This window comes from Lipophrys pholis (genome assembly GCF_963383615.2).
Source record: "Lipophrys pholis genome assembly, chromosome: 9".
NCBI lineage: Eukaryota > Metazoa > Chordata > Actinopteri > Blenniiformes > Blenniidae > Lipophrys > Lipophrys pholis.
The window spans coordinates 22,271,354-22,338,250 of NC_137639.1; the positions used below are offsets into that span (position 1 = coordinate 22,271,354).

A 66,897-nucleotide genomic window follows, 5' to 3' on the forward strand; every position below is an offset into this window, starting at 1 on the left:
TACATTCATGAATGAAATGCTTGGCTGATTATTGCTTTTCTTTAACGAGTTTCGAGATTAAAATCAGGAACAAATTGGATGAAAGATTCACTGTGGATGTGATGAGGCAGCGCAAGTAACTCCTGGAATATACTGAATTTAGGGGAATCATGTTAGAGCTGGGCACAAATACTTTTTTAACAATAACATTAAACGGATTATTTTTCCATTCCAGCCTGAGCTGATAGAGTCGCAAAGCCACGGTGCTTCTGCTCTGCTCTGCTCACACCAGAACTTCCATTAATTCCCTCATTGATTGGCCAGACACTGGGATCACCTAGCCAAATCTAAATCAGTCACTAATTAAAAGAGCAAGATGAAAAGCAGCCGACACTGCAGCCCTGCAGGACCTGTAAGGTGAAACATTCGGTAGCAAGTACACCTAGAAAGCAGCTCGACTCTCAGTAGAGAGAAAAAAATAAAAATAAATAAACACCTGCCTCTGCATAGTAATGATTCACAATCTTATTCTGAGGATAAACAGATTAAACTGGTGTGGGAAACCTTCACTTGTAACTACTGTGCCTTTGTACAAGGTCACACACACACACACAAACACACACACAGCACAAGTTGACATGCATGTGCAGGCTTTGCACATATGGATGAGTGCCGCGTGCGATTCTCTGAGGGGGAGGGATATACTCCTTCTCGTCTATGTATCCCCCTCTTCTGCGGAAAGACTTTGTTTTTATCGCGGGGGGAATAGAATTTATTTCCACTGTATAATGATTATAGCTACTACACCAGCAGACTGGACCAAATAATGTCAGATAAATACCTTTTGCAATCTAGTTTGAAAAAAAAATAAAAAACTGTTATCTCTCAGCAGAAAGTAAAACTCACACATCGTCACACATTTTGCAGGACTGCCGATATTTGTATCTTTGATTCTAACGATAAACCAGTAACATCGTCAATTGTGGCTTTCCATCTCCTCTTGTTTGCATGCCAGTTCTTGAAGGAAGGAAGGATAGATAGATAGATAGATAGATAGATAGATAGATAGATAGATAGATAGATAGATAGATAGATAGATAGATAGATAGATAGATAGATAGATAGATAGATAGATAGATAGATAGATAGATAGATAGATAGATAGATAGATAGATAGATAGATAGATAGATAGATAGATAGATAGATAGATAGATAGATAGATAGATAGATAGATAGATAGATAGATAGATAGATAGATAGATAGATAGATAGATAGATAGATTTACTAACTATGGAAGTTGTAAAGTCTTGTTTTAAAAGATTATGTGTTCGATTAATTTTGCCATCATACACTTGATCATTTGCCATTTTATCCCAACATCAAAATTACTCCCTTCTGCTTTCATTACAAATCACACCCTGGACGAATGTGCACAGCGACTTCCTTAACACAGACACAAACATTTAACAAAATGGAAAAGGTGGTGGTGGGGGGGGGGGGGGGGGGGGGGCATTAAGCTCATCTCGTTCAGCAGAAGTTGCCACATGTTGCTGAAGTCGAGTCGGATTCTGTCCGCTTAAACTCTAACGCTAGATAACAATGCTGCGTGCAGGTTTGAGCTGCTGCTCACAGAACATCTGGCTCTGCCCCCGCTCATAACCAAAGGTGTTAGAAACACTTCTGTCAGCCCATCCTATAAACACCGGTGGATCGGTTTGGCTCAGGAAACATACTTTCAAAAAGGCACAACGGGAGACGGGAGTATGAGGAGCGGGGCCAGTGGATGCTTTCTCTGTGGCGTCTCAGACGATTCTCAAGCTTAAGAGGTGGTGAGAGGTTAGTGAAGAGATGTCAGAACCCCACTGTGTCATCTTCATGAGGCCAACTGTAGGCCCTCACCAAGCCTCTGATGCTAGTTTTACATCAACAATCTATGCGGTCTCTGTCCTGATATTGCTTTTTTTCAGATTTAAAAACCAAAACAAAAATGCTGAAGCATCTTATCAGGCAGGTGTGCAGCAGTCTGAGATGGCCACAGCTCTTTGAGGCGGTTTCAGATCTTATTGTACCGAGTGCAATTACAAGCAGCCGGGGGGGGAAGCTGGTTCATGTCATGAGATATCAGAAATATCTGACAGCCATGATTTGCCTTTTAGAGCCAAGAACAACATGAGTAGGAAAAAAACAAGAGGCAAAATGACTTCAAATCCATCAGCAGCAGCAGCAGCAGCAGCGGTGGAGGAATCTCAATGAAATACTCAGTTCATTTGGTTTATAAAAATAGGCTGTGCGTTTGTAAGTATGTATGAGTACACACACACACACGCACATGCTTGCACGCACGCATGCATGTACATGCACAGCATATCAAAAACAATACAGTATTTAGGCTTAATAAGTGATCTACTGTGACGAACCATCTTGGAATTAATTGGAATGATTTCCAGACTCCAACATGATACGACTACAGCATAAAATATGACTCAACGTTTTCAAGTCTTTGAAATCACAGCAGAAGCCGACAGCATCCATGAGTTCATGCAAACATACGTACCCACAGAAAACCGTTCATTTCCACAAAGTGACACAACCCTGGACTGTTCTGTGATAGATGCCGACTCATTTTTTGGGGTCGAGACGAAAACAGAGCAGCCAAAGCCAACAATTGATCTCTGTGCTATTTCCCCATCACTGCTCAGTGCAAAATGTGTAAATGAGTGTCTCTGTTTCCCAAAGCTACAGCCTTTGATGAAGAATATGCCTCAATTAACACTGAACAGATGACATAACAATTAAACCAATGAATCCAATCTGCACTAGATCAAGGCTGGGGTCACCTATTGACTCATTTAAAAATTACACTGAGATTACGATTACATAATTAAAAGGAAGACATTTTTTTTATGTTCACCTTCCAGGAGAAAAAGTAAAGAAGGTTTAAGTGTGTGTGTGTGTGTGTGTGTGTGTGTGTGTGTGTGTGTGTGTGTGTGTGTGTGTGTGTGTGTGTGTGTGTGTGTGTGTGTGTGTGTGTGTGTGTGTGTGTGTGTGTGTGTGTGTGTGTGTGTGTGTGTGTGTGTGTGTGTGTGTGTGTGTGTGTGAAAAACAATCTGAACCTGGAATAAATTACGCACAATGCTGCATCGGATGAGGAATAGCATCCAAGCAGAAAATAATAGGGGAAAACATCAGATTTGATTAAACATTCTATTTTATGCAGTATATTTGGGATACAATTTATTAACTCTATATAAGCAGGGGAGGCCATGTAGGCAACTGACCCCGGGTGCCACACGGTGCCTTTCCACAGCTCCTTCGGGGAGGTTAAGGACAAATTTTATATAATATTGTGATCTGGGCCTGTTTTTCATTTTCGGTGGTGTCAGAATCCGTAAGACTGTCTGAAATCACAAGGCCACTTTTAGAAACTGGAGCTATTTACACAAAAAGATAAAACACACCCAACAAACATCAAAGTGCTCTCTTCCATCTCTGCACTGATGTTTCCTGCTCCTTCCTTGTCCTCACCTCCTTGTTGTGTTGCGAGCTGCGCAAATTCTATTCAGGTGCAAACGCATCCATTTGCATTTGTAACATCTGTATAGCTGGCACCTATTTATGAAGGAATCCATATTCAAACATGAAGGAAAATAGAGCTAAGCTATTTTTGCATGAGGTGATAAGGCAATAAAGCAGGTTCAACTTTGCACCTGGTACTTGCACATAGTAAATCCAGCACAGTCACTCCAGAACAAAGCCTGCTATAAATGCCAGCTCCGAGCTTCTTTGAGAGGAGAATGACATCGGGTTTGAACAAAACCCGCCGTGCATGCAGCACAGAGGAGTCTCACAGATCAGGAGGCATGACACCGCAGCCCGGGCTGACATGCGACATGGGCTGCAGACACAGGCTAACGTAGTTTTTATAAATGCCCCCATTTCCTCTTTTTAATAACCACTTATGCTGTCATTTCCTGCCCCATCCATCATCATGAAGGACTGCACCACACTGCTGCAAAATGCTGCACTCCGCAAAACATTCCTGCACATCTCTTCATCCTCTTTCATTACTTTTCTTCATCTTCGGTTCTGTGTGTGTGTGTGTGTGTGTGTGTGTGTGTGTGTGTGTGTGTGTGTGTGTGTGTGTGTGTGTGTGTGTGTGTGTGTGTGTGTGTGTGTGTGTGTGTGTGTGTGTGTGTGTGTGTGTGTGTGTGTGTGTGTGTGTGTGTGTGTGTGTGTGTGTGTGTGTGTGTGTGTGTGTGTATACACATATACAATGCAGTGCATAAGAGTTTGCCTCCCAAAGGCAAGGTCCCAAGGTCCTGTCTCATCTAAAACCGACTCATGTGTGCGTTTGTGTGCCTGTATTCATTGTGTGTGTATTTTTGGGTCTGCTTCTTGCTGTGTGTGTCTGACTGCATACCCATGGGTCTCTCCCCGAATGTACTTTTTGAGAGTTTGTGTGGCTGTGTATTGCATGCAGCCATGTGAAGCTGTGTGCCTGCAAGCTGCCTCCAGACTTGTATTCCCTAAACAAGCCGCGGGGCTTTGGCTCAGGTTTGTATGTGTGCGTGCGTGCGTGTGCGCACCTGTTTGATAGCAACAGTGTGCGAGCAGCGCACGTTAAATTGTCCCTCAGTGTTTGTGTGTGTTCGTAGCCGTCTGTGTGATTTTGTTTATCACAGTGTCTGTCGGTCTGCCAGCCCATCCATCTGTCTGTCTGTTTCCATCTCCACCTGTTTGTTAAGTGACTCCCTGTCATTGTGCACAGTGTGGCTTTGACTCGTATGACTGTCTTTGCTCATCTTGGTCCAGAAATGGGCTGTTTTTGGGCTGTGGGCTACACCTGAGGGTTTCCAAACCATAGCAGCTGCCACATCAGTAAAAAGATACAGAGTCCGTTAAAGAGTTCGGCTGATTTTTAAAGTGACTTCTCGGTTTCTATGGCATAATCATTTTGTTTCGATTATGCCCATACCAATGCATACTTTGCGCTGAAAAACTGCATTTTAATCACACCCAAAGCAGCACTTGTGCCTCTTCCAGCAATTGGTTGCCACTGTAATTCAGTGTGTGAATGTCTCCTTCTGAGACCCGCAGCCCTCTAAAAACATTATGGGGAGCTGAGTTACGCAAATGATGCTTCACTTTTCCTAATGCAACCGAGATGGTGTTTGTTTTTGTGGCAACTGGTCATAATCAAATGCACCACAATGTCACTATTATATCTAATTAGTGGGAGCTACTGTGAGTTATCGCTGATAGCTTGGCAGCCATGAAAGAGCTCATCAGCACAGAGTTGGGTCGCTTCACTGGTTTTGCAAAGAAAGGTATTTTGGTGAAGCTGACTTTTTTTTTTTTTTTTTAAACAATATCTGGTTGAAGAATTTGAAGTTTTTATTCAAATTAGTGAAAGTTATTTTATTTTTCGACTGGAAACTGTGAAACCTGCGATACACAAATGTGCTAATGAGTTTTCTCTATGAAACTCTATTTTGAAGATTTGTAAAACTAACACTTCCGAACTTTTCCACTATCAGTTGTTCTATAAATAGCTGATTATCCTAGACAATGAACAATTAATAACAGTAAACACATGTATTTTCAGTCTTTCATTTATAACACAACGTTTCACTTAGAAAAATATAATTATAAAAATTATATGTATTCACATAATATGCATTCCATCCATATGTCCTATTGTATCATGGTGTCATTCACCCTAAAACATCACATACGGATAATAAATACAGGACACAAGACAGTTATTCCTGCATGCAACAAATTTAAATTCACCACCATCATGCAGCATTTCAACACACATTAACACACACCCCACAATTTATTTATGTCGCCAATCTCCATCAACCTCCCTTAAACATTAGAAAACAACACATGGTTCCCCAAAGCTCATCGAGTTCATTATCCTCACATGTCTTTGCAATTAGCTTTCTTTTTAAAGTGACATTTGCAAATGTCTTGTTTTTTTTGTTTTTTTAGTTCAATGTTATGAAAACCATTGATGAAAAAGCTAAACGCAGAAAACATTTCAGATGTATTGTTTATTATATTTGCTGACGATCCAGGTGACCGAATGAATTCAGTTGTAACTGTGTGACATTGCATCTTTTTCAGGGAAGCATCAGATATGCATATCCAAAGGGATCTGACACATTGAAGACATTTCTGGCTTGGTGTTCCCTTTTCCCCTCTCAATTTGAGAAAATTGTCATTTCTTTCAGTCTTGTACTGTCAACATCATTTTTCAAACTGTAATTTCAGATGCATGATACACTCCTCACTGCGAGAAGTTTTACGACATAACTGAATATCATTCCATGTCTAAATGGCCCAAAAATGAAGTGAGATCAGGCATTAAAAACCTTAAGACTGTAGTGTGCAATTTAGATTTTAGTATAATTCCGGCTGTGGAGAGGAGGCGGTCTGATAAATTGTGTCCCCTGCTGATTTCAATGGAGGGCATTCTTTCCTGAAATTATATGGACTTATTTATTGAGCACTATTTAGAGATGATAACAGAGGAAAATACAAATTTGTAGTTAATGACTTTGATTTATTTCTTTCATCCAAAAATGTCACATGAAAAGAGCATATTAGAGGAAAGCAACAGATCAAATCATCTCCCATCACATGACATTCCACCACCACCACAGGTATTAAGGTGTGAGCTGCAGCGCTCCAGGCCAAAGTGAATATGCAACACATCCGTCGATAGGATCTGGAGAGGAGTCCAGAGGAGAATTGGGGGGAGCACTGTAATCGCTCCAAAACTGCATCCTCTGATCTCGTTAAAGACTAATTGATGTTCTATGTTAACAAGCTTTACCTTAATTAGTCGCATTAAAAAGAACAGTGGAAGCCACGTGTGGAGAGGGTGGGAGAGGGGTTCGGGTGGGCGGCAGGATTGAGGAAACTATCCACTAATGTTGCATCAAACAAGTGATGAAAGGGGAGGCGGCAGAGTGAGAGGGAAGAGGAAATCGTACAGAGGAAGTCACAGGTTGCAGGGGTGAGAGAATAGACGGAAAGGACTGAGGCAAGAAGAAACAGGGGGATTGGCAGAAGAAAAGAGACAAGCAAAGGGGGGATTGAGCTAAGCTTGGAGGTTTTCTGTGCAAAAGTCGAAGAATCAATGAGATGAAATTGATGAAGAGCAGGGGGCTGAAGAAAACAAGCACACAAATGTTGACTCCATTCCTCTCATCTCTTTTCATGTGCTTTTTAACCATATCCCCTTCTGAGATTCAATTGCACTGCCCCCCCCCCCCCCCTCTCTCTCTCTCTCTCTCTCTCTCGCTTACTCTGCCCTTCGTTCTGCTGCCTTTCCAATCTCACCCGGTTCTCCCCTCATGCCTCCTCTCTCCTCCCCATCACACCTTTTCTCATCTCTCTCTCTCTCTCTCTCTCCCTCCACACCTTCTGTCTCTCTCATCACTTCTCCCCTGCCCTCCCCTGCCCCTGCCCCCCCACCCCCCACCCTACAGCTGGTACAGTACAGATCTCTCGGGGCAACTGTACGACAGATCGGCAGAGAAGGTGGGCTCTACCGTGACTCTGAAGGCAACACTTTACGGGCAGCAGTGCATGCAGTACAATGCTGCAGTACGCCTGTGCGTGAATTTCACCGGGGCTTGTGAGGGGAAATGGTAAACTGAACAGAGCACGTCACCTGTGGGTGAAAAAGCTGATTGAAATGGATATCAGCTGAGAGAGCGGAGGGGAAGAGAGACACCAGACAGCATGCAGAAACACAGAAAACAAACACATTAATTCCACATTCCATCCTTGGCCTCATGATGCAGGCCAATAAATTTAATATTGCCACTCTCAAACACTGCAGCAAATCTGGAAGAGAAGCAACACTGTGCTTCTCCATTTTACAGGTCAACATCATGATCCTCTCCTCTGGTGGTCTTTATGGTCTAAGGCCTTGTTTTTCTGTTTTTGTTTTTTGTTTTCTGAGAAATGACTGGCAGTGATGGAGGTGTGTACCTGTCCCTTGCCTCTTCTCTTTTTTAAGTCAGACAAACAGAAAAAAAAAAAGTTATTTGCTCACGCAAAGAGCCGTGCACATTCAGAAATCAACCTACAGAGTGAGAGCTCTCTCACACTCCTTCACCCTGATGGAGGGAAGGAAGCCGCCTGTTTCAGCTGTCTGAAAGTGTCTGAGGCGAGTCAGCCCGTTGGGGGAAGATTCCTCGGTGGCAACAGAGGGATAACTGTGCGCTGTCATACGCCCAAATATTCAGCGTATCGGGATATAAATAGATCAAGAGGAAAAACTGATCGGCAATCTTGCGGGCTCGGAGCAGGCTCTATAAGACGAGCCAGGCAGACGCGCTCACGCACGCGCGGACGCGCACACTAACATGGACCACGCAGCCACAGAAAATGAGCATCAACAGATATGATCACGTCAATTAATACATCCGCAGCAAAGTGAGAGGAAACTGCAGCTTGCGCCGGTGTGTAAAGACTTAAACGGAACCCAAACTCTGTCGGTATGAATAATACATGTGCCAAATTCCTAGCAGACAAAAAAAAAATCTTCGCCTGAAGGTGCAGCAGTCTATATGATTAATTGAAGTGCCGGTAAACTGCGCTTGTGAGTGTGTATCACCGTCCGGTCTGCTGTGAACAACCTCTGCGTTACGTTACGTTACGGGGGGCTAAACAGGCTCGTGAGTTTTCAGGCGCAGCAATGACAGAGGGGTCAAAGCCCCGGTGCGCCGGCCGCTTCCCCCTCACCATCCCGCGGCCATCCGTCCCTCCATCCATCCCTCCATCCATCCCTCCATCACCAGCGTCCGCACAGATGCCGACACCCGAGCCCCCTGATTCCCGTCTCAATGACGAGAAGCCCCCCTCTCACTGCCCGAGCCGCAATTAATCTAAGCGGCACCGGAGTGTGTGTTGCGTGTGTCTGTGAGTGTGTCTGTGCGCGCGGGGTGAAACAGCGGAAAAAACAACAAAAAACAAACCCCATAAAATTTCAAATAAATGCCTCTGCACCGCAAAATGTCATTAAAATAAATATACTTACTGTTTTTCAGCAGCCTTTCCCCCCTCTTTTCCTGCGTCCCTCCATCCTTTTTCACATCCTTCCTTTTTGAGGTATCCGTTTTGCGGGTGTCCCCCCACCGCCGCCGCCGCCACGCACACACGCGCGCACACACACACACGCGCACACACACACGCACGCTGTAAAAATATATATCTAAATATATATATATATATATATATATATGTTCTACATGTATTCAATTCCTCCGATCTCTCTCTTCACCTCTCTCCCTCCCTCTCTCCTCTCCTCTCTCTCTCTCCTCTCTCCCTCTTTCCCTGTTCTTTTGTTAAAATTCAGTATATGCGCCCCGTCACCTAGCAACCGTCAACCTCTCTCTCTCTCTCCCCCTCTCTCTCCCCCTCCCTCCCTCCCTCCATCACTGGCGACACGTGTTGAATGCTAAACTTAGCGGTCCGGAATAAAATTAATAAAAGGAATGGACGCTGTATATCTCCCCCTTTCTCTGCCTTCTCCCCCCCTCTCTCTCTCCCCCCCTCTCTCTCTCTTTCACTGTCGCGCGTATCATAATGCAATATAAATATTTACCAGAACCACTCAGCCCTCTCATTGCCCCACCGCCACCCCCACTCTTTTCCTCCCATGCGTCCCTCCGCATTTCCCCCTCCCTCCCTCCATCCCTCCCTCCATCCATCCATCACCGGCTCCCTCCCTCGCCGTCCTGCCTTTTTTCTTTCTCCAGCCTCCGATCGCCTCTTTCTGCTTCTCCAAGCAAAACGGAGGCGCCACACCAGCGTCTGTGGATCCACATGTGAGTGTCACCCTGCCCGGTGCGTCTGTGCATGGAGAGCTGCAGCCTGCCTCCTCTGTGTGTGTGTGTGTGTGTGTGTGTGTGTGTGTGTGTGTGTGTGTGTGTGTGTGTGTGTGTGTGTGTGTGTGTGTGTGTGTGTGTGTGTGTGTGTGTGTGTGTGTGTGTGTGTGTGTGTGTGTGTGTGGTACAGTAGCATGTCAGTGACCATGTGTGAACAGCTTGCAGAGTGCAGGAACACGCAGTTATTTATCACAACACTGCAGTACAGTTAGTGAAGTCAGTGTTTTGGGCTTCAGAGCATATATGTTCATGTATTTATATTAGTTAACTTGTCGTATGTCCATTTGCGGAGAGCAAAGCAACAGTACGTTATTTTAAACCACTGTATGTTTTGTTTACAAGAGGCTCTCATCCCCATGTCTCTGGGGGGAGGGGGAAGGTGAAGAGTTGCTACATTGGATTTGAAATGTGTTGTTATCTCCCTCTCTCTTCCCTCTTTCTCTGTGTGTCCTCTGGGATCAGCACTAATCAATGGAGTAATAGTGAGCCTCTGATTGTCAGCAGACTGTGAACCAGGGTCCTCAGTAAATGATCTTATGATTGGAGTTTAACCTTTCTATCAGACCTCAAGTTGTCTTTCACAGACAAAAACATACAAACAGGCGTATAAACCCACAGCGAGTCTAAATGTAACAACCGGGGCAAAGGTCTGACTGTATTGATAGATTTGTGCTTTGGCTCTGAAGAGTTAGTAAATGATGGACGCACACCTCAGCTCCATCTAATTGACCAATCATCAATATGAGATTGACTTTGAGGCACGCGCGCGCGCGCGCACACACACACACACACACACACACACACACACACACACACACACACACACACACACACACACACACACACACACACACACACACACACACACACACACACACACACACACACACACACACACACACACACACACACACACACACACACACACACACAGTAGTTGTACGTGGACTCATAGAAACAGTTTCCCCTTTGAACAGTATTTGAACCGACACTATAAATGAGGCTACCACAAAGTTTGTGAATTCAAATCACTCAGGGTGTGTTCTATTGAGGGAAGCACACTTATTAAAAAGTCCTGTTCAAAGGATGAGTTCATTCAGGTTGCCAGAAACATTCTTTCTGTAGCCACAGACACAGTTTTGGTGCCTGATAAAATAGGACTCCTCACAACATTAAGAAAATTAGACCTGAAATATTCAACAGCAACATCTCTTTCCAGAGTCGGTGTCCTCATTACTGTGGATAATCTACCGAACAGGCTGTCGACACACAGTCAAAACTTCATTAATAAAAATAACAACTCTTGACAGTGAGACAATAAATCTCTCTGACAAATCCTAAATAAAAACCACAGCTATCAATCTGCAGAGATAAAAAATAATTAGAGGTAAACCAGGAAAATCCATGCGTGGTGGTGCTTTTATCTGGTGTTTTATAGGTTAAATTAGGCCAAGTTACACACTCAAGCGCTCGCTGTCACACTAACAAGTGCAGACAGGTGTGCCAGGGCAGCCGCTATAGAAACAATCACTCCTGCGTAATATTTTCTCACTTATTGTAGTAACTAACAAACTAATCATTTAAGCTGTCAAGACTCAGGAAAATTTGCAAATACCCATCATCCTCCAGTAAATCCTTTGGAGATATCTCAACAGGTTTGTGTGACAATCAGTCCAAAACCAAAGAAACATTTTATGGCTCAGCGGGGAAAAGAAAAGCTCGAGAATCTAAATCTATTTGCGAGTAGAAAAGATATACTTGAGTGACGAAGTATTGCATAAATGCACATTTGTCTTGCAGAGACACCACCAGTTTGTTCTCAAGGGTCCACATACAGCCTGAATTGAGCTCAAGGAGGCTGGACAAGGAAAATAATTCCTTGTGTAAAACATGTCACTGGCATTTTGAAAGTTAATTTCTTTTTGCTAAACAAGCACATACTTTTCTCTATTGTTGTCAATAAGAAACAAATCTGGTCTTCATCCAGGCTGCGATCCTCAGCCTCTGGACCCCATTTAATGATTCTATTTCACTCAATATTAGATGATAAAATGATTGCTAGTCTGTACAGATGCAACTACATAGTAAAGAATTCTTGTCCAGTGTAAATGTCGCACAACTGTACTATTCGTGGGCTTGTCCAGTGCAAAACAGTCACATGGGACAAAAAAAAGTCTAATTTTATCAGGCCGATTTCATGTGAAGCTAAAGCAGCTTTTCATGCGACAGGTAAATTATTAATCAAGTTTTTCAGGGAATTCATGCAACATTTTAGCATTTTCAGCAAAGTACCAATTCAGTGCGACTCCAAACAAACTGTGTTACTTTGTATAGTTTTCTAAAATCTTTGTGTCTCCAAATTGTTCGCGGCCCAATAAATCACATGCTTAATGTTATTTCATGAGCAATATTTGGTGCCGTTGGTTGTTTTTGTCATGAAACCACGCACACAGAGAACAAAATGCTCTATACATTAACAATGGCGAGTAGACAGACACTCGTATGGACAAATGACAAAGTTGGGTTGGATTGTCATTGCGGGTGAATCTCAACTGTCAAACTACCAAGTCCGACCAGAATATGGACTGGGAGTCTTCATGACACTCCGGAAGCCACCGTTGTTGTTCTTGTCCATCTACTCTACTATACTCTGTCCATCTACTATATGCGAAGTATAACTATTTACTACAGCTGCGGTGCGAGTGCGCAGTAGCAGCTTTTCAAAATGTAGTGTTTTTCCCCATTAACATTTTCAAAATGTCTAAACTTAAAGCTGTTTGCAAAAAGTTGCATTTTCAGTGGTTCCAAACACCTTTGTCCTGTAAACAGATATCCAAAACGCCCAAAAGTTTGAAAACATTGTGGAAATGGGTCATTAGAGTTGTGTTATGACCTCAGTGCAACCCCTAGTGGACTGATTAGGAACAGCAGTTACTTTAATGAAAATATTGCAATTACGGTAAATGGACAACCACTGAACAGTACACATTAGAGCGATTCTAATGCACTCACCATCCTTTACACTGACATGCAGACACACACTGTTGATGGCTGCCACTATTAGGAGCAACTTTGTAATCAACGTCTTGACCAAAGACACTTAGATAGAGCGAGGTGGGGGATCAAACCCTCGATATTGGAATTGGAACACAACCTGCCCTACGAACTGAGCCACAGCCACCAGCTGATGTCTCCCATTTTATTTTGGACACATGGCAAGGTCATCTTGCGGGTCAGATTACACCTTCATGTGGGCTACTTTCGGTTCTGGAGCCGTATGTTTGACATGCAAGCTCTTCACCTACACTAATCTATGGTCAGTTCTATGACTTTGTCCATATGGCAATAAAGGTTAGGATGTGAGGCGATGAAGCAGATCTGTTTGTCCCAGACCAGCGATTAGGCTCCAGATGGTATAGGAAGACTGGTGGCCGCTGTTCCCGGGCAATACGACTTGCGATAAGGGAGCCATATCTGGTTAGTGGTGCGTTCACTGCCGCTGTTGTGGTATTAATAGGCTAGATACACATCAGCTATTCATATTTTCTGCTGTGTGGAAAAGGTGAACCAGCTGCTGTACTCTTCATATTCCTCTTGTTATCTGCATTTGCCACATGCATTCATCTTCATTTGCATTCATCAATCAATTCATCATCACAGCTCGCTTGCGTGCACCTCGCTCTCCTTCCTCCTGTCTCCGTGGTTGGCTCTTTTATTTATTTATTTTATTTTTTTGCCCGAGGCCTATGGAGATATTGGAGTGGTAACATTAGGGTTTATGAGGCATGTGATGGTATGCGTCATCCCTGTGTTTACTACTCAGTGTGCGTCGGCATGCCTCTGTAGCACTCAGAGACCTACAGTGACTGACTACATTTACATGATAGTTACAGTTCAGGAGCTTGTTCTGCTCTTGTGATTAATAAAGGTTGGACGTATAAACAAGACCCATTGCTTTGCTTATGTTTGTTTGTTTTCCCTCCTGCGGTCTGTGAGGACGCGCGGTTGTTTCTGTGTAGGACAGTGGGGCACAGTTTGAATTTTGTTGTTTGTTGTAATCTGATGTGACTCGGCTCTGCAATCTCTGTTTACGCATCTGTTTAGCTCCGAGCAAACAATCAAACAATAAGGTTTTCTCTCACTTTCGCTTACCCTCTCACTCACACACACATGCAAAGACATATGTTGAATCTACACAAATGTATAAGTTTGGACTTGCACTTGTTATTGTGAACTCAATCATTTTGCTCCTGTTATCTTTTATTGCTGCTATAATATCACCCTAACGCCTCAAAAAAACTGGGACGACATGCAGAAATGTAAAAGTAGAATGAACTAAATTGCACATCTTCACGTTAGAATGTAGACAATATATGAAAGATCATCATCAATTGGATGGCAGCAACAGGTTTTTTGATTTTATTTACATTTTACACATCATTTGAACCATTTTCTGAGTGTGGGTTGAACTGTAAAATGCATATTTATTCTTTGTAGCATCATAAGATGTTGTTTTTTTTATATTTGGACACTCAATTAACCAAGAGTACGAACAACCACACAGTTAAAATTTTTTTTTAATAGGTTTAAAAGTACTGTCTCCATTATGTGTGGAGTTTTACACAATGAAATAGCTTAGACTGCAGTATAATTGTCCCTTCAGTGCAGAAACTGGCACATAATACATGACCAAATCATTACCAAGTAGTCTGTTAATCTTGTTATCAACTTTTCTCATATCTTCATCTTCTTTATAAACACTTGGATGATTAATCTCCCAAAATCTGTCAATATCCCACTTTTCATTATAATTAGCAGAGGCGAGATGTGTAAACTAATGGAGAAATATATACTTTCATCAAATTGTTCACTGGTACTATAGCAAACAATTTATGAAAGCTTTAAAAAAGAAAATGATTTACACAACCATGGTAACAACTGGTTAATATATGTTAAAATAGCTGATGTTGAACCATTGCTGTCCTGCTTTTTCTTTTCTCTCATGCACTTAATTAAACCAGGAAAAAGCTGGTTGTAGTACCTGCTAATTTTTTTTTTTTTTTTTTTTTTTTTGTTGTCAGTATGATAAACATTGATATTGTGGCAAAAATAAAAGCTTATATGTCATCACTGCTGGTCAAAAGAGAATAATTCTACACCATCACTGTGCAATTTGTGGCATTTTGCATTAACCTGCCATTGCTAAAACAATCTTCTACAGCAGGTGCAATCCTTTCTATTTTACTGGACCACTTAAAGGCACAAACTCTTTTGGATTAGAAGTTTTAAAATTAAGATAATTCGTACTGCAATAACATGGTTTGTACTTGAGGTGTTGCAAGTAGCACCAGTCCCACAGACTTGCTGTCCAAAGCCAAAAAAGAAACGGAGAAACAGGCTCTGACAGCTAAATAACAGTGAACACAGCAGTATCATAAGCTCCTGGCAACATCTAGCTAAATAGTGAGTACAGCAAACTGCCAAAACTCAGAGCAGAAGAGTCCAGATTGAATCAATACAGTGACTCTCTACTGCCTTCCACGGGCATTACTGAGCTCTTACTTATTGTCCCACTCGTCTTTTCAATCAATGACAAAACCCCAAATGACCAACAAAAGCATGGCCAGCTGAAGACGTTTCAAGTTTGTCGTGTTTGCGTGCAAACATACAGTATGTCAGTCTGAAAGGGGGTTTTCATGCATTGTGAGGAACTGCTGAGAGATGAAGTAAAATCCAGGTAAGGATCAACATCATGTGCAGGTAAGCCTAGTCTGAAGCATTGTGGAGAAACAGCAATCCAATAGATTGTTGATCAAATTATTCATGCAAACTATTTGATTTCGGCTGCCTTTGTTTAATTCAAAGGTATAATTTTCACCATCTTTCTACATTTAGTACATTTAACTTGTAGGGTTTTAAACAGATAATACTTAAACAGATTTATCTGATATCATCAAACTACAATGGAAAAAGAAAATATTTCTGAAGTCAAATTCAAACCGTGAAAGCTCCATTTATCTGAGACTTGTTACTCATAATCAAACATTGTATAATGTTAGCCTATATGTCATGGAAATATAAATTAGAGCAAATCATGACATTAATTTCCTTACATTTTTACACAACGATCACAATGAGTAAAAACTTTCCAGATGTGCCTTAATCCATGTGTGGTGCTGGGATTATATTGTAGTGTTCATACATTGTGATGCTAATAGTTTTATTCAAGTGCCTTGTTTGATAGCAGGAGTGCTTTACTTCCACGTTCTACTGAGAAGATCCAACATCTGCGGCTTGTAAGTCGGATGCTTAACAGCTTTGGTATTCATTTGCTGATTTACAGAAAAAAAGCCAAGCCAGATAACAAATGATAAACAAACATGTCTGGCCTACAGCTGAAACAGAAAGCACAATCAACAGAACAAATGCGACTTAAGTCCCTTTCAACTCAGAGACGCAAGCGACAAAAGGTGCATGTTCAGACAGGAGTGGATGTTGCTCCTGAGTGACGTGAAATGTGATTTTTCCAGCTCAGTAAGACACTTAATTACTGTTGTTATTTGAAGAACATATTTTCCCAGGAAAAGACTTTGGTTTCATAACGAGAAAACCGTTTGTGCAAAGAAAGGAAGGACCAAACAAAATGGGAAAGTAAGCTGACACATTCATTGAGGTTATTAAAGGTTATTTATCCCGCAAATAGCAAATAATCACCAACCAATGCTATTGGTCCTACCTAAAAATTAACCCATGAGAAGTATTTACAGTATCGAGGAAAAAGTCTGCAACGCATCTGAAGTCCTCTTTTCTGCATCACAGAACATAAAACAATTCCATCGATTTAATTTCAACAGATAATCACAATGTGTCCAATAAAGAATATATCATGGCTCTGTGGTATTAGGTCAGGTGAATGGTAGATCAGCCTCGTGATGGACTGGTGACCTGTCCAGGGAGGAGTCAGGTAGGATCGGCTTCAGCGCCTCCCGGGTTGGACAAAGTGGTGTCGAAGAAGGATGGCGTGTATATCACATGTTATCGCCAACTCCTGCAGACAACTGGGACATGTCAAAGTGTGCACACACTTTTTCTTGTCCCCTCACATTGATTGTAAGCGAATGAATGACAGCTCTGAATTGTTCATTGGTGCCTGCGTCAGGCCAAGAACGGCTCGCTTTACACAGCAAGTCTTCTTTCTTTTCATATTCATTCGTTTCTCACAAGGTATCATGATAAAAAAAAAAAAGTGAAGAAGAAAATGATCAAACTAATATATATCTCATTAAAACACATTTGTTAGATATGAATAGAATCCACAAAATTAAGACAAACTCAAATCATGAAATGAGCAATGTAGTAAAACCTTTACATTAACAGCTAAGATGAGTCAAATATTCACACATCAAACTTTAAAGTAAAAGTTTATCACGACTGTGACTTCACAAAATACTTCAAATACAATCTATGAGATGTTATTAGCGTTGTTTAATGATACATTAAGAAGTCAAGTATTTGAGAATTACTACTTGAAAGCATTTATGAGGTGTGGCATTTATCTGTGGATGAATGCGGACTCACTTCTGCGGTGACTCAGTCTTAGCTGGTAAGTACCTGTAAATACCATGATAATCCACAATACCTGGGGAAACATCCAAACATGCACAGGGACAACATGCAGTCTCAACACAGAAAGGTGGAATCCAGACACGACCCTGGTATGCTGGCAGCGAGGTGAGAGTATTAACCGCTACATGGCTTTTATACATTGTTCAACATGTCAATCAATCTGCCACCAGATCAACTTTAACTTGAAATGGTCGTGAAACCCGAAACCAATCAGACTTGATGCCTATGAATGTGTTTTACAACTACCAAGCCTTTCCTGCCAACTCGGGAATTGTTTTTGTCATGTTCCATTAAAAAAACCAGAAGACATATTGAAAGCGGAGGCTGACCAACAGCAGTGGGAGATCGAGGGCTCGTGAGAAGATTTCCACAGTCTCAGCGGACTTGTGTCAGTCTGGCAGCATGCTCTACCTGAAATTGAATTTGGCATGTACACACAAGCCAAGTGGCAGTTTTAAGCGTCATATTTGGCTGTCGCTGCTGGAATGTTTGAGGGCTGATCCACTCTTCCAGAAATATTTCCACTGCCTTGTTACACCAAAGAAAATTATGTTGTTGTTGTTTTTTTTCCTTTTTAATTTTCTTTTCTGTTTTCTCTCGATGTGACAGGCAACTTATACCATCTGGCACGGATGCCGTTAAGCAAGCGGGCCTCGAGCCGCAGGGAATATAGTGAGACTTCCACACACTACCACATTCAACAGAGAGCCCACACAATCGCATTACTTTTGTAGCATAGTGGAGACCTTAAACCCACCGGGATGACTTTCTGAGCCCAGCTGGACAATGAGGCACTAACATTAAAGACATGGAGCTTTGACATGAAGCAATAGGGTATATGGTGCAGAGCTGATTAGATGAGATGAAGACAGAGTGGGAAAGGGGTTCATTGAAGGAGTATGAAGGGGCCACGGAGTAATGCCATGTTTTCAAAAGAGGCTTTTCAACTTTCTTATTCCTCCACCATGCACAGTCGTCTATATGTGCGCATTTACTTTGCATTCACTCTCTGAGTCTATCTCTCTTTCCCTTTTCCTCTCGCTCTCACACTCGGGGCAGAAAGTGACGGAAAGTGGCAATTGAATTTCCTTTCAGTAGTGGTGTGTGGAATAGGAAAAAGTGCAGGGCCACAGTGCCGGCCTCTATCTCGGGCAGACACTCCACGCAGCCTTAATCCATTCCTCTGCCCTTCCCCTTCCACGCACTCGTCTCCAAATCCCTTCCACTCCATTCCTGGAATAAATTATTTCATTTCTTTTTGGTCCGCAGCAGTTTTATTCGTCTCTGTGGTGCTCCACAAGTTCTGTCCCTGCGGAGAGCCCTGATGAATGTGTTGGGCTCCCACCCTCTGATCATCCCTGCTCTGAACGCCTTTAGATACACACTTGCTTCTGGCTGCCTCCAATGCACATAAGAACTCTCTCCTCCCCTCACCCTCACCCGCGCCTCTCTCTCTCTCTCCATTTCAGACTCACAAATACACAAAGGAATAATGCAAGCTATAGAATAGATCTGAATCTTTTATCTTTTTCTTCACACACTCGTACTCTGCGGAGACAAAAACACATTTTCACTCTCCTCTGTGGATGTGAGCCGATGCCACTGTTTCTTGTTCAGATTAATGATGACATTTAAGAACACTGAACAATTTCAAATAACATCTATAATTCATCCGGGAACATGTGTTCAACAATGTATGGAATCCATTCTATATTGCTGAGCTCATGAATATGGAGGGAAAAAAAAGCAGCAAATGAATTATTCTTTTTTATAATTGGAGTCTCAGGACTTGATTACAGGAGGAAGAGGCCAGTGTGGGATGGCATATGTTGTGTGCACAGTGTGTTTCTGTATTGGAAGGAATTAATGATGGCAGTTGCAGCTTCTCTTGTGCCAAGTTGTCATGTCGGGTTGCTGCGTCCTGTAACGCTGTCTGGAGCCCCTAACAATGTCGGATAACTCCTCGTCTTCCTCACTTGTGTGCACGTGGTTTTCGAGATTGGCATTCGATAAGGATAACCCGGGCATTCTGCTACATCCAGGTCACTGGGGAATTCACTTCTAGCTTCTAGCACACACACACACACACACACACACACACACACACACACACACACACACACACACACACACACACACACACACACACACACACACACACACACACACACACACACACACACACACACACACACACACACACAGCCCATTCCCCCGGCAGGCGGTCCTCCAGTGGTATCAATTAAGGAGTCGCTCCAATCAATGTCTTAGCAGCCGCCTGATACTCAACTACAAGGAGATTAAGACTAAGCTTACATCTTAACACAAAAGAGACAGCCACAAAAAAACATTCATACAGAAGAAGACCTCCTACTCCAAGACATAAAACACACATTACACATCACGACACACAAAGATGTTAGCACAACAACTAGCCCGCTTGCTGTCTGCTGTGCCGTTGCATCTGGCTGCGTTTGCTCTTTGAGCCGCTCTCTGAACAGAGGACAATAATGGAAGACTTTCTCTTATTTTGTTCTTCTCTTGTTTCTCCCTTTGCTAGGGTAAAGTCTGACCTAAATACTTCAGCTTTTTGATGATTGGCCCAACACAGAGATCCGAGGCGTCCAGCGGGTTTGCCCTGATAGTGGAAGTGAAGGGAGGGAGGCGAAGGACCTGGACACACTCCCAGAGAGATGCCGGTACTTACCACTCTTCCCAACTGTACAACATGGAGCTCATAAACCAGTCAAACCTCTTCCTCACACACTGCTGAATTCATCATCTTAAATTTCGCTCAAAGCCTTACCTTTCACCCCACCTTGAGATGAAAAAGCTGCAGTGTATCAGGTTTGTGCCCTCCACCAAGCCACCACTAATCCAGGCCCAGGCAAGAGGGGTCCATCATTCACATGCTCAGGGAGGGGACACCAGAGCACCTCTGACCTTGGCTTGTGACCACACCTTGAGATTGAAGATCCGGTAATGCAGAGATGGCAGCCGGCCCACCAGTTAATGATCAGCACCTTTTCTTTTTCTGCTTAATACAGAATTCTATCACACACACACACACACACACACACACACACACACACACACACACACACACATTGGAGTTCAACCAAACACACTCACACATGAACACAATCAGAACAGGAAGCACAGAGGTCAAAGAACGCCTCACCAGTTTTTAAGTGCACCCATTCATTTTTCATGTCATGACGCTAGGAGATGTGATAGGTGTAAGCACCGTGATGAAGTCCCCTCCAATTTCATCAGCACCTGCTCCTCCATCCTGTACGGCAGGAAATAAAGACAGGCAGCCCTGACCAGAAGAACCACTTTAAAATGTTTCACTCAGGTGGAAGTACAGCACCGCTTCCTCGGATGACTCTGACCCGTCAATACTGAGAGGTTCAACTTGGACTTAATCACAAAAGTAGCCGATGACGCTGCAACACAAGGATGGAATTTCGACGTAGAAATCGATAATATTTTTCAGTTTGCTCGAAAAAAAAATGTTTATTCTAAGAAGAAAACAATGTCTGTTTTATTTTACCTGTGTCAAAGAATGAAAGATAATGCAAAAGAAATACGGCAACGAATTTGAGTCAAATTTTGGAAAAATTGTTCAAAATGTTTAAAAATACTGAGCCTCGTCTCTAAATTTATTCTTTATACACCACATATATTATTTATTGTAAACTTTTTTTCTTTGTTTTTGCAACACAAGAACAAAGAGTCGGGACATGACAGCAGTAAATCGAACTGGAAAACTTCATTTCAAAGGATTTTGGTTTAAAAAGTCATTCTGTCTTTCTGACCCTTGTTTCCAAACTGAAGTAAAATCCAAGAAAACCAGAGCAGCCAACCCTCACGTATTGAGAGGCAAAGTCATGCTTGAAACTCTAAGATCACAGGCAGCTCATAGATTGTCACACTCGGCAGCAAATTTGGGTTGATGTCAGACTTTTTATCATGATTTTGTGTTTAACCGCTGCTGGGATCCATTTACAGCAAAAATAAAACCGCACAAAATATTGTCACTTTATCATTATTGTGATTTAAACACATAATACCGCATGCACATATTACAGACTGAACTAGAATAAATTGTATTTCCATGCACTGTGCAGTCACACTTTCCAAACTCAAACCAACAGAATATTAAACATGAAAGAAAAGTAAGATCAACTTCAAACAATTCAAAAACTGTGCAAAAAACTGATTAAACAAATGTAATAGCTTGCCAGAGAAAAAACATCAAACAACATTAAATCATGTTTGCCTAATATGAAGCTTTTGTGTGCAGGCCTGCAATTGCTTGTTACACTTGTAGTTGTTCACTATGTTGTTTTTGGTTGTTTTTTTAATGATTATTATAATAAACTGCCAGACATGTAATGTCCACGTTCTTGTTATTGCAATGCCACATTTTTGTTTTGAAATAAAATGCAAACCTTGTTTTGAATGTTTTCAAAACGTTTCTTTTGTAGTTCGTCTTTTTCCTTTTTTTAAGTGAGAGTTCAACCAAACCCGAGTTTGAATCAAACTGTGGGCTCCATGAGCTGTTACACGCCAAAATAAAATCATCTTTCCAACCAAAACCTTTAGTTCCAGGTACTTCTCTTCAAAGAGCCAAAAAAGTTCTTGTGCTAGTTGTTGCTTGTGTTCAGACTGTGGCCTGAAGTGGGAGGCGATAAGAAGAAGACCAAAGTCATACAAGAAAAACGCCAAATAAGAAATGGAGCGGCTGGCATACTCATTTCACTAACTGTAAACATGGAGAAGGTTCAACTTGACCGGTTTTTCATGGTGTTTCATTTCATAGTAAACAGATTAAGACAACATTCGAAAGGAGACAAGCCCTCGTAGCAAGGCAAATCTGTCACAATGCTAATAAACGAAGAAAAACTGTTTGCACAAAGGTGTAGACTTTTTGAATCATGGTAGGTAAAGCTTGATAGGCCAGATACGCCACAAAAGTTTCTGAACTTTTCAAGTATACATCCCACAACCAGGGACTTTTTGAGTTACAAGAATAACACGAGAACTACATTTGGACCCTGGATCCAGTGGTGATTAAAGTTCCCATGATATTCTTATACTTGGGTAAAGTTATTGCAGCCACGTTGTGTCCCAAGTTCACCGTTGTGTGTGAATCTGAGGCTCAATTCACACCAAGAATCTATATGACGTAACTCGATTTCTGAACAAGTTGAAATAATCTGAAAGTAATGAGATCATAATGCACATGTGTTCAGATCTTATTCAGTCATTAATTCAGTCTAAATAAATTATGATTCCAATTCAAACAACTTCACGGTGACATACTTTGATGCTTGAAGCTGCCAGGATAAGTAGCAAATCAGACTGGACAAATAAAGCTTTCATTTTTGCTTTGCTTGGCCTATGACGCAGTGTGTTTGTAAGGAATTTGAACATTTAGATCATATCACGCATCTGGCAGATTCGCGATAATGGGATCACGTATTAACAGCAGGTGTAAACGCAAAGGCCTGAAGAGCAAATGTTATTATACAGGTAATATGTCCTTTGTATTCTGCAGTCGGAGTGGTATTTAAAGAACGAGGCACAGTTTAGACCAGTAAACATCTGTTCAATCTATTAATATATCAAACAATCAATCTCGTGATCAGCTTTGATCATTTGCCAAATTAGTCATCTGAGAGCACCGCCGTTCCTCACCAAGGCTCCCAAACAACCCTCGAAGAACAATTAAAGTAATCAATGACTCAGTCAACTGCTGAACGTGCATCAAAGTCGTCACCAATCATTCTTTGAATTGCAGTGATGCATGTGCTGTCAGAGTTTGGAGGGTTGAGTCTGGGGAAAAATCGAGGCCGAGACGAGCAAAGCACACCTCGGCTCTCTGAAGTGGCTTCCCTTCTCTAAACACTGATCTGATAAGATAGGAGCAAACCCCACCAGGAATTTGTTTCCACCGCTCTTTCACTGCAGAGCGGATGATAGCGAAGACATGTGGAGAAGAGAGCCACTTTGGCCCTGTCTCAAGACACACCAAGAAAAGCAAGTGAATTCCACCAGAGAGGAGGAATCCAGGGCTGGCCATTGGTCTTGGCCGTCGTCAGGCCGACCCAGACAAACCAAACATCTGCTTCCCTTATTTGATGGGGGAGGCAACAATGTGTACTTGGCAGTCAAAGTCGGTCCTCAGTCATACAAAGAGGAAAGTGGCCCGTGGCTCAAGGACAGACACAGGCGAGAAATTACGACTGCCTCAATTCCACCACTCGTTGACTAAACGCGGATTCAATTAAACGCAGCTGAAGGTCATGAGGTAATACAATATAAGCGAGTCTGGCACTGTGCTTAATGGAAGATCTCATGGCTCTGGTAATATTTAATCCAATGGGCCGCAGTGACTACCCCTGTGCGTTGGCCATTCAAATGCTCTGAGTGCTGTCATAACCTAAGTGGAAGAGCCTGAGGCTGACACTTCAAACACTGACTAACAACAATATTAACAAATGTTACTCAATGCTGCCGGTTATTGAAAACATGACTGTTACTCTTGACTGCAGTCGTGGTGACGGACCAGGAGTAAAAGATAAACATCAGAGGGAACAAAGAGGAGGGGCAGAGGGGTGACACAGGTGAAGAGGTACCAAAGTACAGTGGGCGGGGAGTGGGAGAAGGAGAGGGGGTGAGAGAGAGAAGGAGGGCCGGTGGGAGAGAGGGAGGGGAAAGAAAAGGAGATAAGGAGGGAACCAGCAAAGGAATTTGTGAGGAACTGAAATAAGTGGTGAGTGGCTCAGAGGAAAGGGAGGAGCGCCAAGCAGACAGCAAGGTTACACATGAGGAGGAATTAAACAAAGCACAGAAAGGGACAGAAGGGAAGGAACAGGTATAGTTGGTTAGCAGTTGGTTTCAATCTTACCTCACAGCGAATAACCAGCTTCAAACGCAGCAAAGTAAACAGAAAGCAAACAAGAAAAAACAAAGAGGCAGGGCTGGCCGGGAGGAGAAAAGAGGGAGAGACAGCAGTTAAAAAGTAGAGTCCAGGGGATTAATTGAGGAAAAGAAAGCAAGAAGGAGAGACGGGGCTGCTGGGGAGTGAGCGAGAGAGGAAAGTAAGAAAACAGCAGACACTCGCTGACAGGGAGGACGGAACATAACTGCAAGGACTACTGACATCAGCAAAACAAAAGAAGAAGAGCGTCAGAAAAGAGGTCACTGTGGTCACTGTGGCGTGCTGCTTGTCTGAGCGTGCCTACTATGCAACCGAGACAGCTGAGATAGACAAGCAAAGTCACTCTGTTCAGCTCAAAAAGACAACTCTCCCCGTGGCAGCACCATGTTGATGAAAGAGTACCGCATATGCATGCCACTGACTGTGGATGAGGTAAGTCTGTTTGTCTTTCCCACGCTCACACCCTCCGCTCCCACAACTTTGAACCGAGGGACAAGAGGGGTTTTATTTCAAATGCGAACATGTTACTCGAACTTGTAAACTTGAAAGTGCTAATGTGTTGATAAGAAAAGCGGGAGCCGAGCACACTGGCCTCCCGCGGCTGCACCGTGGGAGCTTTGGCACATTGGGTAGCGAAGCATGTTGAGCAGCAATGAGCCCAGGCAATCAGACGGAGCCAACGCACAACACCTGGCCAGCAGCATCACAGCGCCGCTATTGTGTCTGAATTATCTCTCCCATCTGTTTGCTTCTCTACTTCCCGCACTAGCTTGGGCTCTCCGAGCAACACACAAACTAGTCAGACTGGTTACGGCTCTGAACCGTAACTCAAACAAAAGCCCACAGCTTTATAAACAAAGAGATCCCACTGGAGCAGAAAGGTGGGTGAATGAGGGAGTTATGCACCGAAGTGTCCTTCAAAAGCAATGTCCTCATTGCCTTCTGCAAATCCCCCCCCCGTCTCTCACTTCTACCTGTTACCACAACAGTGACAGTGACAAATAGCAGTCCAAAATAGGATTTACAGTATCAGTACAGGGCACACAGGAACTTGAGCTTGCAGCAAATCCTCTTTCGCTAGAATGTAATGTAAGTTTAAATGCAGCGTATTTGAGGAGGTATCAAATCGTGACAGCCACCTTGGTCCGAGCCATTTACGACACCCTAACACCCATTCTCCACTTTAAAGTGAATAGTGTTGCTTTTCAAGTGTGAAATACCCAGTAAAACATCTGTAATACAATACGGCGCTACTGATCTGGGGAATGTTAAGTATAATGCCAAGCTATGACTAACACTGACAGGTGACAGCAGCCCACGGTGAGGAGGAGGAGGAGGACCATCAGGTTGGTGGTTCACCTTCCACTCCCTGCCACGCCTGCTGAACACAAACAAGACAACAATCCCCAGATAGGGGTTAACCCATCCTACTACATGTATCGTCATTATATGCAGTTCTATAAAATGCAGTTCTATAAAATGTAATAAACCTCACATTTAATTTAACTACACCATTTAATGTTTTATTGCTTCACTGCAGGCGTTTAACAAAAACATTGTGACATTTTAACCTGCGTACAAGACAAAACAGTCAAAATGAAATCTGATCTTTACAATTACCCACATGACTTACTGCAAATAAGTACTCTGTCAATATTTGGATGTTCCAGCTTTTTGTAGAGTCAATCTTAGTAAAACAAGAGCAGCAAAAAAAAAAATTATTTAAATTAAAAAAAAAGCCTGACTTGAGGCAGATAGTTGGAAACGGAATGCCCCTAAAAGTTCAGTGAAACTGGAAGTTAGGATGATACAGGTATTCATCTCTTCAGGGCAGAGACTGTTTTCTAAAAGAGAAAGCTTGAGAAACACATGAAACCTACTTTGATTCAAAGATTGAAATTTAAAAAAACAAAACATGAAAAGCACCAAAGGGGTAAATATGAGCAGGCAGTGTATCAATATTGTATTGATAGTGTGCAATAAGACCAGATATCATCTCAGGTTCTAGATACAGTAACTTTCAAGGTGTCAAAATTGTTGTATTTGCTGGCTTCAAAAGGATTATCAAATAGTTAGACAGATAGTTCCACCGGTTTTAATATTCTCTTAATGTATTTCACTTTAGATATTTACCAAATCTCCTCATATATATATATATATATATATATATATATATATATATATATATATATATATACACACACATATATTTAACAGCATACTTGTTTAAGTGTTGAAGAAAATCAGGATGTTTGATGTCATCTGAACATGAGACATTATCCTCATTTCAGCTGCGCACAAAGAAGAAGAGCATACAACAAACAAGTTGTTTGTCACTGCCAACCACTAACTCAACTAATAACGAAACTGAAACAGAAAAGGCTGTAAGTCACAGGTAGACGTTTCAATGTGATCAGAACAAAAGAAGAAAATAAAACTATAAGCGCACTCCTCATACCCCCTCACACATCCTCTTAACCTCCCTTCCCCGACGACTGTTAATCAGAAGGCAATCAAAATCCTGTCTACAGAAACGTGGTAAATACTGATGTAAGTATTCAATCAGGCAACACCTGTGGATCTATAAAACAGGGCTTTTAAAAACTTCAAAGTTTAAACTTGTAATGCATATTTAATTCCCTCCATCTTTATGGAAAACTTCACTGTGCCATTGGGCAATAACGGGGCTGGTGACAGATTAACAGTGCAGTAAAATAAGACCGCTGGCTATTTATAAAGTGTGTTTTTTAACTCTGAACCATAATGAGATTCTTCTGAAATAAAACAACAACCTGTGTGGGTGGAGCTCTGCAGTCTGTTGGTGTTGAGACGGTGTAAAAGCGCCCATCACCATGATTAATTAAGTCCCATGAATGCCCAATAAGTAAATATTGAATGTTGACATTGCAGAGTAATTGGAACAAGAAGGAGGAGTGTCACATGATGTCAACAGAGCATGGTGAAGGATGGCAAACTGATGGCTGCCGCCTTTTTCCTCACATCCTCCCATCTTTCGGTTTCTCCCTATAATTAAAATCATGCTGTCTTTCTTTTGTGCCACACCAATATAGGGCAACAAAATGAATTGCATTGTGGGAGCCACAGAAGAACAGTTTACTTGTTTATTGTGTGATTTTTACTGCCTTTTTTGTTTTTATAATAACTTTAAAAACAAAGTTTCCCTCGTGATATGCAATTAAAGCAAGCAGAATAGTGTAAACACAAACGAGGTTAGGGAGAAAATGAGAGAGATGGTATCAGTAGGTGAAAGAAAGAGGAATCATGGTGTAAAGCATGTAAATTGGAGATTGCTTAAAAGACAACACTGATTCTGTCGGGGTGAGCTCAACGAGGGCGCACTCGAGACGCCCAAAGGCCTCGTCCTCTTTAGACACAGCACGAGAAAATACTCCTCCTGCCTCATCAGGCACTAACTGGGGCTGCAGACAGAACAAAGTCCCTTCCTCCTAGTTTAGACACTCGCCCTCACAGGCCAAATTAATTTTTTTCGGTATGTCGCTTGCTCACTTTGGGGAACTCTTCACACACAATAATGGATTCTGTATTTACAAAATGAAGAGCAAATACAAAGGCCGAGCCTGTGAGCGGATGCCTGTCAATACAAAAGTAAAGACTCAAACTCAGCAGCTGAGGATGAACCTGCTGCCAGGAAGATTTATCAGCACCACTCTGACTGATATAGAACTTCATGTTAACCCTTTCTGAGCCACACGCTGAAATATTGTTATCACTCAGACAATCCTCTCTACTAACTGAGTCACAGCCATCCTCAATATGATGCACTTATCGCATTAAGAGTTGGTGAAGTGAAGCATTAGCTTTATTTTGAATCTTCATGTCATTTTTCATTAAATTCATTGCCAAATTCAAACCATCAATCAGGTGCGCTGGCTTGAAGTACGAACATGTTTCCAAAGTGAAAGGCCAAAACACCACAATGCTTTTGTTATTTGTCATATCATGTGATCAGCATCAGCCTTTTATTTTGTGAGCAACAGAAAGAAACTGAAAGTTACTCAGTGATGACTACAATGCAAAACCACCAGTCTACTAAGTTTATATGCCTGGATTTCTGAAAGTGAAGCCTTCTCTTTTTGACATTTAAAAAATGACCAAAAAACAGAAATAAAGAGCTTTACTTGTATACTTGTCATTACTGTGGCCCCCAGGACTTTCACAGTAAAACCGTCAGCTCACTCCATTAGAACAAAATCTTCCCATTACCCTCAAAAACAGAAAGTAAAATTGAAGAACAGTCAATCAAGTCAAACCTGGTGGGGAAAAAGACCGAAATTCATTCAAACCTGCAGCTATAAAATCCAGACAAATAAAGAAAATAATCTGGTCAAAAGAGGGTTAAAGTTGTACATTGAGACAGATAACGATCTCAAGGATTGGGAGGATCATGTTTGCGTTGTGCTTCATGTTCTCTTATCACTTGTTTTTTTTTTTTTCCAGTTTGTTTGTCCTTTCATGATACCTCCATCTCTCCTCTTCTTAAATCTCTCCGGGCTCCAGTACAGGATCGGTCAGCTGTACATGATCAGCAAGCACAGCTGTGAGCAGAGCGGTGGGGGCGAGGGGGTGGAGGTGGTGAAGAATGAGCCCGATATTCACCCTCAGCACGGACCCGGGCAGCTGACCGAGAAGAGAATCTACCTCTGCAGGTAGAGCCCTTTCACAATCGTGTTGCTCCACCTAATGAGCTGCTAATAACCCAGACTATTTACAACCGTACCCTTGGCTTGTCAGGTCTGTCATTACAATAATTGATGTCGTGTGATCTTTGATCTTTTGCTTTACTGTCAAGCTTTAATGTCGTGTGGATTCCACTCATCAATTGTGTCAGGCAGTAAAACGGCGCTTTGTCACGGCAGTACCCTCAGTGCAGCGTAACCATCCTACAGCCAAAGTCCAAGGACTTTTGTCTCAGACATCTTCAGGCCGACACCGAGAGGTTACAGTCGACGCAAACATGAGCTCATCCAGGAAAGCAGGAGAGAGCAACCTTAACATTGAGTGCCAGCGTTAAATTAGCTTGTCAATAAAATGTCACCAGTGTCATACAAAGTTAAATAAATACAATGAGGACTGGAACTTCAAAGTGATAATTTACAGAAACAATACCGCGTTATATAAACTACTGCATTTGATCATGTTTTACCTTCACACTCCGATAGGGACATTTCTCAGTGCACCTGAAAAAGTTCCTTTCAGTTCCCGACATGACATCAATGTACCAGACACATAAGACAACAACCATAGATGTAACATAAATAGATACTTCACTAAATGCCTCCATTACGTTCTCTTAAATTGAAGGCGTTCCTTACATGGTTAAAATAGACATAACTCACTGAACTTTCAACATATTTACAAATCAGTCTGGTGCTGTTACTGTCTCAATTAAAATTTTCTGTAATTTTCCGTCGCTGATAAATTCACAACAGCTACACAGTGTATCTACGTCATCCTCGAACTGGTCCGAGGGGGTTTTAGTGCTTCCTGTTGGTTTTTGTACTGTTGAAGTTGTCAGTCAGAGGCTATTCACACAGTCATAAAAACTTTTAACGTCATCCAATTTTTAATGAACAGTACACTAATAATGAAAAACTTTATTGTTGTGCGCAAGTGATACAAAAACATTTTCAAAGATTGACTTGAAGAATCCTTTGACAGTATTGCCTTTCACACAGATGAAAAGCAGCTGGCCACTTTACCTCGGATTAAGAATGAAAATGGGGAAGCCGCTCGCAGGAGGCCTGATCATAAATTTGCATAACAGCAATCCTGTCGTTTGGTCTGTTTGATTTGTAAACAAAGTGTAAACACATCATTTTGAGGCTGAACATTTGTGGATTGAGAAGTTAATGCCTAAACCTAAGATCAACAAACCCCTCACACAATCCCAATGAGGGGAAAAATTTTGCTTTTACGCCTTTTATGTTTTTTTGTGATGTGCCATGATTTGGGAGTTTTGGAAAAATGGAGAGGTTAAATTTATTGTCTCAAGATAGACGTAGGTTAGATCTGACCTCATTTTCACATTTATTTTACTTCAACAAGGTGGCTCTAATCTGATATTGGAAGTAAATGCAGTATTCCTGACCCTGTTACCTAAATCCTCATTACCAAATGGACAACAGTATTTCCAGAAAATAACAGCAATACTGTATTTATGGACATTCCCTCTCCTTCCTCCTCCTGTTGTGATATGTTAAGCAGGTGTGCCGGATATGTATTCAAGCAAGCAGCTATGATGTAGTACGTTATCAATCTGTCACTTTTTTATATGATGCTTATAAAAACTAAATGGAGGGAGTTAGAAATACCTTATACGTAAATGATTTTTTTCAATTTTGCTTCCAGCTGAAGCAAAGACGTGATCTTCCTTGTTGGTTTGAGGTGTGCAGTCTCTAACAGACAAGCATGTGAGCAAAGCCTGAAAGTTTACAACAAGAAACCACAGGAAGGAGGAGTGCAGTGCTCATTTCATTATGCTGAATGGTTGCTTTTTACTTGCTAAGCTCTCTGGGTGACAATCCATTAATCAGCTAATTGTGATCATAATGAAGGCCCTGCCTAAGAAAACAACCCAAATTCACTTTTAAGTAAAAATTCATTTCCTAACCTTTCGATAACCTCACTCATTACCCTAATGTAACCTCAAGTCTTATTCCAATCACCACTCTAAACCCAGGGCCTAATCCTACAATAAACTCTCAAAGAAGTAAAGAAATGTTCTCAGTGTGGAGGATTTTTCTAATCTTTGTGTGCTTGTGGGACATTTAGACCTCATTAGAAAAGATATGCTGAAACACCCACAAACACGCAGACATGAAAGCATGCACATTCCCACACTACAGCATGAGGATGCACACGCACGCACGCAGACACACACACACACACACACACACACACACACACACACACACACACACACACACACACACACACACATACACATACACATTCATACACACAGGTGCCGTAACGGCACAACGGCTTCTTCTTCAATCATGTTCTGACATGTGACCCAGTAACTACAGTAACAATTCATCACCACAGGTGTAATTGGAAATGAGTCATAGCCTACAAATGAATGCTGTGGTGACAGTAGCCTACAGGTAATCTGGCTATAAATGGCACAAAAACCACTCAGGATCTCTCCGCCTCCCCCCATAATCTCTCTCCTGCTACTCCACATTTACGGCCCTGTGACTGCGGTTCTCCTGTGTTCCTGCTGGCGTCCAGTAAACTCCCGTCTTGGGCGAAAGCGTTTGTCCCGCGCTTCTTCTACGTGACAGAAAAGGCGTGGAACTTCTACCCGTACACCATCACAGGTGTGTTTGTTTACCTTTGTTTGTGTTAAACATATGGTTGCCTTCACCTCAGTGCATAACACAAAGCTTATTTACTTTTAACAGCTGTTTTTCTTTTTCAAGTGCCATCAAATATTTATGACTACGTATGTACAAATTCCCAGTGGTGAAGTGTATATGTGTGAGGCTGCAATTTCATGCTCATGAATATGAGTAACTAATGGTGTTTCTCTCTATCCATATTGAATGTCCCTGGTGCCACAGAGTACTCTGTAAGTATTCTCACACATCATTTACTGTACATAAATGCAACAGAGCTCATCTCTATTCAATATCATCAGATCTTGGATAGATCCCCCCCTCACACTTTTATCTCTTTCTACCTTTAGGTATCTTTCCTCCCCAAGTTCAGTATTCGCATTGAGACAAGATTTGAGAACAACAACGGCAGTAACGACATTGTGAGTATAACTGAGAGGAAGCGAGAGATGAGAAAGATGGGGCGATTAGACAAAGAAGGGGAGGAGAAAGACAAGAGAAATTGCAATCCCCGCCGCAGCACTACAAAAATGTTCATCAAATTGATGTGCCCATTACGAAGAAAACAGGCAAAGCACAAAATGCACTATTGGCAGATCTATTAAGCAGACATGCAGGATGCTGATCATGGCTGCCAGAATGCATTTTGTCCAGCGCCAACATGCAGACAGATATTCATGAGCAATTGCAACTGTGTCTGGCACTTGTGTCTGCGCTGTGTAATCGAGGAAAGTCAGGAAACAAGACCGGGCATGCCAAAATATGGAGTGTTCTGCCGGTACAGAAAATGTGGCAGATCTTGTTTCCTGTCATACAGTTACAGGTTACATGAATTTATTCTAAACGAGCACACATTCCCACAGAGTCACCACATCATATAAGTGTCAAGACTCCGTTGTACAAACCTGCAGTAATGGGGAACCACTTGGAACCAGCAGAAACACAATATCAACACAATATTGACATCTAATCTACCTATAAGTTTGGACATTTCTACAGTTTGCTTTCCTGCCACATTGGGAGCATTCAGAAAATCAGCAAGTAGTATCCAACAAGTCAGCCCCACAAAAACCATCCTGACAAATGAAACAACATTGTCACCAGGCAAACCAACAAAAGCTGGATTTAAAGTCGATATCGTCAGACTTCACTTCTCAACATTAAGGACATACTGGCAAACTACATGGGCCAAGCCAGTGGAGTATATCTATTTTATTTTAATCACTATAAGGTCAGTTTATTACAGATTACATAAAGAAAAATCAGTTAGTCATGCAGATGTAAAAAGAAAAAATAAATTCTCTCGAGGTGAGTGGGAATTTCCAAGATTCACAGCCTTCTCATGTCAGGAACTTTCCCCTTTCCCAGCTACACATGAGCGCACCATCATGTGCACATCATTCAGTTGTTCAGTAGTGACACTATCAGTGCTTCACTTCTCAGTACCTGCAGATCCAGAAGAAACAGGAACTAATAATAACCATGAGTCACAAAGCAACCAGGTGAGATATTTCACTCCAACCAGGTCAGTGTGACAGTGATGTTGTAGGCCTGGCAGCAAATCCGTTTCCAATACATCATAAAGTGTCGAGCTACATTTTCAGGTCCTGGTTTTTCTGTAGGTTTATCATTACAATCAAACCTTCAAGCTTCTCAAAGTGCTTTCATATAGTCCTGAGATACATTGTTAGAGGAAAAAGACACTTTGAAGAAAAATATTAAGCAGTTTTAGTTCACAAGCAGATGTTTATAGTCAATTTACGCTTATTTAACAATAGTAGAAATTGGTTACTTCTTAAAGTAGGTCCTAAATGAGCAACAGACCAGATTTATGGAAAATAAATATGTTTTGTTATCAAGAAACCTAAACTACACAACACTTACATAGAAATTACCAAAAAGTGAGACGTGTTTGTTTATGTATGTCTTACAAATGCATTTCGCAATGATAATGAGTTCCTTTTTTCTTAATTTTCAAAAACTGCATCCATCTTTTATACCGATTCTTTCAAAGATTGCAGAAAGGTCAAGGTTATAGCAGGCAGGGTCCAGTCCGAATGACCAGGCATTCCCTCGAGCTCGCAATGAAAATGTATTTGACCTAGAATGTGACTTTAGACAATAATGGCAAATCACAAAGTATATAAGCCTGATCTAACATGCCCTCTCCCAGGCTTTACCTGAAGGCAAAAGTTATATAAGCCTTATTGGATCCAGTTTGGATGACCGTCACGATGTCACTTAAATTTCACAGCTTTAACAAGTAAAGGCCTGGCCCCCATCCACCAGGCAAAATCCTTCAGTGACGTGACGCCAGGGAATTCTCCCAGGACCCCCAGGAAGCTCCGCCCCTGTCCTGGACAAGTCCCAATCCATCCCGACAAGCACACACATCCACATCCTCAGAGTGATGGCATGTAGATTACCACTAGGAATGACAACAAAGAACTACTCAGACTAACACAAATTGTACACACTTTTTGTGTATTTGTAATAATATTGTATATATTTTTTTTCAATAAGTAACAAAAGAAAAATCTGACAATGCATGATTGTTAGCATTTGAATAGGACATCTTTACTTGATTTGTTTATATGTTTTCTTTTACTTGAGTACCTCAGGCTACCTCAGTCATATTTTCAGTGCATAGCCCATAATGGACGGGATGTTTCAGTGTGGAAAACCTACATCTCACAGAAAACAGAGACAGACAATGACAAAGAGGCTGCAAGAGCGTAATACCCCGAGCACATCGTAAAAGGCCGCAAAATACACAACCCAGCTAATGCAACGTATTCCATAAGAGGGAGCAAAGACCTTGGATAGACACAGACCAGCAACAGCACCAGCATGGTATTATCTTATCCCAGGTTTTGGCTATTTGTTAGTTTTCAACTGTGAAATGAACAACTTCAGCAGGGCATTAGAACAAATTTCAAACAAGGTCAGATAAAAGTGCAGTCTCCTCTGGCTCTCTCCCTCTCTTCAGGTTCCCTTCATTCTCTCTCAAGGAAAAGTGTATCCAGCTCCCATAACTCCCGTTTCCTCTTCTCTTTTAATATCCCTCATATGTCCTTGCTTTTTCTTTTTTTCTTTTCTCGTCCCCTCCTCTGGTCTATCTGTTCTCCTCTCTGTTTGCTTCAGTGTGATTTGTTCCATGGGCCTCAGGGTGGGATATAGTGAGGGGTGTTATGGTGTGTGACCTCAGTTTTCTACACAGTTACTCATCTACTCTTATCCTGCTCTCCACTGAGTGAATCTCTGTGTGCGAGAGTATGCGAGATGTTTGTGTGTCTGCCGCCATTACACTGTATGACCTCCCCCATCTGTTTGGATGTAGGTGTTTGGGGACACGCCAACCCCAGCAGACAGCGTGAGCTTCCTGGACATCCTAAGTGACCCCATCCCTGAAAAGCACTACAAAGAATCAGAGGTACATGGCACACTATTGCAAACCAGGATAAAAAAAATGCTTTCCATTAAAGAAATACCTCAACATTTCAAGAAATTTCATTAGAATACATGAATGTTAGCAGAATTATGATTCGAGGGGGAAAATACACTGTTTTCTATTTATTACTTATTTTACTGGCTTGTGGTTTCACTTCTGAAAGTCTAAAGCAGTGATATACTTCTCTGCTGCTCTCCCTATCTTCACTCCCGTCTCTCCAAGGTTTTACACTTCTTTACTGTCTACAAGCCCTTTGCGACAAAGGTGGATTCACAAGCCTGTGTACACAACGCAGGCAAACAAAACAGTCACTGCAGATGCATAAAACACACACACACACACACACACACACACACACACACACACACACACACACACACACACACACACACACACACACACACACACACACACACACACACACACACACACACACACACACACACACACACACACACACACACACACACACACACACACACACACACACACACACACACACACATAAATAAGCCAATCCTATGGCAGCAACTCATTGTATTGAATCATGCAGATATAGACGAGATGACCTGCTGAAGTTCAAACTGCACATGAGAATGGAGAGGAAACGTGATTTAAGTGACTTTGAACATGACATGGTAATTGGTGCCAGATGGGCTGGTTTCAGTATTTCGGAATATGCTGATGTAACTATGATTTTTATGCTCAACTGTCATAAAAAGAGAAAATATTCAGTGTGTGCCAAGTCTTTTGGGGTGAAAATGGCCAGAGGTCAGAGAAGAATGGTCAGCCTGGTTTGAGATGATAAAAAGCCAACGGTATTTCAAATAATCACTCAGACAACCAATGAATGCAGAAGAAGATCTCTGACCATGAAACACATGGAACCTTGAAGCCGAGAGGAAACAGGAACATGCGGCTACAGTTTGCACAGACTCATAAAACTGGACAAAAAAAAAAAATTGAAAGATGTTGCTTGGTCTGATGAGTCTCAATTTCCACTGTGATATTCAGAGGATGGAGTCAGAATAACATAGATGAAAGCATGGATCCATTCTGCTTTGTATCAATCATTCATGTTGCTGGTGGTGGTGGTGGTGGTGGTGGTGGTGGTGGTGGCAGTGCGATACTGGAATGTCAACATGAACCAAAATCTCTGAGGAGCATTTTCAGCACCTTGTTGATTCTCCATTTATGTCAACAGGAGGTTCTGCTAGTAAAAGGTTATTAACCAATATGGTAGCAACACAAATTCAAAAACAGAAACACTTTCCTTCCATCCTTTTGGTCACAGACGCAATGTGTTATCACGCGTTCCTCTTGCGCGCTGTGTTGAGCAACAATCTACTCACACCTCCACACAGATATGACACTTGTTTTCTCACTCGCACACAGACGCACGCACATGCGCGTTACAGAGTGACGTCCCACTGCATCGTCCCATCGCGTTAACCTAACATTTCCTGAAAGTTCCCTCTCAACTCAGCCATAACTACTACTTGCGTAAGCATAACAAATACTCTAAACTGTAGCCTCTCTCTAATTCCTATTTTCTGTCGTATTTTTCTTCTACTTCTTCTCCTGTTGGAGGCCTGAAAGCTCAGATCTGTTCTCCAGGAGCAGGGTCACCGTCTGTCTCCATGTGGTGACTCGCATGCTTATCGCAGATAATATGAGGTTGTCTTCCATTCTCTTTGATGAAGAATGCAATATGCACGAAAAGAGGTTATCTACAAAAAAAAAAAAAAAAAAACTGTCATGTCAGCCATTTCTTTCAGAGGAAACCTTTTGATTTGAGGTTTTATCATAAGTCCTGGCTTGCACGCTGTACTCTATCTCCCAGCTTTGTCGAGCTTATACTGATGTCACATCAGCATCTGCATCTGCATCTACACATGTGATCTTCAGTGTCTCCCTTTTGTCCTTTACTTCAGCTCAAAACACGCACACACTTGCAGTACACACATGTGAATCCATAGATCCCTCTAAAACCACCTTGCAGGGATGCAGTTTCTGCGGACTCAGCATACAACCCCCACTGATTGCTCTCTACAGGACCTGAGTCTCTGGCAGTCGAATAAAACGGGCCGGGGGCCGCTGGAGAATGGCTGGAGAGATAGCCACAACCCCGTCATGTGCTCCTATAAGAGGGTGCAGTGCAGCTTTGAGGTTTACGGCTTCCAGACCAGGACTGAGGAGTTCATACATCGAGTAAGAAAGATTTGTTTGCCTTTATAAAAAAAAAACTCTAAAAATTGCAATCTTCATCAGTGCAGATGTTTTTTTTGTGTTGTTTTTTTATGTTGTTGTTGTTGTTAATGTGCCATGTGTTGCGTTTTGACACAAATAAATCATTACCACATTAATTTCCACACATTAGCATAATTACCAACATCATTGCCAAGAAGGCTGTTAGCCTCAGATGACCTCTGCACCACGTTTTCTATAATCCAACAGAAGGTCAGATTGATTAGAAAAATGGCTGCATTGCTTCATAGAAAGAAAAAAGAAACACACATCTGCTCTTACAGTCCTCACGGAGCGTAGGTAGAAGCTAAAGAACAAGTGAAACAGCTGATGGAAAAAAAACACGCCTTTATCCTGCACAGTGAAGCAAAGCAATGAAGCATGAACAAAACGCAGACGCACTGGGAGATAAACTGAAACAGCTTTCTTCCCCTCAACAATTTCACTGTTAACACGAATGTTTTAGTTTTTCACACTGTGCATCGGAGAAAGACAGATGAAATCGCAAACCAAATACAAAAAAAAAAAATTTTTATTAACCACATAAGCATTGTCAGGATCTTGGCACAGATGTGCTGTAAAATAAAGGTTAATGGCAACACGGCACTATTGTATTCCCCAGCGTGATCAGGTTTCATGATCTGAACTCAGAAAATATAACCAAACGGAAGACTGTAGCTTAGTTTGGTTCACTTTAAATAAACACAGGCTTTTTTTTTCTAACATCAGACCATGAAAGAATTTGCCATATTGGACAGTCCTTGCGAGGACAGAGACCTGCTCTTCAGGTTGTATGAACATCGGGGTTCAAAGGGAAGCTACAAGTGATCCACAGTAACAAGAATCACACTGGAGTTTATTTTAATCAGACCAAACCATCAAGCGTGAAGACTCTTCTAACCCTTATATTCCTATATCCTGTCACTGTTGACAGGATTTGACAAGCGCGCTTCTCATAGTGAAGACTTCGAGAGCATTCATGAGATAAAGAATATTCAAAAACTGCCAGAAAGCAGAGAAAGAAAGCTTTATGTCTTTCACTAGATATTACAGTGGTCCGCAAGGCTTGTGCTGTGCAACTGTGTAAACAGACAAGCTAAAACTTGTTATCCACTTGTGACAAACACAGTTAAAAAAAAAAAAAAAAAGACAATATTGAATAACTGCCAATTACTGAAAGCTGAAGATATTGTGGAAAAAGTTTCAGAAGCCCTCATAAACTTTTTGAAATGTGCACAGTCATGAAGTGAAGATAAATTCAGGCATTCTGAATATAATTCTAGTCATAAGAGGGTTAATGATCAGCTTTCTGTGTTTAATACTTCCAGAACATCAAGGACATTCTGCTGATTGGTCACAGGCAGGCCATAGCGTGGCTGGACGAGTGGCACGGTGGGTCAAAAATACAAGCACGATGCAATATTTATATTTAATAGACGGAAGATAAAACACTAAAAACAGCACCGCTGTGCATTAAATCTAAATAACACTTTGACTCTAAGGCTGTGTGTGTGTGTGTGTGTGTGTGTGTGTGTGTGTGTGTGTGTGTGTGTGTGTGTGTGTGTGTGTGTGTGTGTGTGTGTGTGTGTGTGTGTGTGTGTGTGTGTGTGTGTGTGTGTGTGTGTGTGTGTGTGTGTGTGTGTGTGTGTGTGTGTGTGTTCCTACAGGACTGAGTTTGGAGGAGGTGAGGGAGTACGAACAAGTAATGCATGAGAAGACCAACAGCAAAGTCAAATCCAGCATGAACAACACAGGTGAGGTTGCAGCTCCTGACCCACACTATACTGAAATACCACAGAGGAGGAGAGGGGGAGACGCAGAGAGGGAGGGAGGGAAGGAAACAGAGAGATATTACAGCTGGATGTGAGCGCAGCTGAGGCAGAGCGAGAGATGGAGGTGAAAACAGCCAATGCTCTGAGAGGCAGATGAAAAGAGCAGCAAGTTTGAAATGTATATTTGTGCGAGGCGGTAATTATCCCCGCATTTAAATTCACCATAATAAGGAGGAGATGTACAGCGGAAGCACGGAGAGGCAAAACACACCAATTCCCATTCAAAGCACATATCTTTGGATCATTAGGAACATGCGGTTAATCTGGACAGGTATTTTGTGCTCATGTACGCTGCATGTTATCGTTTCCCTTCAATAAACTATTGAATAGCGCACACTGACAGCTGTGCAATACTAACACGCTTGAAATACTGGTTGCACCACGAGTGTCTTCGCTGTGACCTACAAGTACCCAGATGGCTGGAGTACATCTGTGGGAGAAAAAAAAAATATGGAGGGGAAGAGCAGTCAGGAGGCATTTCACAACACAAGGAGCAGTGAGGAGGGACAGACAGAGGGTATGTGCCCAGAAAAGGATGGCAGGAAGACAGATGTAGTGTGTGTGTGTGTGTGTGTGTGTGTGTGTGTGTGTGTGTGTGTGTGTGTGTGTGTGTGTGTGTGTGTGTGTGTGTGTGTGTGTGTGTGTGTGTGTGTGTGTGTGTGTGTGTGTGTGTGTGTGTGTGTGTGTGTGTGTGTGTGTGTGTGTGGTGGTGGTGGTGGTGGGCAGGATGGCTCATGAAGAGATAATGCCACTGCGTCGCTCTGATAAACAGTGTAATGCAGCCACCTGCTGAACTCTCACCATCATGAGCCCTCTCAACATAAATAAGCAACCACTGCAGCACTTAGCTGCAAATGCCAGACCTGGTGGGGGTATTGTGTTTAGGTTATGTGCATGTGCATGTTGTGTTTGTGCAAGTGTCAGTGTGTGTGTGGGCACTCCGCCCCCTGCTGGTTAGTCTGGTGAACCTCAGTTGGATGTGGGAAGATATCAAAAGGTAGAATTCCCAGAATGGCCTGTAGCATCTTGCTGGCTGCGCTCTCTCTCTCTCCCCCCTCTCCCTCTGTGTGTGATGATGAGAGACATCAAGCTGCAACAAATCTGCAGTCATTGCTCAACCTGCTGCAGCTCGCTGCACCACCGTGACCCCCTACAGGCTCAAAGATGCTACTGCGCTCTGTCCTGCACAAACTGTTTTTATTTCATTCATCTGCTATGATAACAACAAATGGATGGTATATATAAGTGTTGGATGAGGGAGACGAACACTAATAAAGGATTTCACTCATGAGAATTCAGAGTGTAACGCAACTATTGGAAACTTAAAGACGGATCTTGCTCTTTTTTTTATTCTGCTTTTGCGTTAATCAGATGGGAATCTTTTTATCCTCTCAGCTGCTCAGTTTTATTGCAGTACAGCCTTGATGAAAACATTTGTTGTGTCAAAAGAGGCATAAACGTAGATAAATAAAGTAATAAAAAGTTGTTTGTGTTTCAGGCCCACAGGTTGCCACTCGTCCTATGTTCTCCCGCTCCATCTCCGTGACGGATGAGCATTCATTGAAGAAGATGGGAGTGACGACTACACCCATGTCTGACCCCTCGGCAACTTCTGTGCCACACGGTCCCATACGCCTCAATTCAAACCCAGAGTGATGTGTGTACACCTCTCTCACACACACACACACACACACACACACACACACACACACACACACACACACACACACACACACACACACACACACACACACACACACACACACACACACACACACACACACACACACACACACACACACACACACACACACACACACACACACACACACACACACACACACACAGTTTCTACATTGCAAAGATGAAACCCAAACACAGTCCACACTCAGCCTTGTCACAATATGAACACATGCAAACAGAAACAAGATCCTAAAAGTCAGAGCTTGACATTTTGGGGAAATGGTGCGGACTGAGATTAGATAAGTGCTTCTCTAGTCTCTGTACATTGATACAGAAATGATCAGATGCTGGTGAAAATTCAAGACTGGAAAAAGGTAAACTTATATTCTCCAGCAAAATCTCCTAAAGCCAGCCCAGTACAAACTATATGTTACGAAAACACATATTTTAGAAATTGATTATAATGTAAATGTAATGAAGACACATTACAGATATAAAATAAGCTTTAGTACAAAAGAATAACTGCCACAGGTCGGGTAGTTGCAGAGCTTTTTGTTACGACATATACGCTTTTTTTGCAGTTCATACTGTCCTCTTCATTTCCTATAATGTCACATTGCACTAACAATAGCTCTTTGTGTGAAAAAAAAAAAAGTCCATGGGAAAGGGGTGTTCTGACTGGCTGACTAGTAGCTTCCTAAACCCAAACACCCAAGTGGTATTTTTCTACAAATTACCAACTAATTTGCAAGGTTTAGAGGTGTTGGCAGAAAGATTCTGGTGTGTTTGGACAGAGCAAATCCAGCTTTTTTTTCCTGCATTTTGCCTCCATGCAAAGCTAAAGTAGCTGGCTGCTTGCTACTGCTTCTGTTTACTGTACTGATACAAGAACAGTATCGATCCCCTCTCTTGTCCAAAGTGCAAATAAAGTGTAGCTCTTCAAATGCCGAACTGTTCTTTTTTTTTTTTGTTCGTTATTTTTGCGCCAGCACAGAAACACTTTTATTTGCTCTCATTTACATGCAGCTGTTCCCTTTCCCGACAGCATGCATGTTAATAAACACTGCACAAACGCACACGAGCGCACAAACACCTTGTGTCTACTCAAAGGCCGTGTCTACAAATAAACCTTGCAGCAGCTTGTAAACACGGAACATTTCAGCACTTTCTCTCAGAGCATAGAGAAGCACATTTCGACCACCAGCAGGGCTTTCCAATTGTTTCCAAGCCCCCAACCAGCCGTCTACAGACAGATGCATAAGGGGTTTAATAGAGTGGATCTAATGAGAGAGCAGGGGAGATGTGCTGGTGGTTGGTGGTGGTGGTAGTGGGGGGGGGGGTGGGGGGGGGGGGGGGGGGTGATACTGTCAATGCAATGGATCAGCTCCACACTCATCCTCAGCCAATGGGTCAGAGCAGGTGTATTGACAGAAGGCAGCCACGCGTTGTATTGGTTCATTGATCGCATACCTGAGAGCGGCAGATAGGTCAAGCCAGGGATAGACTTCAATTATGTGTCGGTTTATAACATTATTAGCTAAATTTGTTTTTTGGGGGGGGGGGTTCTATGTGCACAAGAAAAAAAAGTATTCTCACCAGAGAAAACATGCAAAAGTTAAAAGTTGGTGTGGGGTCGGGGGAGACTGCACGACTGTGTCCACAAATTATGTGATGGTAGGTTGTTGTCGTTGTTTTTTAAATTATCATTAATGCAAATAGAAAGTCAATCAGCGGGAGAGAAATCAGTAATTGGTGTGACAAACCTTTGACTTCAAAGCAACATCACTTCTCAGCGCACATGCACAATTTCTTTCAAGGAAGTGGCACCGAGGTTGTTTAAGAACATCTTGGGAGAATTAAGCACAGATTCTGTGGTAGCCATCTGAATCTGACCCCTTGTTCTTCCTTACACTGAAAACAGATCCCAATAAAAACAGTTGTGTTTTTTGTTGTTTTTTTGTTGTTGTTGTTGTTGATATTTGTTTGGGCTTGTTTTCCTCTGTAGTAGACTAAATGTTGAGCCTCCATGCCTTCCCGGTATTGGATGATGGATAAGCAGCTTAATGTTCAGACCTTTGCACAGGTCTGTGTATTCCATAGATGTCTGTTTGCTGTTGCCTTATTTGTGAAGGCATTCATTTTCAATTACCTTTTGAAACTAATCAAGGAGAAATATTATTTTGAAAATGAACTGTATGGGCTTTTCTAACAGATTTGTATCAATAAAGACTATTTCATTCCAATGATGACAGTCACTCTTGTCGTGATATCTGCCCAGATAGGCAAACTGAATAACTTACGGCACACATTATCAGCAGTGTTTGATCAGTATTGATCTGTAAAGATGGACCAGCTGCTGGCACATCACAGCACTCACATATAATCTACTCACCAATCTCACACTGGAGTGCCATGTGGAACCAGCAGCGCTGGCTGTGACGAGAAGCCCCCACTCAGTCCAGCTCACCATGCAGAGGTTCGCTCCCTGCGTAAACAACCGGGGGAATTACAGATGCTTAACAGATGCGGGGTTGCAAGTTGGGCGTGTGAACATGTCTGTCATCGCTGTATCTCTTTATTGTTCCAGACTTCAGGACAAAAGCTCAGCCCTGTCATGGAGAGACTTGAAAGTTTCCTGTGATTGACAGGCGTGGTTTTGAATGGCATTCTAAATTGCTCACATTATGGGGCTCATTATGGCTTCTTTTATCCATACAAATCAAGAACCAGCATGACAATTTATTATTAGCTTCTCAACAAAGGGCTGCAGCCGCGCAGTCACATACATACAAAAACACGTAAATATGTCCGCGCAGAAACCTTTGTCTCAATGTCTCTTTTTACAGTAGCAGCAGGAGGCTGATATGAAAGTCAGGAGCATTCACAAGCGCCGCAGAGAGAGCACAAACTGCTGGCTGCACTGCATTAACATCACCTCTTTCACAGTTACTCTTTGTCTCTCCCATTAAATTTTCCCCTCTCATTATTGCTGTCTCCTCAGCTCCCTCTCCTTCCTCTCTATCCTCCTCTTTTTCTTGAAATCTCCCTTGATCTCCCTGTTCTTTCTTTCCTCTTTATCTGTGTGTCCTCATCTCCGTTCCTCAAGAGGGCCTCTAAAGAAGATGTACTGTGTTCATTATATAGAAACGTTCCCCATGGTGTATTATCATAGATCCTGACCCTGTAGCGCTGAATCATCCTGCTATTCCCAGTTCATCCGTCAGGCCCCACAAATAGCGCAGTAGAGGAAAGACGGGACGTTCTACATAGTCGCAAACAGCCAGCTGCACCGCCGCCTGCCACTCAGTGTGCCAGCGATATCATGTGAAAATCTGATCTGGAAACATGTGAGCATTCAACACCGGAGGAGCGGACAGCAGAGACAAAAGTAGGGGGGGGGGAAAGAACAAGAAGTTACATTTTAAAAAAACAGATTTAAAAGAGCATTGCAAATTTAGATAATACAGCCGCTCTAAAAAGCAGAAAGTTGAGCTGTACTTTGAAAAAAATGATGACAAGGATGCATATCTGTGTGTGTCTACATAATTCCTCCTCCACTCTAATGGTATTTTGCTTAACCACTCTGATGAATGAGCTTCGGTTCCAGATCAATACATGCGCCCCATTCATGAGAGACAGTAATGCAACTGCCTCATTTGTTTGATGATGCGGTTCGTGCGTGCAGGTCCTAAACCGGCTTACACAGTCCTCTGAAGGGGGATGGCTGAAAACATTATTGGTGGTAAGCGATCAGGTTCGGTGATAAGCAGTTACAGTTAGTCCTGCACTGAGTTGTAGTGAATAGTTTTTTTTGAATCACAGAGATTTTATTCCAGGCTTGGGAGCCTTTCTTTGTGGGATCACACACGTTTTCTTTGTATGTGGATTTCTCCAGGTACATTGTTTTTTTTGTTGTTGGTTTTTTTTACACACCAAAAACATGCATTTGAGAAAACATCGATTAGAAAATTGCCCATAGATGTGAATATGTCTGTCAGTGTTAATCCTGTGATAGGCAGTAAACCCATCCAGGATGTACCCTGCCTACACTTGATGTCAGCTGTGGGGGGGACGAGCCAAAGAGTCATAAATAACTTTGGTTGAGGTGAGTGGCCTGAAAATGAATGCAAGCCATTGCAATGTCACTCTGTATTTATTCATACCAGCACAACTTAAATTAATCATATAAAAATGTCGCTGACCATTGCGATCACAATGACTTAAAATAAAGAAATAAATGTTGTCATCTTTGTGGTTTGGGATTTGTATTTCCAAATAACTTCCGTACTCAGCCTCTGATTATCTGATTGGCCGAATGTGTTGACATGTGGAGCCTAAATGTATAATGCATGGAAACAATTTATTGCAAGTCAACCTTCTGCTATAATGTATGCTATGATGATACACTTGCTATAAATCTTCCAGCCCTGGTGCATGCGTGCCCCTGCAGGTCTCTCTCCTTTCACGTTTTCTGGTTAACTATCACCTCCACTGTTGAGGCTGAGTGAGCATTAAGTGTCATAGTTTAGCATGTCACTGACTAAATCCCTTCTTATGTACGCCAACATTGATTAGATACAGGCGTTATGTGGTTGTGTGTGAGCAGCCCTTTACACAATGGGTGTTAAGTGAAAAAAGGGCAGCTTACTCTTTATAAATGCCATAATGTCTGCGAATATTCACCTCCTGTTGTGTTTTGTGTGTGTGTGTGTGTGTGTGTGTGTGTGTGTGTGTGTGTGTGTGTGTGTGTGTGTGTGTGTGTGTGTGTGTGTGTGTGTGTGTGTGTGTGTGTGTGTGTGTGTGTGTGTGTGTGTGTGTGTGTGTGTGTGTGTGTGTGTGTATTCCCACCAGTAGCAGCCTTGAATAAGACTAAACGGAGAGGCCGAGATGCTGGTGTTGGCTCATTACAGTGTCAGCAATACAGTTTTTAGGCCACTCAAGCACATAAATGACTTTAAATCCCCGGTGTATTAGACCTCACCGCTGGGAACCCAATTTGTAACCTCTGCCCAGTAATATGTTAACCGGACTTTATCTGGGGACAGGCAGAGTGTAAAAATCATACAGTATCTGAGAGAACTAATTGAACCAATTAAGAAAGTGAATATGGATTACTGTGAGACCGTGAACACACACGTTCCCTCTGGAACAGAGCTGTACACCGCTGCTTTCATACAATAATGATTGTCATTGAAAATGGATGGCGGCTCAGGGTCTGAGTGCTGCACAACACCACCGGAGTCAGCCAGCTTCCTGCATTCACACTGGCCGTGTTTTCATTTCTGTTTGCAGCCGATCGCAGAGATACTATTCTGGGCAGTAATTAATTGCACACAGGTAAAGGAAAAGTCAAGGATAAGTGTTGAAACTCTTCCTCATCTTCCTCACGCTCTCGCAGAGAAACACAAAGGCGGCGCTCATTTTTCACACAAACACACACTTGCTTGAGGAAACAAAAAGACAAGCGAGTACAAACATGAAGATACGCGGAAACTTGCACAAAAATAAGAGCCTCGGGTACTTCATGCTTTAAATATCTTAATCAGCAAGCCTATAAAGCATCCCAATTTTAATTGCACCACCATGACTATTAATTACATAACAGCCATTGCAGTCAGCAGGCCCATATGTTTACTAATGGGAAAGGATGGATTAGATAGTGAGTGGAATATATTACGAAACAATAGCTTTTTTGATCTACAAAGGTAGAAGTACTTTTTCTTTATAGCATGCGCATACAAACAAGATTGTTTTCAAATTATTATTTCAAGCACAAAAGAATGAGATGAAATAAATAGCAGCAGGACGTTTCAACTTGCTGAATGAACGCTGAACCACGCTATTGTGAAGAAGCTTCCAAAGACAAGCCGAGCGACTTCAGAGGCTGCGAGGACAAAGTACCACATTACTGCAGAACAAAAGATGTTTCATAGGCTGAAGGAATAACACACCGCATTGTTCTCCACCGTCTCTGTGACGTACAAAATTGAGAAAATACAAGCAACTGACATCATTGGCGCCACTGCATGCTTATCGATCACAGTACAAAACTACGTTTCTGTCCATTCAGAGTTTTACATCCATATAGTAAAGAAAAATAGAAATTAATATGTTTGCAGGGTTATTACCAAGTCCTTTTTGGTTTCCCTTTTTTAAATAGAGCCATTACAGTCACCCCCTTTTGAATATTTGTTTCTTAATATAAAAATGATGATGATGATCGTTCTGTGTGGAGCCGTGTCAAAGAATTTCCCCCATGAATTAATAAAGTGATCTGATTCTGATTAAAAAACATATGGTGCTTTGGATGCAGCATCAAACATAATTTTTTCAGTATAGATGACAGAAACTCGAATTGGACATGTGTGAACCACTAAACATTGAAACATTTCAGAATATCGATAAGAACACACGTGCGCCATGCAGCCCTTTTCCTGTATGTATGATGATGATGACTGTCGGCCTCTTTTAGAGCCGCTTTGTGCTTCAGGACAACATACAGAGGAAGTTTTGTTTATTCCCCTGAAAAAAACAAACAAAAAAACCCACATTTAATAGGCGTTTCCTATCTAGTTCAGTGGGTCTGGCTGTTTTTTCCTTAGATTGACCTCATGATGCTGAAAAGACAGGAGCGTCTCAATATTTTGAAAAAGGCCTAATTTTTGCTTTTACTTCCAGAAAACTTTACGTTTAGATAACAACGTTTGGAAACGGCAGAAACGTTGAAACCTCAGTATCAAGGGATGCTGAGCTCTTTGGAGACGTGCCATGCCTTCAGCTGAATAACAGCTTTTCTCACTCTGCAACGATTCCTTCTCCTATCGATGTCTATAAACCACTTTGAGGACAACGCCACCATCTTCTCTGACTGTTTGTGTTTTTCACACTCTTTCCGTCGTCTTACGATGTGCTCAGTGGCTCCATATATTTTAGCAGCTTGACAGTTATGAGTCTCGGAGGCATTGATCACCATCAGCTTAAAATTACCATCATAACTCCTCCTGTGTAGCTGATTAATTTGGCCTACTTCTGAGCCGCTTTTCACCCAGTGATCGCTACATTGCCCAATTTTTTTGGCGCAGGTTACCGTTATCTGGATGTCAGAGTGTTTTAATTCATTGTGTAATACAAATGGTATCAGACCCAGAATGTGTTTATTAACATCGAAATGACAAGCTGAAAAAGAGCAGATATCTCTTTTTCCTGAGACCCCACATACAGGACTGTCTCAGAAAATTAGAATATTGTGATAAAGGTCTTTATTTTCTGTAATGCAATTAAAAAAACAAAAATGTCATACATTCTGGATTCATTACACATCAACTGAAATATTGCAAGCCTTTTATTATTTTAATATTGCTGATTATGGCATACAGCTTAAGAAAACTCAAATATCCTATCTCAAAAAATTAGAATATTTCCTCAGACCAAGTAAAAAAAAAAAGATTTATAACAGCAAAACAAAATCAAACTTTTGAAAATGTCAATTAATGCACTCAGTACTTGGTTGGGAACCCTTTTGCACGGATTACTGCATCAATGCGGCGTGGCATGGAAGCAATCAGCCTGTGGCATTGCTGAGGTGTTATGGAGGCCCAGGATGCTTCAACAGCGGCCTTTAGCTCATTTGCATTATTGGGTCTGGTGTCTTTCAGCTTCTTCTTCACAATACCCCACAAATTCTCTATGGGGTTCAGGTCAGGGGAGTTGGCAGGCCAATCGAGGACAGTAATGCCATGGTCAATACACCAGTTACTGGTGGTTTTGGCACTGTGGGCAGGTGCCAGATCATGCTGGAAAATGAAATCATCATCTCCATAGAGCTTTTCAACAGATGGAAGCATGTAGTGCTCTAAAAGCTCTTGGTACACAGCTGCATTGACTCTGGACTTGATGAAACACAGTGGACCAACACCAGCAGCTGACATGGTTCCCCAAACCATTGCTGACTGTGGGAACTTCACACTGGATTTCAAGCAACTTGGATTGTGCTCCTCTCCAGCCTTCCTCCAGACTCTAGCGCCTTGACTTCCAAATGAAATACAAAACTTGCTTTCGTCTGAAAACAGGACTCTGGACCACTCTGCAACTGTCCAGTGCTTCTTTTCCATAGCCCAAGTCAGACGCTTCTTCCGTTGTCTTGAGTTCAGGAGTGGCTTGACCATGGGAATACGGCTATTATAGCCCATTTCCCGGACACGTCTGTGAACAGTGGCTTTTGATACCTGGACTCCAGTTTCAGTCCACTGTCTTTGAAGCTCCCCCAAATTCTGGAAGCGGCTCTTCTTCACAATGCTGTTAAGGCTGCGGTCCTCTCTCTTGGTTGTGCAGCGTTTCCTGCCACATTTCCTCCTTCCAACAGACTTTTTGTGAATGTGCTTTGAAACTGCACTCTGTGAACAGCCTGCTCTTTTAGAAATTTCTTTTTGTGTCTTACCCTCCTGATGAAGGGTGTCAATGATGGTCCTCTGGACAGCAGTCAGGTCAGCAGTCTTCCCCATACTTGTGATTTAGTTTACTGAACCAAGCTGAGTGTTTTTAAAGGCTCAGGGAAACCCTTGCAGGTGTTTCGAGTTAATTAGACGATTCAAGTGATTAGTTAAATAGCCTGCTAGTATACTTTTTCATGATATTCTAATATTTTGAGATAGGATATTTGAGTTTTCTTAAGCTGTGTGCCATAATCAGCAATATTAAAACGACAAAAGGCTTGCAATATTTCAGTTGATGTGTAATGAATCCAGAATGTATGACATTTTCATGTTTTTAGTTGCATTACAGAAAATAAAGGACTTTAACACAATATTCTAATTTTCTGAGACAGTCCTGTATAAGAAAACCTCACTTTTTTAGATCAACTTCCTGGGGGGAAAAAAAAAAACTCTCGTATTCAGTCCAATAACGTAATTCAATGCAAAAACACAAACGGGAGATTGAGAACATTGTTTTTTGAACATTTCACTGGATTTTAAATAAGCAAAGCAAAATGTATAGATCATCACGCTATCGTTCTTCTGTTAGGAACCAATAGAGATCAGAACTGTCGATATGTGGCTCTTTAACTAGAATGAGTGTGGCATCTGTCTTTACACAGTTCAGCCCTTCATTAAATCAGTATTGTTTTTTGTTTTTTAATTAGCAAGTTAAGCTTCATAAGGTCCAACCACAGTCTGGAATCTGAAAAACTTAATGTAAATGATTAGTTTTACAGAAAGTGTTTTTTAGTTTGTTTATGATGAACTGGGAAGTGGTAACAGTTTGAGAACTAAGTGGAGGAATAAATACTTGTACTAATAATTGTCTGAATTACAGCAGTTTCATGGAGCTCCGAAGAGTAGGGTTATAGTCACTTGATATACGGTATGCCCTCGTGTATTAATCACACCACGATGCTGGTAATGTAGAAATATACAAAAATTCATTAACTTGGGTTACTAAGTTTTCCATTTAGAAAGAAAAATTATGCATTGAAAAGAAGTTTGAATTTCAACCTCCCAAGCTATTCGTCTGGTACGGTAGATGATCACATTGTGAGCGGCTACATTTCAATTCTCTGAAGTGAAATGCACAAATTGGAGCTATTTCTATATTAACTGTTAGCCAGTGTCCTGTCTCGTAGGCTTTTTGTTGAACTATTTCGACAAAATGAATTTTTGCGATAGAAAATAATAATAACTGCTGTATTCACTGTCCTATTTTGGTTGAGGTCTGTAGTCAAGCTGATGCACAAACTTGATTTAGAGTTGGCTGACAGCCATCTAATCATTTCAAGTTTGCTGTGCATTGGTACAGTGTCCTGCTGTGTGTGTTTGCTGATTCCTCCTAATACCCGAATATTTAACTGCCGTCATGTTCTTGGAAGCTGAAATAATTATTCCACACAGCCTTGTATGTCCTAACTGCTGAGATTCAGCCATTACTGCATCCGAATGGCTATCGTGAGCCAACGCCACCTGAAGACTGTGCGCTTGTGAGAGGTTATTTTCTAGTGAGAGATGTAAAGGAGGGGAAGTGTTGACAGGCTGCTGGCTGACTCTCCGGTTGCTAAATTGAGGTGAGAGGCATTGATAATTATATAAACATAAAACGTTTCCAAAATTGGATATGGTATTACAACATGAATATTTGTAATAATAAAGTAATGATATCTTCTTTACTTGATTATTACCAAGGTGTTTTATAGTGCAGCATTGTATAACAGGGAGGCGGCATAAGTCCCAATTCCCAGTGGGAAAAGTGCATCTGAACAAACTAGGAAAGTGGGGGATGGAGGACACCTAAAAGCAAGTTGAGAAATGTACCTGCTCTGTGTGCAAACAAATGTCCTCTTATTCTCACTCATAGATATGAATTACAACCCCCCCCATTTCGGTGAAACTGACTTGCAGTTTGTACCTGTAAAGCTTTACAGCCGCGGTTATAATGACTGTTATTTTAACAACAGAAAACAACATAAAAGATGTGCAGCAAATGGACATAAATGTCTTGTAAAAATAAATTGTAGCTCCTGAGCATCATTTCATCCACCTCTTGTTTGATGTGTGTGACGATGAGCTCGTTTGTCTTTGTTCTAGACTTTGACAGTGGCATTAAAGCAGCACTGCTGAAGGCAGCCATGTTACTTGTTCACTATTGTAATATGAATGCTGTAAACTGGGAATGTGAACCTTCCCAAGTGGTAAAGATTCCCAGAATCTATCAACTGAGCTTCATCAGAGCAGAACACACGGCTGTGGTTCAATATGATGGCAGTTAAAAAGAATAAGTCGTCTCATACTTGCCAAACCTGATTGGAGAAACTGTATTACACTGACATGGTTGGTTCCAAATTGTTGAAAGTACAGAGTTTTCTAATGTTCGTACAATAGCAATTTTACACCGACAGCAACAAGCCCAGAATAATAGCATTTCAACCCAATAAAGCCTCTTATCCAAGTTCTTGTAAAGATTTTGTTCTTTGTTATGGGTGTTCGATGATGTAAGAATGATGCTACAGTCAGCAGCAGTTCGGCTTCGCACAAAGGCCTCAGAAAATAAATGAGACAACATGTCTTCAAGTAAGCCTATTTTCTAAATGACTTACATGATGAAATCCCTCATGCATCAATATGGCCTCGTTGAGCTTGACTTATAAGACACTCTGACAGGTTCTGACTGACGGTAAAGTGGGACATGCAGATGACTGATTTAACAGAAACAGTTTGGGAGACGAGCTGAAGCAGGACAATCCCTCCGCCCACCTGTCACTTTTGTCTCTCGTGCTGCAACAAAGATTAGCCCGCCTTTGCACTTTGATGGCTACAGAATCAACACTTTCTGCTCTTCCATTCCGAGTGACATTTTTTTTTTTAAACAATTTTTACTTGAATTGACAAAGGCAAATGACAAGGTCAAAGAAAATATACAATACACCATCATTTTGCGTTCTATTTGTACTTCTGTGCTTTTAGTTGTAAATTTAAAATATGATAAAAAATAAAATAAAATCCAAACTGGAAAATTGTAGGGACCAAATAATGAGAATGGATAACACAATTTAACTCAAATCCCTAAAGAAAGCCACATTTAATTTTAAACATTAAAAAGGACAAGCTGTAAAAATATGACCGTTGACAGGTAAAATAAATAAACTTACATGCAGCAGTTCAGCAAAACAGATTAAGTGATTATTTGAATGAGCCACTTTTTGGAAATTAATCAATGAAGGCCTTCAAGAACAAAAGCCAACAAAATAAGCACCATGCGGCACTGAAACTAACCCTGTATTTATTTTGTAATGTATTTATCAGTGGTAGGGTTGATTATAAATCAATGTTGATTTTTTTTTAGGTTTTTCTGTTTTGATGAATGATTATTTTAAAGTATAATTATCAGGAGCAGTGCCTGTCATAATTAAGTTATTGTGTCAAAATGATTGAAGACCTATCTTATCATGTCTGTTTGTTATGGCAGCTCTTAGTGGGTGGGACATGCTGGGCAGCAAGCGAACAGGCTGTCCAGTTGTTAGAGCAGGAGAGCACAATAGATTTATCACTACTGACTAGTAGATCAGAAAGGTACTGAGGGTACACCGCTTATCTTTGAGAAAATGTGTCTATCGTGACGTATAGAAGAGACCTCCAAGTCCAAACAATAAGTGTTGGCGAAATGTTTTTTATCAATTATTTGTGTCATGTGATAATTGTAGAACTAACTGTGTGCGAAGTGGGCGACTAAACATGTGACGTTGTGGAGGTTCGGGACCTACTAGTGTCCAAGGTAAAGCTGAGCGCCTCCATACAGTGTTGGTGGTTGCAGCTCATTACAGCAAATGTTAAAAACAGGAGAATAATGTGTTTTAGCACATGTGCACGCCATCCTGTTTACAGATCACAGGTTTATCGAGAAGTCAGAAGGTGATGGTTCGTGTAATCTGAGAAAAGGTGTCATATACAATAGGGAAGTGACAGAGACTGTTGTAAACAAGACCCTAAGAGGTTAAACACACCATAAATCAATGTTCTATCTACTTACAATAGGTTGTTAAACCTGCCCGATTCCTGTTTGCTGTGTTATTTAAATGAATGTAAGTCCAAAAATACCTAACCTCATTTAAAACTGGAAAATTCAAAGTAGCTCTCAGGTCAAAAGGTGTTGGTACAAGTTGTGTTTGGTGTAAAAAAGGGCGTAAAGCATAAGTTGAGTGACTTTGAAGAGAGTCAAAGCATTTCAGAACTGTAACTTTGGTCTGCTATTCCTGGTATATAGAGATCAGAATCTATCTGAAGAGATCCATGGAAGGAAAAGAAGTGAAGCTGGGACATGCTATTGTATGCGCGAGGCTTATTGATGCTTGAGTCGGAGTGAAGGCTGTCCTGTGTGATCAAATCCCACAAACCAGGATTCAGAGTCTGCCGCCTTGTGTGGTTCGCTCCCTCACTTACTCTGCTCCAACGCCCGCATGCACCTTGTTTGCTCATCCGCTGCTGATCACTGCCGCACTTCGTTAGCTTTCTGTTTTCTATTTGTTTAAATCACACTCTACTCATTCTGTCACCTACGTCATCCTGTACTCTGGTCCATCATCCATCACCACAGAACTACAGTCACTCAACATGCAGGTCACACAGGTTGGTTTCCAGTTTGGAAACGGACTGTTCAACCCATTGACAGGGGACGACGGCTGATTGAAGCGTTCTTGGAAAAGACACCCTGTCTTAAGTCTCTCCCAACGGTGGCGAAGCACCTTGCGTAGCAGCTGTTACTTTAGGAGGTGTTTATGAATTTTGTTGATCATGTGAAGCACTCAGCTCAGGCAGTAAAAACACGCGATAAAATGTTTTCCTGCTTTTCAGGGGACCTGCAGGGTTAAGCTTTTTTAACCTGAAGAGTTAAGATAAAGATCCTTATTTTGTAATTTGCAATATCATTCCTGTGTTTTGTTTAAATGAGAGTAACTGTACATCCATGTGTACAACGTCTAATTTGAGAAAAATCCATGCACTCCTCGGAAAGGCCCAGTCTTACAATATGGTAATGACTACCCAAGTCTTAATTCCATATAAACACCCACATGCTCTTTATTCTCCTGCTGCTCACATAACATCTATTACAACTTTCCATAGCTCTAGGCCAAGCTTTCCTTCTTGTCTGACTTTCTTCTCAGCCCTCTGTCTTTCTCGCCTTTCTCATCCGAGCTCATTTCCAACTTCGCCACTGCACTCAGTTTTATTTCCAAATCAAAGTGATAAAATTGATCTTCACTGAGGTGATTTCATTGCTTCTGAAGAGAGAGGGCTGTCATTACCGCATCATGCGGAAGGGATGAGGAGCAAAATAAAAAACAGGAGGAGGAAGTGAGAAGAGAGAGGAATCAAAGAGACCGGGCAGCCTGGCTTACTTTCATATCTAGTTCCACAAAGATCTATAGCCACTGCCTCAAGGAAGAAAATTGCACTTGGATACACTTGTGCTGGTATACTGTTGTCATGGAGTGTTGACACTTTTTCCCCTTACAATGCATTTTTCCCTGTGTGATCATTGAACAGCAGTGTTACATCTTACATCAAGCATGACGCTCCTGTTCTTTGATTCTGTGGTGCTGTCAAACATATCACTGTGGTTTCTGACAGAAGAAGAAGAAAAAAATCTGCTGCTTTTTCAAGATTTCAAGATGACAAAAATAGTTTGATATGACGTCGCAAACATCTGTGTTTGGACAGCAATTCATGGGAAAGAGGACTGAGAGTCTACAACCATACCAGCAGCTGCGAGAGGCTCTAAATACACTGGATTTATACTGACAATGCCAAATATGCTGACATGTAGTTTGTCTAATCTGAGAGTTTTCTGATATTCATTATCTTGGTTTAGCTTGTCAGCAAGCTCACTTTTTCTTATCAGCATAAAACATGACGTACAGCTGAGGCTTAAAAAATGTCATCAGCCTCACAGAGAACTGGTCATAAATCAAAGTATCGGACTAATTGATGGTTGGGTCTATGTGACATGATCTACTTTTCTACAAACAGAGGTTGGTGTTATGTTGAAGTACAAACAAACAAACTAATGTAGATTTTTTCACTTAAAATAGATGGTGATAAAACATTGTGATGTCAATACTTATTATAAGATGGAATTAATTGCCATAGATTTCATGATGTCTGGAACAATGGTTAGCACTGTCACCCTGCTGCAAGAAGAGTTTGGTTCCAGCTGAGGCTTTTGGAAGGACTCCCTGTGCCTGGTCTATATACTCAAGCTTTTTATCCACAATCCAAATACACAGGTTCCAGCTTCACTAGCTACTCTGAATCGACTGTGTGCATGAATGTGATTATACGTGTGTACAAATGACTTTCTCCAAGAAAGTGAAGCAATCTTCTCAGCCGTATTTGCTTTAATATTTAGAACTTGCAGTCAAGAAGGGACTTTTTTTTTCATCATTTGTGTGCCATATATATAAGATGTTAGAAACGACAAGTGGTTTTGGTTAATTGCTCACGTACAGATTATAAGTCATAAGTATTGACGTGTCTCTGAAATCCTTTATAAGATGTTGGGCCCACTATCTAAGCAAGTGTTCTCAAGTAGCCATTTCATAGTATAAACTCACTTTGTCTTAGGTACTCGATCATTTTGAGAAAACCACAAAAGAACATTAGATTCATGTTTCCAAAATCATGGAAGTCCGTCCATCTATTTTTTGATTTGTCCAGGCGCACAGAGAGCTGGAGTCATCAGACTGGCCGACACGGAGAACCAAGCACTGTCACATCCTTAGACACAAACATGCATTTAGTGGTACCACTTAAACTAACTACTATGTATGTGGATGGTGGGTGGCTAGGCCAACCATATACTTTAAAGTAAATTATTCTTCTTAAATAGAACTCTTCAGGTCATATTGTAAAACATCGTGTTTTTGTTATTTTATTTCATTTCATTTTATACAATACAATACAATAAAACGTGATTGAGGTGTATCTATTTGCCATTTTAGAAACGTTCCATATTGTATAAACTACCTGATATCTGGCTTTTATACAGAAGTCTCACAATTGTCTTGTAAAGACTTTAACGGCTTTTTTTTTTTTTTTTTTTAATCAGCATTGCATGAAAGGCTGCTAATTAAGCAGAGGAAAAACAATTTAGTAAAAATACTGCGCTGTGTGTGGCTCTTGGTTTTCCTTTTACTGTGAAATTAACAGAGGTATTGAGAGTTTTAATTTAACTCTAACAACAAAGTGAAAGTTCCCGTGACTTTACCACTCAGAGTTGAAACATCTGGTTGATGACATCTAGCGTACTTGTTTGACTGTTAAATAAAATAAACTGAATAACAGGTTACACCAGCCAATTCAGTCCATCAGAGGTTGTTTTTATGAGGTGGTTAATTCTAGATTTTGCCACATCGATTAAAGGAAATAGTGGAAAATAATGAAAGGTGCTTTTTAATTTGTTAAATTAAATTTCTGTGAATTCCCCAAAGTCACGGGTTTGAAGTGGAGCTGGAGTGCGTTTGAGAGCCTCGGTGACTGTGGACTGCTGCATTGTGCTGTCGTGTCTACCTGCTTCACCGGCCTATTATAGAGACATCAGGGGAGTAACAGAGACCGACAGAGACAAACAGGTCACCCTTACCTGGGCTGCAGGATAAACGATTTCCCCTCTACCATGGCTCTACCTCGCTTATTTTCTTTTCTTTATACCCCCATTCACTCCCCCATCAACTCTCCTTTCCTTTCTTTTCTCCTTGTCTGCTTCTTTCAATCCTCTGCCTTCCCCACGCAGGCTCTGCCACCCTACCAGCCATCATTACAACCGAGTCTCTGTGGCCTACACTGCTTCCCATCGTCCCACCCTTCCACACAACAGGATTAATATTAAAAGGTGCCTATGCATGTGTTTCTTCTATGTCGTCGTGTGACTGGAGGGAGGGCATGATGAGGAGAACAATGTGTACAATGACCTTACTCGCACATGGTTGCCTCATGTACAGCAAGCATGTCCTTGTTGCAACAGCATAACAGCTCCGAGCCCCAGACCGCAACACGGCATAAATAAACACACAAACATCTCCGCCAACTGTTTCTTCACACTCCCTTTCTATGCAGCAGGGTAACACGCTCATTATCTACCCTTAAAGATTCACTCAGTTTGCTTGCTCGGCATTTACCGGAAAGTACAACCAATGTTCCACTGCAGCATAGAGTTGCAGCCGAATCTAACGCATGCCTTTGTAGGTCTGACACCTCAGTCAGGTGGAATAAGGAGAAAGAATGTGCCTGCAGTCTGTTCCTCTTTAACTGTCATAGAAAGGGACAAATGATGTCAGACTCTGTTGCCACTGCCTCAAAGATGCACACGTCCTTTCAAAAAGCCCTCGAGCATTGGCATTTAACATTAACACAAGGCAGGTGCCGCCATGTGTTCAGCTCCATGTCACCGGCAAGTCCTTGCGTATTTAATGCATGCAATCTCATCTGCTGATGTATGATCGCATGCATACAGTATGCATAGATATGTGTGCGTATGTGTATGTGTGGGTCTGTGCTACAGTGGCATAAATCACCAGAGCTGAGCAGGGGGCTGGTGCTGCTCCCTCCATCTGTCTCTGTCTGCAGGGGTGAGGTATTTTACACTGATGATAGGGCGAACAGAGGGAGGTGAGAAAAAGTGAGCCATGCTCGAGTCGTTTGGGATGGACAGAAAAATAAATGCTGCGGTATTGAAGGGCAGCAGGCAATGTGTGCATCATGTGAGTGTGGAGCGACTCGGAAGGGGGGGGGGGGGGGGGGGGTGTTACATGTAAAATCCTTCAGTTCTCATAATCCACATCCCTGCATGACCTGTTACTTACCACCTAAGATGTGTTTTTCTGCACTGTGGAATAATGCTTCCCATATGATGTCTCTGTATGTACTCTTACCTCTCCCACTAACTTAATATTGAATGCATATCAATGAAGGCGGCTGGAAGCTATAAATTCAATATATCCCTGCTCCTAAATTCACTTTTCATCACCAATGTGGATATATTCACCCTGTTGTCAGGTTAAACTTCCCCATGCAACATAATGCTGAAGCTCAAAAACTTCATCCATCAGCAAATGAGTAAGTGGTAGTTACCTCCTATCAATCCTTCCCACCTTCTTTTAACAGGATGAACTGAAACAGAACAGCTCCAGAACAAATGCATTCAGTACATTCTAATCAGGTTGACACAGTGATGAAGAAAAACTTGCCGAAACCATAAAATGTCAAGCAACTACATGTTACAGCATGTTCAGCAAAAACTCCGTTCAGCAATGAGTTATCTTCAAAACAGATATTGTTCTGGATCCGACCCTGCAATCTGTCCTACCAGTAGAGAGCAGGCAATCACACAAACAGCATTGTAACAGACCCACTGGCAGCTCGTCTGAACGTCATGTAGCGTTGACAGAAACATTACAGGAAACTTGGCCTTGTTACACCTCTGCTCCAACTAAACCCACAAAAACCTGAGAGAGTCTGCTGGAAAAAACATTTCAGAGGCGGGAACTGGTCTTGAGCCTCCATCTATGACTCGTATGGCATCCCTCAACACTCCTATCAATTTGGATTACAGAATTTTGAAAAAAAAAAAAAAAACTGAATGGCAAAGACAAGAGAGACCACTGACTTATGAGGGTCTTCCATTGAAGTCAAAGGAGTCATGCTTGGTTGGCTTGGTTGTTAAGGTAGAGGAAGCAGAAACTCCTCTGACAGACAACCAGGAGCCTGCCACAGTGCAAGATTTGGCTCTGGGCTCAGATTAGCTCAAGCATGGCAATCTCTCCTTGGAAGCATTCAGCAGGGTCTTAAGAGGCAGTCGCTGAGCGGTAACTGTGGGACGAAGAGAGCAATGCCAAGATGTTTTCCAGAGAAACAAACGAGTACACAACACTCCATCATGACACTTACATCATTGTTGCCGTGTTATCTCAGACGTAAAAAGGCTATGTAAAAGACTCCTGTCATTTCTGTGCTGTTCATACAGACGCGCTTAAAAAAAACTATCTATAACAATAAAAGTTTGGACAAAAATGAAAGAGAATGTAGTGGATTTTCCGCAAGTTTTGTTTTTGGCAAAAACTCTGTCTTTGCAGGGTGTGTTTTCAGTATCTTCTCGGGATTACAAAAGTACTTTAAAAGTTACATAAAAACTAATTTAAGTAGGAGTTCAAACACTTTTGTCAGATTTAGGCAGATTCTGAAAATGGGATGGATGGATGGATGGATGGATGGATGGATGGATGGATGGATGGATGGATGGATGGATGGATGGATGGATGGATGGATGGATGGATGGATGGATGGATGGATGGATGGATGGATGGATGGATGGATGGATGGATGGATGGATTTAATAATTTAAAGAAACTTGGTTGCTGTGGTAATAATAATTTTATAGCAGAGCATTAAAATATCTTTGTAGCTTTCAAACCAATCTGGCTGACAGCCAAACAACCTGTAAACTACTCCTGTGGTGAACATAATACAACATAGTTTATGACCGTAGTGGCTGTCCATCGAGGACTTTCACTTGTGTCTCACCAGTTTTCCTTCATTTTTGTGCAAAAAATTTTAAACATTTTCCACCACATGTAAATTCAAATATAAAGATATTGTATATTATCTATATTTCAACAAACAGAAAAATATGAAGATGCCAACAGGCATTGCAGAACACTTAGGTGTGAGGGACTGGTCCCCCTTGAGCATGCCGTTTAAAATATACACGCTTGCAGCAATAGAAACCTGCACATGTCGAGGTCAGTCTAATCTGTGAAAATCCATGGTCATATTCAGAGCATAAGGAATCAAGATACAGGCAGTAGCTAATCCCTACAGTGTATACGACCTTGAGGAGTGGAGGTCCTCACAACCTGATTAGCATGGATGAAGCATGGCCACGGGGTGAACACACCTACACACTCACCCCGATTCACGGCGAACTAACGCAGGAGGTAACTCCTGAACAAAAACAGACATGCATACATTCATGTATGCTCGAACAAGCAGCCAGACATGCACAAACACCCAGCATCCATTTTTCATTATTACAATGCTATCAGCTGGAGGCAAGGTTGGGCCATGTTGTGCGGCAGCTGTGCAGAGGCTGAGCGCGTGAGGTAGGCTGTCATTGACACTCGGCCTCAAACACAAGTCCTTGCTAAAACGTACAGGAAAGGCCCAGCGGGGAGCAGAATTGGAACAGTGAGCCGTGTCGTCCAGTACACATCCTGTGCTGGAACTCAGCTGTGTCCTTTGCAGGTACAAGCACGCACAGACTGACGCGCACCCGCTCCAACACACACCACTGCTTGTGGCACGGGCTTTGTTTTATCGGATTTTGGCGGTAATCTTGCTTCAACAAGACAGTAAGTCACAAGAGGCCGTATCTACAGTTCAGGTGCAAGCAGTTAAACACGGTTCACAGAGGGGGCTGGATGACTTTGTGTCGGTACTGCCCTTTGTAATTTCATGTCATGTCCCGTGGAAACAGGGCGATGTATAAGTAATTGATTTGTGGGACATATTTCAATAACATGTCCCTCATGTCCTGCTGTGTTGATAAAATGTCACATTCTACGTAAAAGCAACACAATAAAAGTCAGATTTTCAGGAAAATCATAATGATACACAAATGGTATTGACACACACACGCATAGGAGCCAAATCCTGGGGGTTTCATTATCCTCCAAAGGTAGAGCTTGCCGGGCAAAAGCCCCCGATAATGAAACACCTGGTCAGCATCATAGAAGTACCTCTATAGCAAAACATTGCAGGGTTACCAGTGATTATCTGTCACACCGATCCGCTATATCCCTCATCCCTGTAGCGTAGCCAGATACAGCGCGCAACTTGTAAATAAATGAGGGAAACATTAAATAGGCACAATTGGATTACAATTTATTTACTTGCACGTCCAGTAAAAACTATGAAGTCATCACTGAGTCCACCTTCCACCAACCTTGTGAAGAATCTGCAGTTCTAGGTCACATGCGCTTCTCTCTCATGAAAAGTAATCAATCCCGAATTTAGATAAATAAATTTCAAGTAAAAAGGTACTACTGTCAAGACTAGGTTAGGTCATTTTTACTCAAGGAGCCACATAAGAAACTAGAGCTGCAACAGAAGCCTTTACCTTCTACCCTGACAGTTGAGTTTTACAGGGTTTGTTACGTTGAAACTGGGCAAAGGTGCACTAACAAATAAAGCCAAGAAGAAAAATTTAGCAACCTCTTTCATAATACAAGCAAGACAGTAGTATTGCATGCACGTAAACAAATTGATGTATGACCCACAATTTCTATACCCCCTCACATGGGCCGTACATTGCCCAGGAGTAGTGTGCTTAATGGGTTTTGGGATCCATAGGGCACTGGACGACTTTGAAAATCACTGCGTTCTCATAGATGTTCCACCACAGCATTGGTCCAAATCGAAGGTACAATTTTGTCCCCCTCTGAAAATAGGCCTGAAAAAGTATGATCACATTGTATTTTCGGTCTTATATACTTGTAATTTTGCATAATTACAGCGCAGGGGGCCTCAGAGGCAAGAAGGATGGTGGTGGATGTGATGTGAGACCCGGTGGTTCTGTGATCAAACCGGAGTGGATGAGAAACCAGCCACTTTCTCTAGATGCTATTGTTAAGAATCCATTCAGAGGCTTCAAGCTGCTGCATCTAAAATGCTTTGGATAAGCGAGGATGATGCACTATGGAAGGATCAGGCAGAACCAGAGCTCAACGGCAATGATAGCTGAAGTGAAACCAGAGAGTCAGAATATACTATACATGCAAAGAATAGGCCGAGGACTGCACTTAAAACTGTATAATTAGGAAACATGTAGGTTTCATTGTTCAGCGTGTTCCCGTGTGAAAGCCCGTGTCACGTTACAGATGTTCAAAAATGTTAACAGCTGTTTAATTTCAGGTGGTTCATTTTCAGTTGGGAAAATAAAATTCATGTCTCCATAAAATTAAGATGATGTCTGCAAAACGTTTGTGTTGAATAAGAGTCTTGCAAAAAGCGGGGCTGCCTAATAAGCAGGGCCGTCTTGTGTTCACCAATACAATCTTTCACTCATTCTTTTTGTAATCAAGACTCATCAAGCTTTAATAATTATTGAAGGTAAGTTGATCACATGATCTCAAATGCCTTCAATAAATCACCAAAAATATTTGCTTCAGTCTTAAATTCCTGAAGGGACGTGACATGTCACAATAAAAAAAACAAAAAAAAACAAGCAACAGCCACTACTGGTGTTAAACATTAATTAACAAACAGAACAACCAAGTAAATTAAAGAAGACAGGACACACAATGATCTAATCCTCCGTCAAAAGGCAAAAAAAAAAAAAATCCATTCTCGGAAGCCGACAACATAAAAACTGCCATCCTAAAGTATTTGTTCCATAAATTCTCCCCAAAAGCTAGAGGAGGCACTGTTGATTTAGAGGGCTATATTATTTGCTAAATGCCAAACCTTTTCAGATTTATTGTGACCCATTAACATTCAGCCCTTCACATACACACAAAGTCACACCTCCGGGGAGAAAAGCCACTCTGAAGGCTCCTAATGTGATTTTTGATGTAACTTAACTAAGATTTCTGATGACTTCTGTTGGATCTTTGGATTTTATTATAAAGATAAAAAAATAAAAAAACTGCATTATTAAATTTGGATTCCAATTTAGACCAAACTGACACCCCTGACCTGCTTTCTAAAATTAATACCTTTGTTATGCAGAGTAACTTGACAAGAACCTTCACACTGAAATATAAAGGTAAAATCACTTTTTGAAGGGACGTAGAATTAAAGTGAGAGTGCGTTTGGAGATAATACTGTAATTTTCCTTCCTGTCAGAACTGCTGAAATAAGACAAAAATGTCCCACATGGTTTGTTCACCTTTTCAGAAACAAAATTCACCGCCCGTTTGCTCTGATTTTGTGGAACTTGTTTTGATGATGGAGGTCAACATTCCCTTTACGGCTCAGGTATGCATCTGTGAAGCTTTGCTTCACTCCCAAGGTTTACATAAACCATGCAGAACGAACACTAACACAAATCCCTGAGCCATTGTGATCATTGACCTTCTTTCTGATGGGCAGAAAGGGATGCAAGCTTTTTCACAACATTTGAAAGGCATTTAGATTCCCATCATACAGTAGCACAGCCTGTAATGTGTTTGCCTTGCTGGAACTGATGCGCTTCTTTTGTAAAAGACCTCACACCAAAAGAAAAAAGAAAGAATAGAAATGTGTCATTGGAATACAGACAAGAGAAATGATGGGCTGAGAAAAGACAAGACCGGCATCAGAATATCTTTCTTTGTTTCAGTCTCTACAATGCCCTGCCATCAGATTGACATGAGTCATCGTTCGCTCAAACACACCCCTAACAGCAACAGTCCAGTTGTAGCTTAGCAACTGTGACTCCATAAAGGAGACCTACCAAGCTTCGGCTTTCTCCACATGCTTATGAACGGTGAGCAGAGAAAAGAAAAACATGAACTTGAGTATAAAAAAAAAAAAAAGATTAGACATATGTGCTCAACTGCAGTAATTCAAGCCACAAATGGTAACACGTTTGACTAAATGATCATTTTCCAAACTAAGCGCATTTTGACGGTGACAATTTGTCGCAGCAAGAGTGAACGTTGCTCAGGTGAAAGACCCGAGGGAGCAAACAGAGGTTTTTCCAAACATGACGCTCGTTCTTTCCAGTTCTCTCGCTATTCACAGGGAGGAAATTGAGAGGAAGTTTTCAAAATGAATGTTATGTGAAAGTCTGATAAATCTTTACATTCATACTAATTGAAATCAATATTTCGACAGCACTATTTTTACTAATTCAGAGTGTTTTTTTTTCCTGAAAGTGGTTACCATCCTTCCCCAAAGCCTGGTTGAATTTCTTAGGGCGTTGATTCACAAACTATGGTACGCTTATCACTGGGGGCATGATAGCTCCCTCTTCTGGTACATATTGAAATGTCATCTTTTTAAACAATTAAATCAATCAGAAAACATTTAATATTATCAATATCAGATGATATTGATAATGATTCCTAGAGTACCACCTTTATACATTTCAGAATGCCGGACAGAATATGTTCCAAGCCACACTTTGAGATCAGCTCGTGCTGCTTTATTAAATGTTCCAGTCACACGTCTGCACCATCTGTTACCAATGCGTTGCCAGATTGTTGTGTCAGCTGGTTCTGGTACAACAATAGTTGTTTTTGCTAAAATCAAACCTGTGTGCGTTGTTTAATGCCGGTCTTGCATCCATAGAGGACAGGACCGTAGCTCTTTACTAAGCTACCCCAAATCACCTTCTTCAGTCAAGCTGTCCTCCCGTCTCGTCTGGCTCCCTGCCTCACCTGCTCTGCCCCAACATTTGCCCGCCCCTCGTTCGCTCATCCTCACGACTCCAAAGAGCTGGTCTAAAGAAAAGTTTCATAAAACTCCTTCCATGTGCTGCTCTCCCCTCCAGTAGATTGTACAATGTTTCTCATCCTGATAAGCAGGTCATGGAGTTTTATATCGTTAAGACATCGTAAGGTGGGGTAATTACAAGCACCACTGTGCCTCTAGGGGCAGGATTCTTACACCCCTGCATAATTCTCATGGTCTCAGTGCTATTACAGTCAAAAACAAGTACCATGTCCCACTTACTGATGCTGCCTTCGAATCCATCAGAGAGGTCTCCATTTATAGTTTTAACCAATGTTAAACATCTGGTCCATATCAGACACGGAGATGAATGGAAGAACATTGCCTTGGATTTCCTTACTGGATTGCCAGTTCCAGAAGGTAACCCTAAGTTTTTAACGATGATTGACAGCGCCTGTACCCCTCCCACTCCAGTTCCACTTCCCCGTGTGATACCCATCATAACAGGACACTGTTAATATCCCAACTGGGAGTCTCTCTCTCTCTTTCCCTCCACTCCTCTTGATGGGCAGGGCTCATGCACCACTGATTCTCAGACAAACCTGCAGGTGATCTACTCATTTGGATCAGCGCTCTTATACCCCAGGCTTCCAGTGATGCATCACCAGATTGTTCTGTCAGCTGCCCTGGTTACACGGTTGCTCATAATGTTTGTGGGTTTTACTCAAATCAAACCTGTGTGAGTTGTTCAATACCTGCCTCTCAGCTGTCCAGGAATCGCCACTTCTGCCAAGCTGCCCATCTGTCTTGGCTGCTGCTTTCCATCCCCAATGCCGCTACCATGCTCCAGGCTTTACTCAGATCACCTCCTTGAGTCGCCCGTCTAGTAAAATGTTCTGCCCCAACATTCACACACACACACCTCATTCACACATCCCTTCGGTTCCATGGATCATAGCTGCAGATCATCAGCTTCCTGCATGTCATTTGTTAAAAAACTGTACTTGTTGAGCAACCTCATCCTGCGCTCAGGTCCTTCCTTCTTTAACACCACACTAAGAGATATGAAAATCTCAAATACACAAATGACAGAAATGTTAGTGTTATCTTATGTATTCTACAGTGTGATTTTCAGTGAATAAATTAGTTATTCATAGTTAGAAACCAAGTCCTTCATTATTATAAACATTATTATTATGATTATTATTATTGTTATTACTACTTCTACATATTGTATTTTATTCAAAAATGTAACTGTTTTTACAATTCTGTTAATTCTATTATAATTATATTAATTATAACTCTTTGTCATGTCATCCAAAGTGAACATGGGGCCAGTCATTTGACGGTTCAAACCCTCTACAGTTAATAGGTTTGTCAGGTTATGCTTCAAGCAGGATAAAGTTGTTTCTCATGAACACAAAGTCCCCTGAATGACTCGCTCAGTTTTCATCGAGTGTCTGGACCATTGAGGTGGGGAAGGAAACTGAAGTTCATGGAGTAGTTCTTTCTATCACAGAACAAAAAGCAAGCTTAAAGGAGGTTATAGGGATTATTCTTGCAACAACCCATCATAAGTAGGGTGAACTTAATCTGTCTCAGGACGGCCTAATGCTGGGGCCAAAGCCCAGGAGGCTGGCATTAGTTGGCATTAGTTAAGTGGTCATGGCTGGGTGTGGCTGCTGATGTTTATTTATTTTATTTTTTTCATTTCCATCAGAGAGTGAAATACAAACCGACTTCTCAGGAGCTGCTCTAAATCTGTGATCTCTTGTTTATCTCTGGGTTTGGTTTTAACATGTTTGATTATTGGTGCTTTTATTGGGCTTTCAAAATTTTAAGTCTCTAGGTTTTATGATAAACACATTTTAAAAATAAAATGTATTAATATGATTATTATTATTACACACTCCTACAATGCAA

The 66,897-nt window shown here is 41.7% G+C and overlaps 1 protein-coding gene across 3 annotated transcripts; it reads left to right on the plus strand.

Moving 5' to 3' along the window:
* The first annotated feature begins 24,282 nt into the window (after positions 1-24,282).
* pitpnc1b (phosphatidylinositol transfer protein cytoplasmic 1b) lies at positions 24,283-43,313 on the plus strand. 3 transcript variants are annotated; one of them, XM_080471143.1, is made up of 10 exons: positions 24,377-24,902; positions 29,010-29,158; positions 31,746-31,834; positions 32,078-32,085; positions 32,203-32,274; positions 35,193-35,285; positions 37,359-37,514; positions 38,879-38,942; positions 39,218-39,304; positions 40,881-43,313. In XM_080471143.1, exons 1-10 carry the CDS (start codon positions 24,855-24,857, stop codon positions 41,036-41,038), a joined length of 924 nt encoding a protein of 307 aa, XP_080327269.1. In that variant the 5' UTR covers positions 24,377-24,854; the 3' UTR covers positions 41,039-43,313. The 3 variants fall into 3 exon arrangements, with proteins under 3 accessions (XP_080327270.1, XP_080327269.1, XP_080327268.1); XM_080471144.1 differs by lacking the exon at positions 32,078-32,085 and having other exon boundaries at positions 24,283-24,902; positions 31,746-31,836; XM_080471142.1 differs by lacking the exon at positions 32,078-32,085 and having other exon boundaries at positions 31,746-31,842.
* The last annotated feature ends 23,584 nt before the right edge of the window (positions 43,314-66,897 follow it).

Bases quoted from the DNA above. Each gene is read 5' to 3' on its own strand.
- pitpnc1b (XM_080471142.1), top strand. From the start codon at position 24,855: ATGTTGATGAAAGAGTACCGCATATGCATGCCACTGACTGTGGATGAG. The intron at 24,903-29,009 runs GTAAGTCTGTTT...TCCGGGCTCCAG, and splicing joins TGCCACTGACTGTGGATGAG to TACAGGATCGGTCAGCTGTA. The intron at 39,305-40,880 runs GTGAGGTTGCAG...TTTGTGTTTCAG, and splicing joins ATCCAGCATGAACAACACAG to GCCCACAGGTTGCCACTCGT.